Source organism: Monodelphis domestica, chromosome 2, assembly GCF_027887165.1.
Source record: "Monodelphis domestica isolate mMonDom1 chromosome 2, mMonDom1.pri, whole genome shotgun sequence".
Taxonomy (NCBI): Eukaryota; Metazoa; Chordata; class Mammalia; order Didelphimorphia; family Didelphidae; genus Monodelphis; species Monodelphis domestica.
Window position 1 is genome coordinate 60,796,149 of NC_077228.1, and position 72,089 is coordinate 60,868,237.

General features: G+C 36.3%; 1 protein-coding gene across 1 annotated transcript; it reads left to right on the forward strand.

Moving 5' to 3' along the window:
* Positions 1-18,287: 18,287 nt before the first annotated feature.
* On the forward strand, positions 18,288-48,674 carry LOC100017133 (flavin-containing monooxygenase 5-like). Its single transcript, XM_007480688.3, has 9 exons — positions 18,288-18,331; positions 27,279-27,431; positions 34,674-34,862; positions 37,747-37,909; positions 39,257-39,399; positions 42,867-43,066; positions 45,865-46,217; positions 46,363-46,435; positions 48,244-48,674. The coding sequence occupies exons 1-9, from the start codon at positions 18,308-18,310 to the stop codon at positions 48,617-48,619; spliced, it is 1,674 nt and encodes a 557-aa protein (XP_007480750.1). The 5' UTR covers positions 18,288-18,307; the 3' UTR covers positions 48,620-48,674.
* The last annotated feature ends 23,415 nt before the right edge of the window (positions 48,675-72,089 follow it).

Below are 72,089 nucleotides of genomic sequence, written 5' to 3' on the forward strand. Positions count from 1 at the left end.
CCTCATTTGGGATTTTCTTGGCAAAGATAATGGAGTGCAGATAAGGAAACTGAGGCAAAAGGGGTTAAGTGACTTGCCCAATGTCAAACAGCTATGAAGTGCCTAAATCTGGATTTAAACTCAGGTCTTCCTGACTTCAGGCCAGGCACTCTCTCCACTGTAGCTGCCCAAATTTTTAAAAATAAGAAAGTCAAAAAGGAGGCATCGTCTAGATGTGCCTGTCAGAGTTCCTCCTCTGGAAAATTCCCTTATGACATTCTGGGCTGCATGGAAAACAGTAAAAGTCATTCTCCAGGCTTATAGTTCTTAGAACTTGACTATTCTTGTGTAATTATGGCCTGGGGTCTCTTAACTTAAATCCTTCCAGCTAGGAGAGTTTAAATCCCAACTTCAGGTTTAACCCAAATTTGGACCCTGGGTCCAACCTGACCTGTAAGTAAACTAAATTAATAAAACTCATTAATCCATTGCCCAGGCAGCTCAACACTAAATTAGCCTTGTGACTGGTACCTCTCAATAACTAAAATCCTATTTTTAGCATCAACACAACTCTCTTCACATCTCATATCTCAGGTTCAGTAAGGTCAGTCTGTGTCTTGTTCTGTTCTCCCTTCCACTGTTTGTATATACTTTAATCCTGGTCTCTGTCCTGCTTAGCTGTTACAGGGGTCCAACATTATTCCATAAATTCTACCAGGACTAAAATCCCATTCTAAACCTCAGATCTTATAAATGATGATGCCTTATTATGTACTATGAAATCTCTTAGAATTCAGTCAACAGATGACTGCTTGCTGATTTCAAGTGTCTATTGCTGCCATTTTTCTCTGGATCCTATCCATGGTCTACTCAGCCACAAGTCACCAAGGTTCAGCACTGACAACATGCCCCCAAGAGATGACACTTCATTCATGGTCATCTAATACTCCTATCCAGATTCATTAGCCATGAACAGTGGGTGGAATGTTTAGCCAGGCTAGTTACTATGCAAAGAGAACTAGGGATCTGCCAGTAGGAAGAAGAAAATTTCCAACTTCCCTCCCTGAAGCCTTGTGGCTCTTCCTACTCTCTTCCTACTGGATGCCCCAGATCTGTATTCTAAGCCCCTCTACTTTCTACTATCCAGTACTGATATATAATTATTTGAACAGAGAATTCCATCAAATTAGCAGTTCATCAAATTCACTGACACTTCAGGTAACAAAAAATGTGGATTGGTACCCATTACAAAGAGGCAGTGAATTGAGTACCATGAAAATATCTAAAAGAAAAAATATGCTAGCATCCCATCTGAAAGATCTTTCTGGTCAAATGGGAATAGAAAGAACTTAAAAGAAAAAAAGAAAAATAACACACATAAAATTAAGTCTATAAGTAGGTGAAATCACGGAAAGTTGCACATTAAGTAAATAGGAGTGGCCATGGCAGAACAGAATTAAACAAGGTTTATGGTTTTATGGAAGGAGAAAGGTAGAGAGGGCTTTTTATGTAGGGAAGAAATGAGAGGCAGATAGAGGAGAGAGATAATGAAGGAAAAAAGAAAAACAGAAAAAGGAAACAGAGACAGAGATGGAATGGAAAGAAAGATTTCCTGAGGATATTATAAGCATCTAAATTGATGATGTTTTTTTCCCCTTGGAATATACTTTGATTTTATTAGTAACTTTAGTAAGCTTTATATTTTTAAATGGCAACTAGGTGGTGAAGAAGATAAAGTGCTGGTCCTGAAGTCAGAAAGATTTGAGTTCAAATCAAGCCTCAGATACTTACTAACCATATGACCCTGGAAATGTCACTTAACCTCTGTGTGCTAAAGATAGGATTCTTAATCTGGGATCCAGAGTCCTCAAAAAGATCTATATATATAGATTTCATTGGGTCTGTGAACTTGGATGGAAAAAAATAATCTTTATTTCAGTATATTTAGTTCCTTTGTAATCCTTTGTATTTTATATACTTTAAAATTGTATTCTGAGAAAGGGTTTCATGAGCTGTGTATCCTCTGCAACTTGAACTAATATGCTTTTGTTTCCTATATTATTAGTTAAATTTTAAATAAATATTCTAATAATATTAGGAAATATCAGTTAAATTTTAAATAAATATTCTAATATTATGAGAATATTATAAATTAATATTTCCAGGAGGAAAGGAGGCATCTCATAAAATTGAAAGTAAGTCAGTAGTATATAGTAAAGGGATAAAGTTCTAAATTGACTAAATTAATTAATTTTTTAAAATAATAAAATAAATACTTACTACATGCCAAAAAATAAAGAAATAAATAAAGGGATAAACTCAGTTTCAACAAGAACTCTGACTTCAGTGGAAAGATGAAGAATAAGGATATTGGATCTTAGAGATGGAAAGGAGTCACCCTCCACTAAGCTATTCAGCCTCTTCTTTAGCATTTCTCTTCCAAGAATGTTTCCTGTTTCCACCAAGCAAATCCTATCATATTGGGATATCTCTGATTGCTAGCATGTTCTTTCATTGTTGTTGTACAGTCGTTTTCAGTTGTGTCTGACTTTTCATGGCCCCATTTGGGGTTTTCTTGGCAAAGATACTAGGTTGGTTTGCCATTTTCTTATCCAATGTTGTTTACTTTAATATTAATACCTCATGCAACTAAAGCTTTTTCTTTTCCATAACTGAAATCTATTAATGGCTATGAACCCACCTAACTCCATACACCATTATTGTGTCCACATTTTCCCAGTTGTTCATGAGGATATCATGAAGAAATTTATTAAAGGTTGCCTGAATTCTTTCCCCACTCCATTTAATTATCCACTCAACTTCCTTGTCATGCCCTCCTAGGGCAGCTCTCCAACCTCTGACACCCAGCTCTCACTTGTGGCTCCTAGAAGCTGCTAGCATGCGGCAGTGGCCACACCCCAGGCAACAGCTTCGATAGCCCGGCTAAACCTTGTGAGGGTAGCCATTGGGTTGTCATCGACCCCTGGTGAACCAGCGCTTTGCTCACCCAGCATGTGACGACTGTTTCGGCCCAACAGACGGAAGAAACCAATAAGAAGGTTCAACAGCTGAGAGGGCGACACAGCAAAGCACTGTGGAGTGCTTAGGGCGTGTTGGAGCACAAAAGACAACATGGTCATCCAATGCAGCTGAGGAAGTCTCCAGGTGTAACGATTTTTTGTGCCACTGGACCCAGGCTTCCAATGCGGAGAGAGTGGGACTGTCTCTGTGCATCGACTTTTTCACTTAAATCTCCTTCACACACAAGTATTTTTGTGCACACTCATCTACATCACAGATGAAAGCGCACAAAGACAATCATCATCCTCGGTTACCGAGAGACTATTACTATCAACTTCCAAGGTGAGGGTTTTTTTTAACTTTGTTATAGTTATTTTTCTTGTATAGGATCAGAGGAGAAAAAAAGCAACCAGCACCAAACTACCAAACTCTGGGTTTAATTGATTTGACTGCCTACATTTCATATATTATATATATATATATAACCATCTGAATTAACAATAAACACTCACATGTATGTCATATAACAAAAAATGCAGAAGTAAACTTAAAAATTAAGGCACACACCTGTATGGGCAGAGCAATGAACTACAGCTAGGGCTTCAGGAAGCTGTAGAGCAGAAAGAACTTCATTAATAATTTCTGCATTAGCTATGGATTTTCCAGCTGAGGTTAAAAATCCTCTCTGGAACCATAGCATTCTGACTGAGTGACAAATGCCAAAAGCATATCTAGAATCCATATAAATCATTGCCTTTTTATCCTTGGCAATTATACAAGCATGCTTCAGAGCTATGAGTTCTGCTCCTTGCGAGCTAATGTTAGAGGACAGTGAAGCTGACCACTCAGTGGCAAATTCTGAGACTACAGCAGCTCCAGTATAACGTATGCCATCCCTCATACAAGAGGAACCATCGGTAAATAAGATCAGATCTGCATTGTCTAAGGGAGTGTCCAAGAGATTATCTCGAGGCTTTTCTGCCATGGACACTAATGTTTCACAATTGTGTAATGGTTCTCCTGAAGTTGGTAAATCTGGAAGCAAGGTGGCAGGGTTAAGAGTAGTACAACGTTTCAAGGTAATGTTTTCGCTATTTAACAAGGTTGTTTCATAGCTTGTAATTCTCTGATCTGAGAAAGCCTGTGTTCTATGTTTTATCAGCAATGCTTCTACCTCATGTGGGCACATACTTGTTAATGGACATCCCAATACTAAATCAACGGTTTTTGTTACTAGTAAGGCTGTAGCAGCTACTCTTCTAAGACATGGAGGTGCTCCTGCTGCTACTGGGTCCAGTTGAGCAGAATAATAAGTAATTGGGCGCTGAGAAGGTCCCAAAGTCTGAGTTAAAACGCCAGAAGCTACTCCTCTTCTCTCATGCACATACAAAGTAAATGGCTTGTTGTAATCTGGGATGCCTAGAGCAGGGGCAGACATGATAGTTTTTTTTTTAGATCTGATAGAGCTGACAAGTGTTCAGGCTCTAATTTGAGGGGTTCAGGGACCAAATCTTTTGTTAGTGCTATAAGGGGTTTAGTAATCTCCCCATAGCAAGGAATCCATTGTCTGCAAAACCCTGTTGCTCCTAAAATTGCTCTCAACTGTTTCTTAGTAGTAGGAGCACTTAAATTTTGAATATTCTCAATTCTTTTTGGAGAAATATAACAAGCACCCACAGTCAGGATGAATCCCAAATATTCTACTTTAGGGAGACACCACTGAACTTTATCCTTCAAGATTTTATGTCCTCTTTTGTGCAATTCCAAAAGAAAGTGTTTACAATCTTCCTGACATGTTTCTGCATCTGTTGAAGCCAAGAGTAGATCATCTACATATTTGATTAATTTAAATGTTATATTGTCTGTGTCTTGGCTCAAAATTTGTTCAAATAAACTCGGACTTTCCACATTAAAAAAAAAATTAAGGCACAAGAACATCAGTAGATATGGTACATTAGGAAATAGTCTTTGTCAATCACCCATTTTTCTACAGTGAGTTTTTCTACCATGGCATTTCCCTTCTCATGGAATATATTTTGTATATACAACTAAAGGTAGATATCTATATGTTCTCTCTCCCATTACTATACTTCCTGAGATAATCATTTTCATATTGTTACTATTATTAGCATTATTATACTATTTCTACATAATCAAAGAAGACCTAGATTCACATCTAATCTCCAATACTAATTGTGTAACCCTGAGCAGATTTTTAATCTCATAGTATTCCAGGCAATAAGTATTGATGTTAAGATTCTGATCTATTATCAAACTGAAAGCCCAGAACTCTTTCTACTTCATCCTAATTATAGGTTTAAAGTTCAGAAGACAATAATTAGGCAAATTCTGTTGTTTTAAAGACATTTTCAATGATGTCCAATTCTTCATGACCCAATTTGGAATTTTCTCGGCAAAGATGCTGTAGAGATTTATAATTTCCTTCTCCAGAAAACTGAGGCCAAGAGTGTTAAATGACTAGCCCAGGGTCACACATCTAGTAACTATCTGAGGCTAGATTTGAACTCAGGAAGATGAGTTTCCTGATTCCAGGTTCAGTGCTTTATCAACTGCACCATCTAGCTTCCCCAGTTAAGCAAATGGGAATATGGAAATCATCCAAATGTATGGTGGTAGCATCTTTTGGGTGTTTTTCTGAGGAAGAATGATACATTATTAAGTTTTGTGTATTATTTGCAAATATTGAGTATGCTTCCCATTTAGCATATGAGGAGAATATACCCAACTTTTCACATCTATCCGAGCATTTTAAAATTTCAACAATGTTTCTTTTCAACAATGTTTCTTTTCCACTGAAAGATGCTGTGTTGATTTATCATTGGCTCATCCTACTCATGTCCTATAGTAAAATGGCACTACTAAACATCAATGAGTTTTCTCTGTGATTAAAGGTTAATCTCCCTGACTCTAAATGCATATATAATCATAATCCCTTGAAATCGTCCAGAAGAGTTTGCCAATTTAAAATGACTGAGGCATCACTTAATAGCCCATGATATGACTGACATTAAAATTGGATCATTACTACAAAGAAGTGATATTTTTTTAAAAGAGAGAGAGCTAGAGAAGACTTTATCAACTAGAGTTAATTTTAAATCTAGAGATTAAAGTTAGAAATAACTATTATTGAGAAATTAAAAATATGGATGACAGACAATAATAGAGTTGAATACAAATGTGTTTAAAATTCACTTGAAGTAATTAACTACAAGTATATCTCAATGGCCTTCAGATTTTAAGTATTATAGTTTAGTTCAAATAGATAATCGTATTTGAACCAATGACACAGAATTTTTGTAAGGGAAACACTTTGTAAGCTATAACATATTCTATTGTTACTATTCATTACTTATCTCTTGTATTCTACTCTCTCAATGTCTTTATCAATAACTCTTCTGCCCTATAAATAGAATGGTCATTTGCTTGTTAAAATCAGTAACTTCTCTCAAGGCTTAACTCAGTCACCTTATCCTTGTCCTGGAAATCTTCCTTGTTACTTCCAGGTGAAAGTAATCTCACTCAGCTCAAATTTCTCCCAGCACTTTGCTTAGATCTCTTCTTGGCACTCATCTCACTCTCCTTTGAATCCCAGTTATGTGCTTACAGACAGATTTCTTGCCTATAAGATTGAAACTCTTTGAAAACAGGGTGTGTAGTCCTATCCCCAGTGTTTAATATGGTGGTTTCTGGTTAGTAAGCCTTTAATAATTGTTTATTCAATTAAATTGATCTGGAGTGAAGTGAATTTCATTTCAAAAATAATTTGAACTATTCTTTTTATTTTTTCTAAAATTATAGCATCCACATCCCTAAATTAAAGAATTTTAAAACTAGAAGATATTATAGAGTTTTTTTTTTGTTTGTTTGTTTCTGCTTCCCTATTTATAGCTAGAAACTTCATTGGGGGGGGGGGGAAGTATTCAAATTCAAATCTCTTCAGAACTTGGTCCCATTGTACCTTTGCAGGCTTCTTACATATTATGGCTACTCTTATGATCCAGAATTATTGATCTACTCCCTCTTTTATTCCTTGAGAGTAGGGACTGGCTTTTACCATTTTCTGTATAATAGGACTTCATTTTACATGACCAATACATTCCGAGACCCTTTCATAAGTTGAAAATCATATACAATAGTGAACCCATTTATTTAATGAATATTTCTTATATAAGCATACCTAGACACTTTATGACTTATCTTGGGCTTATGAAAGCTACTAGAAACACTACTCTAGTGCTTTGGAGCCATTATTAATAACTAAATAGTGTTAATGAAACAAAAAGAAGGACTGTTCTGATGGGGATACAACTTATTATTAGTGAGAACACCAGTGAAAGATGGGCACAAAGCAATGTAATGACTCACACTAACATATCTCAGAGGGAGAATGAGCATGATTGGGAGAACTGCTGCAAGTCCTTATGTCACTTGGGGAAATGGCAAGGATTCTGCACATAATTTAACATTTTTCTTTTATGCAATTTTCTGCCTTTATATTTTTGATGGCATCTAAATTCACATGTGTTGAGTTCATGTAAACATAAAAAACTCATGTAAAATGAGTTCGTGAGGTCCTACTGTATCTCCAAAATTTAGCACAGTTCCTAGTACATAATAGATGTTTCATAAATGTTTGTTGACTAACTGACTTACAGGACTAAACATTTCCCATTTTTGCACTGGCTGTCTCCCATGCCTAGAATGCACTCTCCCTCCTCATTTTTACCTTATGAAATCCCTGGTTTCCTTCAGGACTCAATCCAAGAGCCAACTTCTACATTCAAATTTCCCTGATCTCTCCAGCTTTATGCATAGGATATATTTACTTATGCATAAATAGGTTTCATTCTTCATTACAATGTAAATTCTTAAAGGGAGACTTTTTTTTACTTTTGTGTTTCAGCAGCTATCACAGGGTCTGGTACATGATAAGCACTTAAGAAATGCTTATAAATTGATTGCCAAGGAAATTAAATCTCAGAGAAGTGATTTACCCAAGGACACAACTAATTAATATCAAACCCAAAACTTCAGCTTTGGTTAGCTGAATTCCATTCCAAGCTCTTCCATGATGCCTTTGTTTTCTTTTTCTGGTCTATCTCCAGCATTATTGCGTGAGCTATAGTCCCCTGTTATCAACTTTCTATCACTGTTTACTGAACATATTTAATGGACTCTCACAGAGGCATCTCAAACTTAGAATATTCAAAAGAAAACTCATTTCCTTTCTCCTTAGACTCTTCTCTAGTTCAAACTCTCTTCTTTCTTTCAGAGGCAAAGCCATCCTTCCAGTTATTTGGTGTTCAGAAGCTCGTCAGCTTTGATTTCTCTCATTCTCCAAGTTGAATCAGTTATTGGTTCTTGTCATTTCTACCTTCCCATTTGCTTACTTCTTCTTATTCACACAACCTCCACCCTAGTTCAAGTCCTCATCACCTTTCTCCCAAACTACAGCAATAAGTCTCCCATTCCCAAGTATCTCTTCACTCAAGTCTTTCATCCATAGAACTCCGAAAGACTCAATCTATCTATTCTATAAACTGCTATGGTCTCCTGTGTCTTCTAGGATCAAATATAAACTCTTCTGTTTGGAATGTAAGCCTCTTTTTTCAACTGGGACCTAGTCTATCTTTCCAGTATTGTTACACATTACTCTCCTCCACACAATCTTTGGTCTAGCCAAAATGGCCTTTCTGTTGTTTCACCCAATGCTTTCATTGTCTTTCTCTGTGTTTTGGCACTGGCTATCCCATATTTCTGAAATGGGTTCCCTTCACTCATCTTCCTCTTGAAATTTCTTGTTTTCTTCAAAATCTAACTCAAGTATGAATTTTAACATGTTTTTCCTGCCCTTCCTTTTTTATATTTCTTTATTTTTTTATATTTTATATTTATAAAATAACTTTTATCTGAGTTATATTGACTTGTATTTAACATAAATTAGAATGTATGCTTCATGTAGAGGTCTGTCTTGCTTTTGTCTTAATATCCCCAATTTCTATTAAGAACATAGTAAGTAAGTAATAAATGCTTAGTCATTGATTGATTTGGCCTGTTGTCTGTCAAGTTACAACAATCAAAAATTGTTCATGGCAAATACTCCAAATGAAGATAAACCACAGTTCTGAACTTTCCATTTGGCTTCTATGGTCAATGTCAATATAGGTAGCATATTCAATGACTATTTGCTTATACTAGCCCATGTGCAGAAGAAACATGGGATCCACTAGGATCTAGACTCAAGACATTTACCAAAGGCCCTGGTGTTGATATGTTACCTAGTCAAGAATCAATAAATTGAAGTTATCAGGATTAGGAGCAGTGACAAATGTATTTTGCAAAATGCTCTGCACCTAGTAGACGTATGACTGAGTCTATGAGCAAACATCTGTATTGTTTCTTTGTTTCTACTGGTTATTTTTTTAAATGTTTATTTATTTGTTTTTTACATTAAAAGTTCCCAGGTATCTCCCTCCCTTCACTCTTCTCCAGAGGTGGACAAACACAAGTCCTTCTTCAACAGTACTTCTGTTGCTATATATAATGTTCTCTTAGTTCTGCTCATTTTGCTTTTCGTAATTTCATGTAGGTCATTCTATGTTTTTTTTTTAATAATCCACTCATCATTTCTTATGCACAGTAGTATTCCATTCCAATCATTAGCCACAACATGTTTAGCCATTTCCCAGTTGATGGGGAATTTCCAGTTCGTTGTAGTCACAAAAAGAGCTGTTATAAATATTTTAAAACACATGGGTTTTTTTCCTCTTTCTCTGATCATCATAGGAAACAAACCTAATAGTGGTATTGATAAGTCATAGAGTACACACAGTTTTATAATCTTTTGGGCATAATTCTAGATTGTTATTCAAAATGGTTCTAACAGTGTATATCAGTGTTCTCATTTTCCCAAATCCCCTTCAGCATTTGTCATTTTACCCTTTTATCATTTTAACTAATCTGATAGGTGTGAGATGATATCTCAGATTTTCATTTCTCTGATCAATAATGACTTAGGGCATTTTTCCATGTGGCTATGTATAGCTTTGATTTCTTTATCCAAAAACTTTATTCTCATAGGCTCTCTTCCCCTTACCTTCACCTCCCTCCTGCTTATAAATGCTTTCCACAGTTTTAGAATTCTATTTAATTTATTAATTTCTTTTTCTTTCTTGCTTGCTCTTTCACCTACCAATAATATAGGTCTTTGACCAAGGCAAGGAAATTATAATCTGGGGTTTATCACATAATATCAGAGTGTTGCCATATGAGAAAGCCCATGAGGGACAAGGGGAGGACAAGCTTAAATACATTTCAACAGGAATGAGCCTCAAGGAAGGTACAGCCTAGAGAAGCAGCTACATATGGTATTGGTCATAACACCTGAAAGTTCATAGACAGGCTTGAGACATTTGGGAGGGGTCATATCTGGTCATTAAATCAGGCTCCAAGAATAATCTGTTACTTTTTCTTTCTTCCTCTCTTTTTAAACTGGTTTCACTCTCAGGCAATTTGCAGCTTTGTGATCAGAACAAGACCATGTCATAATCAGCTGAAATTACATTTATTTATTCTTCATATTTTTTTTTCTGTAAGCAATTTGTGGGTCCTTTCCATTGGTGGCTTGTTTTCTGTATTCATAAGTTCTTGGTGGGTTTTTTTTAATATTATTCTTTGCGGTATAATTTTTGGGTATTTTTTAATTTTTAGTTTGTCATTTTTTTTCTGGAAAACCTTAAGCTGCCTCTACACATGCTGGGTTTTGTGATAAATATGTCTTGCTCATATGGTGATTACAAGTTCTTTTAATATTCCTACTTTTGTTTCTCTTTCTCTGGACACACTTCCTTGTTTAAGAATTCCTGATCAGTTGTTCTCTCTTTTGCTTCTTTAGAAAGACTTGTGTTTACATGGATTTCAGGTTTTTTATGCAGGAAAAGTTTTGGCACAGAATTTATTGCTTTTTATGCATTCCACACAGCTTAGCAACATCCTTCAGAGTCTTTTACAGTACATAACTGTTCAGTGAACCCTCATTGTATGTTTGGTACTTAAAACAATAGAATTAACAAAGCACGGTCCTTGTTTAGAAACATTCTTGATAATAAAATATATTCATCCTAGAAGAAAAATGAAGGGACCTAAGATAGGATTGACCATGCTCACCATGTTTGTTTGACTATAAATCTGGGAGAACAACCTACTACTGTTTGCCATTTATTTTTGTAGCTATTAAAAACTATGAAACTTTTGACATGTCCACTAGAAATAGCACTTTCAAAATAACATGGAGGGAAAAAAATCTGTGAATATCATTTTATATTTAATTTTTTTACACACTTATTATGTCTAACTGGCAACTTTGTAAACATATATTTGATGTTCAGAATAAAATTGAAAGACGATTTTCTTAAAAAAAAAAAGAAAGAAAGACTTGTTATTTCGGATGCAAGTTTTTCTATTCTTAAGTTACTTCTATTGTTTAAGCCATAAATTCTGCCATTTGTTCCCTTTTAACTTCTTAAAAGATTCTAATTTCTTTCTTTAACTCTTCAGGAATATTGTACTGAGATTCTGTGCTTTCTTGGGGATCCATAGAGTTCTCTGCTTTATTTGGTGTTTCCATTTTTTTTTATTATATAGTATTTATTCAGAGATACTTGCAGGCATTTAGATGTTTTAGTAGGCAGCTTCCCTTTCATTTTAATTCCTTCCATAAACATTTCTCTGGTTGTGCTGTAAGTATTTTAATTTAATTTTCTTCCTTCTGATTTCCTTGGTAGTTCTAGTCTTTTTTTTTTCCTTTCCTATTGTTCACTTTCTGATTCCTTTTCCTTTGAAGACAATTTTACCTATGGGAACTGGACCTTAAGTGTCTCAGTAGAACTCTTATTTTTTCTGCTGAATTTGGTCATCTCCCAAGGTGACTCCTGGAAATGAAGAAGAGGACTAAACTAGATCCTTTTGTATAAAGCCCCTTTCCTTCAGGTTTGGTATACTCCCACACTCTAATTCCTTTCCCAAGTTCTCTTCACTCTACAGTTCTCTTGCTGACTGAAGCTATACCAGGCAAAGTCTGGTCCTACCCTTTTATACATCCCCTTCTTTGTGAGTGATTGGCCAGCGTTGAGTTGACTACATGTTGCCATAGAATGATGAAATGAGGGCAGGAGCTAGGTGTGTTGGAAGAAATTGCATCACTAGTAGGAAAATTACTCAGTGGATTTCAATGCCTAAGTCAGTGGGTTGAGTTTTGTATCTTGCTAAATAAAGCATAGAGGCCAGTGGGGGAAAGGGATGCTGTTTAAGGAATAATGAATTACTACTAAATGTAGCTAATTCATAAGACCATTACCTTGTTGACTTTCTAGTATCTTGGCCTGTGCAGAAAACTATAATTGTCATATCTCTGGAACATAATTTTTCTTTAAAAGGAGTTTTGAAAATTATCATGTACTGGAGAAAATATCTATTCCTCTAAATAGATGGTCATAGAATCCATGAGTCTATGAGTATTCTTATAACAACTACTGAAGATAGAAAATCATTTGTTGTGGATGAGTTAGTTATAACTCACTATATACATACTCTATTAATCCTTAGGAAGGCTCCCATTAAAATTCAGAATTATGGGTCTTTTGTAGCTATATCATTAGATTTCTAAAGATTTATATTTCAGTTACAGAAGTTTGATAAATTCAGATTCTTTTCTGTATCCTACAATATTAGTGATTCCTATGAGAAATTATTCAGAAACCTATTTTTGTATAAATTCCAAATTTCCATTAAAAGGAAAAAAGGCAAAATATTTACATAGAAGGTTTTTATTCTTACAAATTCATTCCTTCTATAGTCTAAGTTTCTGCCTGCTGCCTTTTGATTTTCCATACTCTTATTTTAATTCATCATTTTTAAAAGGGGACCTTAAACTTTTAAGAAGTTCCTTTTTGTTTTGTTGCCTACTTATACTAAGATTTCTTTTAAACACAATTTTAGAGACCTATCTCCAAAAATATTCTTTTCTGGAATAAGTACAGATACACAACTTATCCATGTAGGAAAGATATATTTTAAAAAATAGCTGATTTGATAATTTGAAAAAAAATGTTACTTTCAAGACAACAAATTTATTCCAGCACTTTTCTCCTCCATTTCCATTTTATTCTGCTTTCCTAAGGGAACTAATAGGATTTGGCTTTCAAGAATCTATGCATGCCAATTGATTATTATCATTATTTTTAAAAGATTGCACACCCATAACAAGGGCATTGTGTAGAATATCCAATTAGACACAGTCCCTGCCTAAAGAGCTCATGGCCATTTATTGAAACCAAGTTGAAAGAGTCATGGGGAGGGGTTGCATATTAACCATCTCTCCACACTATTAGTATCCAGAAATTGTGGTGGGGAGGTTGCTTAGAAGCTGATTGAGAGTGACAATCCACTTTCCTTCCCAGACCATCATTAAATCCAGCATCTCTTCTTCCAGCAGCAGGTTGGTTTCATGACTTTACTTTTTAAATGCTGATTGATTGGGGGTGGGGTACTTTCTAATTTATTTTGTGAGCAGAGAATGGAATATCCCAAATAGTGTCCTCATCTTCCAAATTCATTTATCAAAATTCATAGATTAAATAATTGGCTTACTACATGTTTGATGAGATACTAAATCCTGCAAGGAAACTCAAGGCAGAAAGGGAAAAAAGGAGAAAGACATCAGGGAGAAATAAGAAAAAGACTAAAAGCTTGGAAGTTCTAAGTAAAGAAGAACTGAAACTGTGGTTAGTTTACCAAACCTTTTTGTAGTTGAATTCCACTTTTCTATCAGAAGATGATAATTCTTGGGAAAGTGACTACCTGTAGGCTTACGTGAATATATGTCAAACTTGAAATGGTAAAGCTTTTTAACCTCCCCAAAAGGTTGTCTACACATCTTAAACTACTGAAAGTATAGTTGCTGCAGCTGATAAATGTAACTAGATTTCTTTTAAGATAACAATAGAAAACCTTTTTTGTCATAAAAGTAAGGATTTTCAGGGGCCATAAAATGAAGAAAGAAAAGAGTCAAAAAGCTAGTTTAAAATGGAGAGGAGTTTTAATTTGAAAATAAAACTAGGACAAGAGAAAAGAAAAGATCTCTCCGGGAGTCAGGTTAGAATCTCCAGCGGAAAAATAACTGGACTGCAGCCTTTGACTGGAGAAATTGGTGTTGTCTGAATAAGGAAGCATGAACTGTCTCCATCGACGAAGCCAAAATGGATATTAACCATACCATGCCTTATTAATAATTTTGATCAACATCATCTTCACTGACTATGTAAACTAAACTCATTACTGTTTTGCTACTTTTAAAATTTTTTAGAAATTAATATGAGTATATCCTGGCATTCTAACAAATTTAGAACAAAATACAAGAAGTTAGAAGTGTGATGAACCCTACCAATCAATAAAATGACATATTTTTCCATGTATTTTTAAACTAGATTACCCTTTCCAATAAAATTGAGCTCCACTTTACAGCCTCATTCTTCATTCTGTCAGTAGGTAATAAATGTGACATCATAACTTGAGACCTTTTCACCTCTGAAATTATATTTAGAAGCTTTCTCAGGAATATCTTTTTTCATGTATCTCATGTCTTTTTTTTAATCCACAGTTTTAATAATTCAATTTTAAAGAAATACTGGATTTGGTTTCTTTATGTAATTGTTATAGAGGTGAGCTCTTGTATAACATCTCCTTTTAACAGATTAATTAGCTATAATAGTTAATTTTTGTTATTTGAATTACCTTAATTTATGCAAGATAGATGCTTATGAAAAGTTATATGCAGATTCAATCATGTTAAGTGTAGGAAAAGGATTTTTAAAAGGAATGTTCAAATAAAATTTTTATGAAGGCGAATCCTCTTGTGTTATGAATTACCATTTAAAATCCACCTAATTTGTGTTATCTTTTTCCCTTTTACAATCAAATGCCTAGCAAAAACTGTCTACACTCATCAATTCCTCTTCTCTTTTTCTCCTGTAAAACATTCAATTCTCAACCCCTTTTACTCCGCCTTCTGTCCCTATCACTTGATGGAAACTCTTCCTCCAAGGTCATTAATGATCCCTTTCCTCATCCACCCCTAAATCCAACTGCCTTTTCCAACAAGTATTCAAACTTCTCAACTTCTTTTCAGAGTTTGATGCTTTCTTTCTGGCCACTCACTCCTGAGGCTTTGTAATGCTGCTTTGCTGTGGTTTTCCTACCTAGGTACCTGAAATTTGTTGGTTTCCCCTGTGGCTATGTTCCACATCAACTTTACCATTTTAAAGCAATATGAGTAGGATGGAGGGCTGGCCTCCAAGTAAGGTTCAAGTCCCATCTCTGTTGCATACTGGTTGTGTGACAACAGGCAAGTCATTTAACTTTTGACATCCCAAGGGTAACATTTTAAGACTCAGAGAAGGTGCCAAAAGTTTCCCACTAGGATGTCCCAAGTACCTATGAAAGAACAGAAAAGTTCAAAGATAGACAGATAGACAGACAAATAGATAGATAGACAAAAATGGAGACACATAAGCAGATAGAGGGAGGGGAAGAGAGAATGAGAAAGAGTATGAAGAAGAAGAAGAAGAAGAAGAAGAAGAAGAAGAAGAAGAAGAAGAAGAAGAAGAAGAAGAAGAAGAAAAGAAGAAGAAAAGAAAGAAGAAAAGAAGAAGAAGAAGAAGAAGAAGAAGAAGAAGAAGAAGAAGAAGAAGAAGAAGAAGAAGAAGAAGAAGAAGAAGAAGAAGAAGAAGAAGAAGAAGAAGAAGAAGAAGAAGAAGAAGAAGAAGAAGAAGAAGAAGAAGAAGAAGAAGAAGAAGAAGAAGAAGAAGAAGAAGAAGAAGAAGAAAAGAAGAAGAAGAAGGAGGAGGAGGAGGAGGAGGATGGTAGCGAGGGAGAGAGGTAGATAGACAGAGACAGACAGATAAATAGTTAATAATTCATATAATATACAAAGTGTTTTCCTAACAACAATGCCATAAGGCAGATGATGAGATGATGTACTCCAGGGTTCCATAGGATTCTTATTGTCTTTTCTCTCTACACTATTTCCCCTGATGATATCATAAGCTCCAGAAATTCTAATGTCATTTCTATGCTGATAATTTTCAGATCTATATATCCAGCCCTGATATCTCCTTTGAATTCCTCTCCTGTAATACCAATTGACTCTTGGACAATTGCCTGTAGGTAACAAACTCAAACAAAAATGTGATTCACTCTATTTGCCCTCAACCATTCTCTATCACTGGCAAGAATCACCACCTTTCCAGTAATTCAGATTTGCAAAATGGGTGTCATCCTCAACTCATCCCTCTCACACCCATAAATATAATCCATTAACAAATCTTTTCATTTCTACTTTCACTACATCTTTTATTTTTTCCAGTCACTTAATTATTTTTATTTTTAATTTTATTTAATTTCTTAATTTAGAGTATTTTTTCAGGATTACAAAAATCATGTTCTTTCTCTCCCCTCCCCCAACCCCCTCTAATAGCCAAGGCACAATTCCACTGGGTTTTACCTGTATAAATGTTATGGGATTTGGATGTGTACCCCTGGGGTTTGGGAAGGATACCTTTTGCAAGAATGCAAGACTCCAAAACTTAGCTTAAAAACAAAAAGAGAAATTTATTAATTTATAAATAAATAAATTAGTTGAGAATGGCCAGGAGGATAGCAAGATGGGACAGCAAGATGGGGAACAGTTCCTGGGAGGACAGCATGAGTGGAAAGGCTGTTCCCCATGAGGACAGCATGGATGGAAAAGCTGTCCCCCAAACGACATCAGTTCTGGGGATTTTATACTCTTTGCCACCAATGCTATGTCATGGTGTGGACATGACTTTAGAGTGTTAATCCCTCAGGCACTTGGTGGGGTGGGGTGGTCATCTGACTGGGGTCTGCCTGGAGGCATAAAGATTCATCTCTTTGTCCATCTTAATCTAGAGGACTATCAAAGAGGACAAACATCTCAGGACCCTAGGGGGGTCATTGGGTGTTTCTAAGTTCAGAGTCATGAGGATGCAAGGGCAAGGGAGTTTCCCTGATAATAGTTCACCCAGGTTTCTGGGGATACAGTGCCCATGTCATCTCCCCCCTCTCCTAATATGTAAGGGAAAAGGGACGATGGTCTCAGAATTCTGTAACTTCTTCAGAGCTGAAAATAGGCATAGAGTTGTCCCTTCCTAATGTTAGGAGAGAGAGGTATTGACTGTAGGCCATGTCCAGAGCATCAGGCTGGGATGGTTACTGAGGTTATGGTGGCATCTGGCATCTGGGTGGCTCCCATGACTGTTTTTACCCTAGAAGCAACTAGAGAGATGAATCAGAGAATTATATGTCCAGCTGTCTGGGTATGCATGCATAAAAGATCCAAAATTTAAGGAAAGAAATAGTTATGGTCAGGTGGTTAAGAGCTAAAGTAAAAGGGGTTAAGATAACAGGGAAGGAAAGGCTGTGGGCACAGGGTCTTAGAGACTTGTCCTCAGTGAATGCCTGGGTCCTAGGTAGCTGGGAACATGCTTGGAAATGTGAAGGATATGTCCAGCGACTGCTTCCCCTGATGGGCAGACAGGTCACAAGGGGAGAGTCAGCCCCTAAGATAGAACTGTAGAAACCAGGACTAGGGCAAACACTAGAACACCAGTAAGAAACAGAGAAAGTTAGCACAATAACAATTAATATTACACATTTGCATTTAGGTATCTTAGCCAACAGACTTCTTCAGAAATCATCTTCTGACAGGAAAAGAACCCTTTAGGAAATCAGATTCCTGAGTTGTTTGCAGAGTTGGTATGTGATGTTTCTGATAAAGAATATCCTTTTGCAAAGTATACATTAACCATAACATCTATAAACACTTGAGTAACAATATTTTACAGATGAATTTCTTTACCCCAGATTCTGGGGAAAATTCAGGAGAGCTTTGAGCTATCCCAAGCTCAAGATCCAAACTTCAATTAAGGCTGCAAATACAAGCCATCAATTAATAAGCTTCACCTACTTCTCAAAGTATGTTCTGTAACAAGTTTGAGAATGTTCAATTATTAACCTAATAGGTTGTTTGGGAAAATAGAAACTTTAATTTTCCAATTTGTATTATGTGCTGATTATGGGAATTTTGTCACAAAGGAAGAAGGCCCAGGAGGGAAAATATCTCCTCATGTCACAAAGGACACACTGAGTGGCTTTGTGTACCAAGCAAGGTTGTCATTGCCATTATTATTTCACTCAAGGATTAGCAGCCTAAATGGTCAGGAAAGTCCAGTCCAAGGTGAGTCTTGAGTTGTCTTCTCTAACCATCCTAGGACTTTCTCCTTAGAGCACTTTGTTGCCATTGGATCCCAGAAGCCTTTTGCCTTAGGAGACAAGTCTTACCCATTTCAGCTGAGAGAAATTCTGCTTATCAGTAGTCCAAAAACAAATTTCTATACTCTTAAACAAGCTTTTCTGACCATTTGCCCTCTCTAAGGATTCCTTAAAGCCTATGAGTCTACATTATAGCAATTATTCTTACATATATTGGCAATAATTAATTTATCACAATTTAGTCATAAAACCTGAACAGCAATGTTAAATTCATTAGCTCTACAGTAAATACAAATCAGGACTAGATCAAATCCTGACCTTAGGCCATCTGAAGGAACTAAAACAAGGTCAGTCAGGAATCTCTCTAAGGAATTTTCAGAGAAATTCCAGAATTATTTGTGATTTTACAAAACTACATACATCAATTCTAGAAATTATCCCTAAGTTAAAGATCCAATTATGAGAGCAGAACATCTATCTGTTCTCTCTCTCTCTCTCTCTCTCTCTCTCTCTCTCTCTCTCTCTCTCTCTCTCTCTCTCTCTCTCTCTCTCTCTCTCTCTCTCTCTCTCTCTCTCTCTCCCTTCAAAACCCTCTGCTTAAAAAGCAGAACACAACTTCCATTCTTCCAAACCCAACATTCCTTCTCCACCTTCTCTGACTTGCTTTTACCATCATAAGTCAAACAACCATTCCCTTGGCATCACTTCAATTGCTAATCAGTAACCAAAACAATTCTCATTTAAAGGATTACATCATTGAACCATCTTTAGCATAGGGCTCATCCATTATAAATTTCAGTTCATAGAACAAATTGGTAAACTGAGGTAACCACTGAGTATTGAACAAAATCTATGGTAGAGTCAGGTTTACAATGAGCTTTTGTTTACATCCAAACAATACTTAAAATACATATTTCAGCAGCAACTCACATAATATTTCAAAAAATTTTTCATAAAGCATTTAGTATTACAGGATCTATTTTAAATTTAGAGATCTAAAACCTTTTAAGGACCATAAACCTTAAAGCAAGCCTTTTGACAAGCAGGCTGATTATCTATTTTCAAGACCAAGAAGTTAAATGTAATAATAAAGTTAGTCCAACTTTAATACACTGGGATGAAAACCATTGAGATGAAAACCATTTGATAATTTTAAACAAAAACCCATTTTTGGCAAGTTTAAACACTTAAACCCATTTTTTCCCTTAAACTTCTTATGGTAGAAAGGTCCTTATCAGATGGAATGCAGTATTCTTGAGGCTATACTGCTAAAAACCTATTTTACAAAACTAATCTGTGACTTTTCTATACAAACAAATTTCACTATCTGACAAAATTAGAATTAGGATGTTATTTTCTAAACCCACATATATACATGATCACAATTTTGAAATAAAATACCAATAAATACCTCTAATAGACACATTTAAGCATTACTTCCTTCTGGCTAGCAGACAGGGAAAGGAGATTTATCAGATCTTCTTATCTCTCCCTGTTTACCTCAAAACAGAAGATAATTAATAGGTTGTTCTACAAGTTGAAAAAAACCTTAGTTCTAGAAGTGCAAGACATTTAAAAATCCCAATATAGGGCTTTCTCACCAGTTGTCTCTCTGTTCAGAATCAACCCTAGAGAAGGCAGATCTGATAAGTGAACTGATAACTTCCTGGTTTCCTTTTCCCCATCTCCACCTGGATTTCTCAGCTGGCCCTTGCCTTAAAATCCAAGTAAAGAGTAGAGTTTGGAGAACTGGGAGCCTAGTGAGGAAATAAATCTAAAAGGTAAGGGGCTTCTGTCCATAAAATATGTCCAATTGCCACCTGGTGTAAGAATTTAGGGTAACAAAAAGCCAATTTCCTCATTTTTTTTCCTTGATGTTGCTCAGCTATTTAACTTGAGAGAAAACAAACAAAAAATCCGACTGAATTTTCTCTCAGGCTGCTTAGACTTGATCTCTTCCCAACAGGAGAGGCCTGCAAGCATGCTTCTCCCTTTGTCTTAATTGGGTTGGCTAGTCCCTATCTGGCTTGACCTCAGGCTGAAAAAAATGGTATTACAATTTTAGGGTGCCATGGATAGGTCATGCTTCTTGCTTGCCAAGAATGTAACATGGCCAGTCAACATTACAAAAAGAAATTCGTTGCCTTTTCTTTAAGCTGTTTAGTGCCAATGTTTTTCCAATTTTTAAGTATACACCCCAAAGGGGAATCTTGGGGTACTCTCTGTCTCTGTCCCATTTAGATGCAGAATGGCCAATTCCACACCGGAGGGTCAACAACTGTGCCTCCACAGAGGTTGCCTGACCAAGAGCACTCAGTTTACTGAGGCAAGACTCCCCACACACCAGAACGTCTTCCAGTATCAGAAGGGGAGGCCAACAGATAGACCACAAACTCCAGTGGCCAGACTGATCTGGGGCCGATGGGAGAGAGAGCACAAAAGAGGTCCCACAAAGATATCACCCAAAAGATGGGGGTTTCAGGAGTCAAAGAAAAGGCTCCTTCCTACCTGAGAAGCTGTGTCCTCGTGGATGATCCGGGGTACAGGAGTAGCATTCAGGAGAGCCAAAAATGTTGGGCATCAAAATGTTATGGGGTTTGGATGTGCACCCCTGGGGTTTGGGAAGGATACCTTTTGCAAGAATGCAAGACTCCAAAACTTAGCTTAAAAACAAAAAGAGAAATTTATTAATTTAGAAAGTAATGTTGAGAATGACCAGGAGGATAGCAAAGTGGGACAGCAAGATGGGGAACAGTTCCTGGGAGGACAGCATGAGTGGAAAGGCTGTTCCCCATGAGGACAGCATGAATGGAAAAGCTGTCCCCCAAACTACATCAGTTCTGGGGATTTTATACTCTTTACCACCAATTCTATGTCATGGTGTGGACATGACTTTGGAGTGCTAATCCCTCAGGCACTTGGTGGGGTGGGGTGGTCATCTGACTGGGGTCTGCCTGGAGGCATAAAGATTCATCTCTTTGTCCATCTTAATCTAGAGGACTATCAAAGAGGACAAACATCTCAGGATCCTAGGGGGGTCATTGGGTGTTTCTAAGTTCAGAGTCATGAGGATGCAAGAGCAAGGGAGTTTCCTTGATAATCACCCAGGTTTCTGGGGTACAGTGCATAACAATCATTAATCCCCTTCTCTTCATTCATTCAGGGCCTCATCCCTTCTTGCTTGGATTAGTGCAATCAACTTCTAATTGGATTCCCTGTTTCAAAACCCTCCCCAATTCCAATCCATCTTCCACTCAACTGTATGCTCAAGGAACTTCAGTGGCCCCCTAAAATATCCCTAACATGTCCAGGATCAAATAAATGAAAGGCTTTGTCACTTGAAGCTCTCATAACTTGACCCCTCCTACTCTTTCAATCTTCCAGTCTTCCAGTCTTCCCCCATATCAGTATAAATTCTCTGATCCAGCTACAAAGGCCACCTTACAATTCTTCAGCCACCATACTTCCATCTCTGTTCCTTTATACTATCTCCTTGCCTGAAATATTGTCCTTGTTACCTCTGCTTTTGAGTTTCCCTAGTGTCTCTCAAGACAACTCAAAGCTGAACTTCAGAGAGCATTTTCTCCTTCCCCTCATCTGCTAGGGACTTCCTTTCAGATTACCTCAATCTATTATATAAATATAGTTATTTAAACATAAGTCTAATGAGAAGGAAACATCAAGCCACTCCAGTATCTTTGCCAAGAAAACCCCAAATGGGGTCACAAAGAGTCAGACTCAACTAAAAAATGATGAAAGGAAAGTAAAAATTCCTTCTTAAATTTTGACAATTAAATTTTCTGTAAGAATTATTTAAAGTTGATATTGTGGCAAAACTTACAAATATTTGCATCTGGATTAGCCCTAATAGTTGGGCTTTTTATTTCAACTATACATTTGCATCACTCTCACTAGTCTAGGCAGATTCCAACCAGCTGCAACAGCTGAAGCCAACTCTATTCAAAAAGCCAACCTTTTCCAGCCCAAGGCAAAACTGTCAACTGTGAAATAAGCAGAACCTAGGCAAAATTATTCTTCCTTAACTGTTCCTCCATCCCGCCCATTCTCATCCTCCAAAGTGACCCCAAATACATACTGCTTAGGATACTCTAACACTTAGTGGACTCTCTTTTTCCCCTCATAAAATACTTTGATATTCTCCATTTATACTAAGGTGTTAATGACTTAAAACCATTTAAAATATTTTTCTCTTAGAAGTATTTGCATTTTAACAGGTAGCCAATTTTAAAGTGAAAAAGAGGGAAGCCCTGAAGTGATATTCTAGGGAGGCTAGATTCCCCGATCCAACTCCCCCAGTATCGGAATAGGGAGTTGGGATGGGAAACCTGGATTTTTATACCCTACTTAAAATCATAAAATCCTAGAGTTTGAGTTCCAAGAATCCTTAGAGGTCATCTGTTCTAACAGTTGCGTGTTACAAATGAAGAAACAAAAGACAAAGGAGATTAAATGACTTTGCCAGGGTCACACAGGTAAGCATCACAGGCTTATAGCCAGTTTTTATATGACTTTAGAGACAGTAATTATACTGCCCACTTTATGTTGTGAGTCCCTATCCCTATCCCTATCACTTTGATACTCACAACCAACCAACCAGTAGACTCATTTATCTCTTAGAAAATATATTTACTCAAATGATATAGCAAGAAGAGTAGGTATAAAATGTATTGGGAGATACCTCTAGGATAGCCTTCCAAATCATGTCCTATAGATATCTACATACTTACCAGACTGAACTAGATGTAAAACTAAAAAATTGGTCTGACTTGAATCTCATTAAATGAAGTCATTTTTCTGAAAATCCATTCAAAATTGGTTTCTTTCTTTTATTATCATGTCTCTTCAGATAAAGCAACCTAACTCTTAAGGTAATTAACTTAAAAATTCAAATAATTCTGATTTACGACTGCTGTTATCTAAGTAATGGAGTGAAAGATAGATTTGGTGACTCATTTGTAATATCTGCATAATTTACCTTGACTACTCTAGTTTTATGACCTTAAGCAAGTCATTTGAACTCTATAAACCTTAGCTTTTTTGTGCTTAAAAATGAGGATGTAATACCTTACCCAATATTGCCCAATTTCCAGATATGTTGTTAAGAATATTCTCTGAACCTAAAAGCATTATATGAGCACAAGTTTTTATTGTGTTTGCATCTTTTCCAATAGCATTTAGATGGAAATGGACTTGGGAAAAATCACTCTACTGCTATTATTCCTTTATATTTCATTTTCTGTGTACCATTAAACAGGTGGATAAAATAATCACATTTTGTAAAATATTTGGATACAGTTCATCTTATATTAACTCACAAAAATATTTGCTACAATTGTTAATAGGATAGAATGGATGATAGTTACTTCATTCTGGTTCCATGGTTTTGATTTCTTCTACCAGTTTTTCATTCTATAATATTTAGTATGGTGATACTCATTAAAAACATCATGTTTAACTTTTTTATGGATCAGTTATTCTTGAAGCACTGCAAGCAATAGTTCTATCTATGACAATTATCTGGATTGGGGTCAATGTATTGGGTAAGATTTTTAGGATAGTTTGGGGTTGATATTTATAATACCGGGACTGATTGAAAGTTTATAAAAAGAAAATAAACTCATGAAGAATCCTTGCTACCTTGCTGTGTTTCATTTGTGCCATGGATCCTCTACTCTCATTCTATTAACTCATACTTGTATTGCAGATTGGTTCTACAAAGAGGCAAGCACTACCCCAGGTTCTAAGATGGGTGTTTCTCATCAGTCTCCACCACTGTGGTTCTCAGTAACCATCAGCCAGGAGACTTAATTGCTTCTTAGAAAAGATATTTACTCAAGCTACATAATGAGATAAGTAGTTATAAAACATTGATCCCAAACTTGGGGTGTTCTCTTCCATAACAACACCTAGAGTCCATGAAATGGCAATAGAAAATGGGCACAAATTTGAAGTACAAATGGAGATAATGTGTGTATATATATGGGCAACACATATTGTCAAGACAATTTACAACTCCAGAATTACAGGCACTTACTGTTATTCCTCTCTTCAGAGATTTCACCAAGTTCACTGTTGGGTAACCGGCTTTTGGTGTGTGATAGACAAATTGTTCTGCTGCCAAGCTAGACTAGATGCCCCATAAGGCATGGTGTCTCTGCTGGGTTAGGAGGATTACTTGGCTTCTGGCTTGGCATTATACTGGGTGAGGCATCTCTGCTAAGTAGGTCAATCTGCTGAACTCCCTAGGTTCATTTTTTTGATGGGCAGCTGCGGTAACCACCCACAGAGTTAACTGGATTCTACTATGCTTTTTCATAAAGCGCAGAAGACTTTGACTGAGGATTTGCTGAAGCTTCTCAGGCTGCTCCCTCAGAGACTAAACTAGGATGTGTCATCTCCCGAGCAAGAGATTAGAGATCAACAGTCTTCTAACCAATAATTATTCCTATTTCAAAGCTAAGATCCCTCTCTGAGAGACATACAGTTACATCTCCCTGTTTCCTTTTGGGTTTATGAAAAATGGAGTGGCTATGTATATCTCTATACATCAGTGTCATCTCACACCTATCAGGTTTGCTAAAATGATAAAGGGAAAAATGAAATATCTTGGAGGTGACATGGAAAATTAGAGACACCGATATACTGTTGGTAGAATTGTGAACTGGCCCAACCATTTTGGAGAGCAATTTGGAATTATGCCCAAAGAGTTATAAAACTGTGTATTTCCTTTGAGCCAGAAATGTCACTATTAGGTTTGTTTCCTAAGGAGAACAGGGGCAAAGGAAAAGAACCCATATATTCTAAAATGTGTATAGCAGTTCTTTTTGTGGTGGTAAGGAACTGGAAATTGAAGGGATACCCATCATTGGGGGAATGGCTAAACAAGTTGTGGCATATGGTTGTAATGGAATACTATGTAATGTAAGAAATAAACAGGCTAATTTTGGAAAAACTTAGAAAGGTCTAATGAAATTATGAATTGAGCCAAAAGAACAAATATTATTTGAAGAATTACTTGTATATACACTTACAGAGAAAGATATAAAAAATAGAAATAAGATATAGTTTTATATATGCATATATCTTTTGTCAAATGATGCCTTCTCAAATGGGGGAAGGAAAGGATTAAGGGAAAGAAGGAGGAAGTTAAGAGGACATTTTAATTCAACAAACAAATTAATATATTTTTAAAAGATGGGGGCAGTTACATGGCTCAGTGGATTGAAAGCCAGATCTAGAGATGGGAGGTCCTGGGTTCAAGTTTGACCTCAAACACTTCCTAGCTATGTGATCCTGGGCAAGTTACTTAACCCCCATTGCTTAGCCCTCACTACTCTTCTATCTTGGAACCAATACACAATATTGATTCTAAAATGGAAGGTAAGGATTTTAAAAATAAAAATAAAAAATAAAGATGGGGTGGGGGGGATAGGTAGCTAAATTCCAAGGTACTGAGGCTGTCTGTATTCTGGGGTAGAATTATTGTATCTGCTGGCCTTTACCTGCTCAGTTGAGATACTCAAAGCCTGTTTCCAATGGGTAATATACCTCATTTACACCAGAAGGGACTTTGTCATTACATTTGCTTGTTTCTTCCCCCTTGCAACTTGGCTGAAGTTTAAATGGAGCATACTCTTAATAAATTTTGCTGCCTACAGTGATATGTTGCACAATTTCTTCATTTCCTTGCATAATCCACATTAATCAATGAGGTAGGCCACCTTAGGTGTTACCTATCTATAATTTTCCAATATCCATGGGGAAGGAAGGAAGGAAGGAAGGAAGGAAGGAAGGAAGGAAGGAAGGAAGGAAGGAAGGAAGGAAGGAAGGAAGGAAGGAAGGAAGGAAGGAAGGAAGGAAGGAAGGAAGGAAGGAAGGAAGGAAAAGAAACCAAGAAAGGAAGAAAGATGGATGATGAATAGATAGATAGATAGATAGATAGATAGATAGATAGATAGATAGATGGATGGATAGATAGATGGATATATAGATACATAGATATATAGATACATATATACATACATAGATACATAGAAAGATACAGATATATGTAGATAGAAAGATGCATACATACATTCAAAGATTAGATAGATAGATAGATAGATAGATAGATAGATAGATAGATAGATAGATAGATAGATAGATAGATAGATAGATAGATAAGCAAGTGATGCTGGGAAAGTTTCACTACCTCAGGCAATTCTCTAGTTGCAAATCATTTTCCAATCTGTATCATTAGAGCAGTTCTTAACCTGGGGATTGTGCACAGATATCAGGGGTCCATAAACATATGTGGGAGAAAAGTTACATCTTTACTTTCTCCTAATCTCTAACTGAAATTTAGCATGTCCTGGGATTATTTTATTTTATTTTAATGTTTATTTACCTGGAATTCTTTTAAAACATAAATTTAAGAAGAAGCCCCTAGGTTTCCACAGACTGCCAAAAGAGATATGCCACATTCACTCACAGTTAAGAACTCTGGTTGTATGTTAGTCCTCCCTATTCCCCCATTCAACTTAATTCACACTACATGCCAGAATTCTCAGTTAAATTGTGCCCAGGATTTCTGGCCCCCATAGATTTGGAGATGGAACAGGCTCCCTAGCAATTTCCACAAGTTGAGGATCCCCCTCTTTTAGCTGGATAATTTAACAAAGTTGGAGGAAACATGTAGAATGCATAGGATTATGAGTTTGAAATGGAAAAATATGTTTGAAAGAGTTTAAGAATAATACATTTTTTCAGTTGTCCCAACTGTCAAGAGGAAAAAACCGGGGGGAAAGGAAATTTCTAATTTAATAGAGTGTCAATCAGCCAGGCTTGTAGTATTCCTGAACATCTAGCTTCTGTTTTAAAACGTCATTGGTGCTCTCAACTCTTTCTTCCAGCTAGTCAGGGAAGAGATCATGGCCAAGAAGAGGATTGCTGTGATTGGAGCTGGAGTCTGTGGCCTAGGGGCTATCAAGTGCTGCTTGGATGAAGACCTGGAGCCCACTTGCTTTGAAAGGAATGATGATATTGGAGGACTCTGGAAATTCCAAGTGAGCTTGATTTCTCAAGATTTTTAAAGTTGTTTCCATTTTGCACAAGGGAGAAAAACTCTATTTCCTGCAGGGTTTAGGTTTTGATTTGTCAGGCTAGTGAGGTGTAGTGGAAAGAGAATTCAACTTGGATTGAAAGGACCTGGGATAAAGTCCCACCTCTCCAACTAGGTATCTAAATAACCTTAAATGGGCTGCTTCATCTCTCTTTTTGTGGGTTTCCTAATCTTCAAGACAAAGAATTTGAACTAGATGTCTTCTAAGATCCATTCAAGAATGAAATCTATTACTCTACAATCTTTAGAAAGTTATTTGTTTCCTCAAAGTCTTTAGTCCACAGTCAGGTCGGCTACCATAAGCAGTGATTGAAACAACCAGGTTTTTCCTAGGCATGGGCCAGAGTTTACAATGTCAGAGCTATACTTCAAAGTCCATAGAGGAGGAAACATAATCAAGATTAAAGTGATCAGAGGTCATTAATGAGGATAAAAACAAAACAAAATTGTATGTCACACCACCAAAGAGTGCTGGATTTGGAATCAGAAGACCATAGGTTCAAAATTTAGGCTTTGCTACTCTCTAAGGCTCAGTTCTCTCTAAAGTGTGAAAGCATCTAGATTTCACAGGCTCACCTGGAATTCTTCCAATAAGAGATTTGGTTTAACCTTGAATTAAAAAATGAGTTTTATTGGTTTAAAAAAAATTACCTTTTTTGCTGTCTTCGGTCCTCCAATCTTTGCCCATCTTTGCTCTTGTATTCTTGCTGTTCTTCCAACCTATGGAAATTTAGACAAGTCAATCTCCCTGGGCCTTAGTTTCTTAATCTCCAAAAGAAAGGGGTCAGACTGGTTGACTACTGAGATCTCTTGCAGTTCTAAATCTATGAAAGTATAAAGACCAATGAGAAGAGCCAGAACCAAAGAGACCCTAAAGTCTAGGGTTCTTAATCTATCTTGTTGCATAGACCCCTTTGGTGGTCTGGTAAATTCTATGGCTCTCTTCTTAGAATAATATTTTAATGCATAAAATGAACCACATAGGTTTACAAAGGAAACCAATTGTATTGAAATATAATTATAAAAAAAATTTAAATTCACAAGCTTCATGGTTCATACTGAAAAGAACTAAAGTAGAGATGTAAATTTAAGGTCAACAAAAAGAGCCAAGGACCCATATCTGGAGATTTTACTGGAATTAAAAAAAAAAAGAATAGATTTTGCAATTCAGCCTTAAAATGAGTTGCTCATTCTGGACCTCGAGGTCCCATTCTGGATTTTATTTGCTCATTCTTTGCAAATGCAGTATTCATAGAGCAATGTGGAAGGGCCTGGATAAGTGAAGAAAAGGGTAGCATGAAAAAAAACCTAGGCACATGTTTCCACCCAATTATATTTTTTAAGAATGAAAAATACAATTTCTGACAACCAAAATAACTATTAACTAATATAACTAAAAACACATTTATAATGATGATGGAAACTTGGGGAAATAATTTAATCAGTCTAAAATCTAATAATTAAATTAATTTATTATTATAAAGTATTTATTGTTAATTTGTTATTTTAAATAATTTTAATCTACTGCTATTCATTACTTATCTTGGATAATTATTTCCCTCTGACTGCACTCTCCAAAGTATGAAAGCATCTGGATTTTAAAGGGTATCTGGACTTCTGATAAGAAATTTGATATAGCCTTGAATAAAAACAAAAAGTTTCATTGAAATAACTTTTTTCCATCCTTCAGTACACCAATATTTGTGTGGTCTTACCCAAATATTTTTCTCCTCAGAAAGGGCTAACAGCTTTATCTTATTGGTATATTTGCTATTCTTCCAATATTAATAAGCTTACACTGAACTATAGGACAAACAATAGAAAATCTTCCAACCACAACATCATTTAAGAGATCTTCCTTTTCTGAGGATTAATTAGTGTGAGTGTGAAATCCCTAAACCCCTTTTATCATTATAATAGCATTAACTTTATGATAATAACACAAATAATATAATTAGCTTTATATGAATTATAAACAATAACTAAGAAAAATAGTTTAAAGGTGGTATCAAATCTTGCTGACAAGCATTCTGACCTTAATCCTGTAACCCTAAAGTGTCAACCAAGCTCACCACACCCTGTTGCGAAGTCATCACAAAAAGGAGGTAGAGGCCCACTCTCAGGTGCAAATGTCATTCATCTAACTGCTGACACCTAAATGTCAGTAGACATAAACATTAGATCCTAATTCTTTACTAAAAAGGTTTTGGAAAGATCAATAATAATAATAAATATGCAGTTACCACGCGATTATTTTTTTTGCACTTTCCAACTTATTCAGCACTTGCATGATCTGTCCATGTGAAAAATTTTGTATTCATTTTGTCTTATGACAATGTCATAAGATTGCTGTATATAAAAAAGGGCTATCTCCTGAAGCTCAGGGTCTTTGGTCTTGGCATTGACTAGAGTCTAGCTTTCTTGTGAAATTGGCCACCTCTCAATAAACCTATTATTAGCTCAGAGACCTTTTTATTGATGTTTATAGTTAACTCTGGCCGTGTTTCCCTTATTTGGTGTTTCTACTAATAAATTTTCACCACATTAGGCTATATTTCAGAAACTGTTAAGTTCCTGGCAGGTTTTCTTTTTTTTTTTTTACTCTTGACCACACTCTCCTTTGAGCTTTAGTGGAATTAATTCTGTTTCAATCCTGGACTTGAATGATCCTTGAAACACTTGACTTCTCCACACTAACAGCCCCTACAGTATCTCTAATTGCTAATGAAATGTGTATGTTAAGAGCTATAACTTTTCCTTACTTCCCTAATGAAATATCCATTTAAAAATACATAATAAAAAAAACACAAGAAGAACAAAAAAACTTGTGTAGTACATGAAATCCATCACTCCACTAACAGATAATTAATAAAAGTGGGAATGGAGAGAAACCAGCTCAATTCATCTTAATCTAGGTAAGACCATGTGTTCTTAGTCAACCTAATATCAGTAGAATCACTTGCATATGTATACTGCTACTGACCAATTAGTGACAGCTAGGTGGTAAAATGGATAGAGTGCCAGGCCTGGAGTCAGGAAGATTCATCTTCTCAAGTTCAAATCCAGCCTCAGACTCTTCCCAGCTGTGTGACTGGGGCAACTCACTTAATTAGTGTGCCTCATTAATTAATTAATTATTTGTCTCAGTTTCTCATCTGTAAATTGAGAAGGAAATGGCAAGCCACTCTAGTACCTTTCCCAAAAAAATCCCAAATGGTATCATAAAGAGTCAGATACAATTGAACAGCAATGGAAAACCATACCAAAATTGTTATTTGTCCTAACTATAATTCTTTCTATATAGTTTAATTCCCTTATTTTTCAAGATTTCTTGTCCTTTTCTACATAGCCTGAAGTTCTAAGGATGGATTCCTTGGTGTTGGGTGTAAAAGTTAAAATTAAATCTCAATAATAATATTATATTTTAAGAGATTTATTAATGATCATTAGAAATCAAGGAATAAAGAAGATACAAAATAAAAACCATGTGCCCATGGCTGGTTAGCCATTTTTTAGTCAACTCCACTCACCACCATCAATGCTGATTCTACATCAGAGAGAGGGAGTCTCCAAAGTGCACGCCATTTATCCCCTGTCTACAGGAATGGCAGGAAGTCGATGGGCTCTTGGTATATGTAGTTCTTTTTTAGGGTAACAGATTTTCAGTCATACATGGGGAAGGGCACATGTACTGGTGGAGATCTGGCTAGGTAGGGCTGATAATAAACTGGCAAGAATAGTGGGGGAATAAGGTTTCCCATGGGGGAACAAGTATAATTTCATAGATCTCCCAACACTCCTAAAGTCAAGTTGGTTCTGAGAGTCCAACCTCTGGGAAGTCTAGGCATGATCTTTTAAACATCTGAGTTCTCCTAGAATAACAAGTTGTATAAGGTTGCTAGAACTAGAACTACAGTGAGCCACCAAGACTTTCCTGGGATAGGCAATATTCCAGATAAGAAGTTTAAACCTTGAAGCTATATAAATACCAATTTCTATTATTATTGTCTGAAGAAAAAGGTGTGGGTAAGCTTCGTAGACTCAGAGTAAGTCTTGCTCTTTGGGGGAAAGGGACATTTAGGGACCAGCATCAATCTGGGACAGGTTCTCCACCCCTTCCATTATCCTCTGCCAGTTCATTGAGAAGGAAGCCATGAAGATAAGGGACATGACTACTGGTTGTAAGGATGTATCTTCCTTTTCCCATTGGAACTTTTCATTCACCTACAATTTTGCCTTTTCTTGCTTCCTTAGACTTTAATATGGCCCCAAGAGCTTTGGGTTGGGTGTTGGGATCAAGATGAAAATATGGCGGTTCTCTCTTTCAGGGAGGGAAGAGATCACAATTCCCTGAGGGAGATAGAGAAGATAAAATTCTTCCCCCAGACTGGATATTCTCCTCTCAGCAGCCTTCATCCTAGGAGAGGAGTTAGGGCTACTATTAGGCAAGTGAAGTAGTAATCCCTGAATCTTTGAGACTTTTTTGTATGTCTTCCCAAGCTTTTTATATTCCCTAGGCACAAAGAATGGGTAAATGGTGCCCTTGGAGCCAGAATGGCTCTGAAAGGACCTAAGAACTTCTCTCCCAGCTTAGAAAATAGTTCTAAGTAGGGGTGGGGGAAGAAGTCACTTTTCTAGATGGACTGTTGACTCTACACCCTCTAAAGGCCTAAATTTCAAAAATCTACGAGTCAGGGAAATAGCATTCCTGCTCTGATATTAAATTTCACTTCATGCTAAGTCTATGAGATTTGCATTACATTTGTCCCCCCCTCAGCTGCTACTCAATTTCAAAAAAGAGGGGGGAGCCTACCTTTGTGACTTTGACAAATTATTATGCCTCTATGGTGCTTCAGTTTACTTTTATGTAAAATCAAAGACTTAAGTTAATCCCCAGATGTAAATGATCCCTAAATTCCCTTTCAGATCTAAAATAATACTCTAAAGTTTGGGGGTTTTTTGTTGTTTGGCATCTTTCAGGATAAATGAGCTCTATATAAAAGTTAATATTATTACTAATTATTGTTATTATTTTAGCACCTTTCCCAAAGCATCTATAAATCAGTTTGCTAAATGGGTTACCACTCCACCCACTATCCTTTACACAGTAATTAGGCTTCTTGAAAGTCAAATGAAAGGAGAGAGGGATAGGAGGTAAACTTACCCTAGATTATACTTACTACTTAATCTTCAAGAATAATTCCTTTAAAATGGAAGCTATCAAACAAACACCCATTTCCTGTGGGAGTAGGTAGGCAGACAACTTAATGATATCTTCCGATTTATTTCTCCCCTCAGGAATTACAACCACTCTTTCCTCAAAACCTGCCTTTGGTGTCTCCTTTGCAATGCTTTTCCTCTTGCAAAAATTCCAAATTCTGGCTCCACCCCCTAAAGATGGTCTCAGAGTTTCTTGTTCTTCCCTCATAAGCCTTTGCTTCCTGTCTATAAAATGAGACAATTGTACTATGTGTCTCCCAGGCTACTTCCAGGTCTAGAATTTGGTGATTCAGGCAAAGTACAAAATATAGAATATACTTGTGCAATTTAAGTACGAAAAGAAAAAATAATGACAAAATGTAAGAGAATTCCTGAGCACTCACTCAGGAGGCATTCACTCAATATTTTCATTACTGACCAAGAATAAACTATGCTAGAAGGTAGGAAACATAAAAGAAGTGGGAGAGCCATTCCTTCCCTTGAAAAGTTTACTGTCTAGTTGGGAAGTCAGAACATAAGCATGGGAACAGCCAGAGAATAATTTTAAGGCAGCGCATAAATATGTTTGTGACAGAATAGTACAGGCTGCTATCTCTTAGAATGGAACGCACTTTACTGGGGAGAAATCTACTTGGGAAAGTTTTCATGCAAGAGAAAGTACAAGAGTAAAAAAATTAATCTTTTTTATTACCATTCATTTTTCTTGTCATTCATTCCTATTATTAATTAATCAAGTAATCTAGATGAATAAAGGTATTGGAAAGCTTTTTTTAATATGCTGAATTGCTTAGAACTATAAGAATTTTGGAATTTTTTCCATTGGTTGATAAGATTGATCCAAATAATAGTTCAGCTATTGTTGAGCTATATAATCTCTAAGGACCCTTCCCCTGATGAAATGCTAATTGGCCTATAATTTTAAACTACACTTACTAAAATTATAGGAAGCAGTAATATTTATAGACTCCTAATCTTAACCTGGAGCTTCCTAGTTACCCCTCCATTTTAATTCACTTTTTTCTGGAGGAACAGTTGGACCAGCCTCTTATAGGAAATACTGAATCTATATTAAGCAAAGTCTTCAACTCAGTATAGAGGGATCCAATTAGAAGGTGATGGGTATGATCCAGGATTTGTTTATGGTTTAGCAATTTTTGAAAAATACCAATACTAAGAGCATCTTCCAAGAGAATGGAAAAGTGAAGATCTATGTACAGTACTTTGGACCTACCATTTTTCTTCTTTATGTTTATGAAGAGAAAATGTAAGCAGTTACATGTAGAAGATTGAGAGGAGATATGTGACAGGAAATGCCAGTCACTTAACATTTCTAAGCCTCAGTTTCCTCATCTGCAAAATAGATCTAACTCATAGAGTCATTGTGAGATTAAATACAATAAAAATTGTAAAATATTTGGCAAATCATGTGATATAGTACTGTTAGCTAGTAGTAGTAGTAGTAGTAGTAGTAGTAGCAGCAGCAGTAGTAAGTGGGTAGAACTCTGGATCTAATGTTAAAAAATTGTTCAGTGGTCTTCAGTCATGTCCAATCTTCATGGCCCTAGTTGGGGTTTCCTTGGCAAAGATACTGGAGTACTTTTTGCCATTTCCTTCTCCAACTCATTTTCCAGATGAGGAAACTAAGACAAAATGAAGTTACCGACTTGCCCAGTGTCACACACCTAGTAAATGTCTAAAGGCAGATTTGAACTCAGGAAGATGAATCTCCCCACTTCCAGGCCAATGCTTTATCCACTGTGCCACCTAGTGGCATGCTTGGACACATCCTAAGTATTATATAAATTTCAGCTATTGTTATTAAAAATAACCTTATTATTATTAAAATAAGAAGGAGATGCTACTCACTTCAATTATAACTAAAATTCCTCCTGTCTCCCATATATATGTAGTTTAGTTTGGCTTCTATATTAATTATAAAGTATACTAACTAGGGAATTTCTTTCAGAAAAATACTGCCGAGAAACTGCCCAGTATCTACAGGTCTTTGACCATCAATACATCCAAGGAGATGATGTGTTACAGTGACTTTCCCATCCCAGACCATTTTCCCAACTACATGCACAACTCCAAAGTCATGGAATACTTCTGGATGTATGCTAGACACTTTGACCTCCTGAAATATATCCGCTTTAAGGTAAATCCGAATTTAAAAAAAAAAACTGTATGAAATGAAAGAATGTACTTGAAAGTTTTGTTGAATAGCCTTGGGGAGGATCAGTGCATTTTAATGAGGAGGTAACTTTATTTCCCAACTTTCTGTCATGGCCAATTAGGGTTGTGGAAGAATGTAAGAGAAAAGTGGATTTCACTAAGTACTTTTGCCTCAAAGCTGCCTGAAAGGAAGAAATTCAAATCTGGATATTTGAAATCCCCTATAAATGCAGGACAAGATGTGATTTATTTGCCAAACTCCATATCGATTTTCTCGTTCTGCCCAGGTGCTCTTTGGCATATTCCAAAGATAATATCATTTCTGTTTCTGCTTCTGTTTTTCTTCACTCAAATTTTCTCCATCATGTTTCCCTCTTGCCACTCCAATACAGTTTTGATTACTGGATTTATCTCCATGAATATATCTTCTTTTAAATTTATTTTTTTATTCTGGACTTAAATATAAAGTGGACTTTATATTCTGGACTTAAAAATAAAGTAAGGCTTTTCTTATTCAAAGTAGAACATAAAATGATAATTGTACGTGAAATCACTAATCTCTATCATGGGTAGCTTACTTTAAGTTTTTAGTACATAAGAAATTCAACATGTAACTTTTTTCATTTATTACTTTTTCAATTACATGTAATAATTTTTAACCTTTATTTTTTTTTACCATTTTGAGTTCCAAATTCTCTCTCACCTTCCCCTCTAATTGAGAAGGCAAGTAAGATTATACATGCAGTCACAACATGTAACTTTCAAAACTATCCTCCTTGTCTATCTGCCTTCCTTCTTTTCTCTTCTGTACCTTTTTTAAATGTTTCAATGACTCTTCTAATTTTTGACAACCCTATTTCTAGCACTTCTCTAATTCTTAATTCCCTCTACCCCACATTGAAAAGGAAAAAAGAAATGCTTGTAAGAAATATACACAGCCAAGCAAAACAAATTCTCACATTGATATCCAAATTAGTATTCAAAAAATATCAATGTCTTATTCTGCACCTTGAGTATATTATCTCCTTCTCTTTCAAGTAGTTAATTTACTTTGTAGTTAACAAGTAGTTAATTGTTTTTCAAGTAGTCAAGAGGGCATTCTTCATTATTCCCAAACCCATGGTTGGTTATTTCATGAAACACAGTTCTTAAGTATTTCAAAGTTTCTTCTCTTGAGAATATTATTGTTTTTCAATAAACTTTATTTGGAGTTCTCACTTCACTTAGGATCAATTTGTAGAAGTCTTCCCAGGGTTCTCTGAAACTATCATTTTAGTCATTTCTTAATGGCACAAGAATATTATATTACGTGCATATACTGCAACTTGTTCAGGGACTCTCCAATTTATGAGCACCCCCTTAATTTCCAGTTCTTTACCATAATAATAAACAAAAACAGCCATATTTGTTTGTTTTTAATATGGGTCTATTTGATCACTTTCTTGTGTAGGTTTAGTTGTGTTATCACTGAATCTAAGGGACAAATTAATAATATTTGAGGCATAAATCTATATTGTTTTTCAGAATGGCTAGACCCCTCCACTCCACTAAGTGAATAAATGTTCCTGTTTTTCCACAGCCCTTTCAAAATTGTAGCTGGTGTGAGGGGTGACCTTTATAAAACTTAAAAACCTAGAAATGAGAATTATTATTTTCATTCAGAACAGTTCTTATAGCCTAACTCATTCATCAAGTATTTCACACATCTCTTCTAGTAAACACTTTAGTTTAAAGTTTATTAGAATTTTGTTGGCTTTTTCCTATTGAGCCTGCAGAATACTTTGAAAATAAACTCATTGAAAGTCTCTATTGAGAATTTAGATTGAAGTTTTGTCTCAGATATGAGCTGTGATTTATTAGATGGAACCAGTAATCCAAATTCAGGATTTGGAGAAAGGTTGCACCTGAATATAGTGATTGTACTTGGCTTGCTAGACCTCCAACGCCAACATACAACATAGCTACGAACTTGTATATAGTAAAATAAAGTTAAATGAGTTTTGTTTCATCTCTTTTGACTTCCTTAATTGTTTTTTCTTTTTTAATTAAACTTGATTTCATTTTCAGTTATTAATTCTCTTTTCCCCTTCCCTCACTGAGAAAACAAGAAAAAACACAAGCCCTCACAAAGTGTAAATTCAAGCAAAACAAATTCTCACATTAGCTGTGTGTGTATGTGTGTGTGTGCATGTACGTGTGTTTCAGGCTGCTCTCTGAATCTATCACCCTTCCACCTGGAGGTAAATACAATAAAAGTGTTAAAGAAGAACAGTAAAGTAGACAAAAGACAAACAAGAGAATAAACCAAGGACATATAGATTCTGAAAATAGGAAGCCACATTTTGAGCAAACAAGATGGATTTGCAAAGACCAACATTGAAATAGATATATTAACCCAGGTTTTCCCAATTCAGTTGTAAATACCCTTAGAAAGCAGAATAGAATGAGCAACCAGGTGACAATGGATAGAGCACCAAGCCTAGAATCAGTAAGTCCTGAGTTTAATTCTGGTTTACTGGTTGTGTGACCCAGGGAAAGTCATTTAACTCTGCCTCCATTTCTTCATCCATAAAATGAGCTAAAGAAAGAAATGGCAAGCCACTACAGTATCTTTGCCAAGAAAACCCCAAATGGGATCATGGAGAGTCATATATGACTAAATCAACTGAACAACAACAACCATGGAACAGAAGAAAGTGTTAATTTTGACAATGATGGTTAAAGACTCATCTCCATCATGTCTCACACTCTAATCTTAGGCAAGTCACAACCCTCATGTGCTCACTTCTCTCATCTACAAAATGAAGGAGTGGGACTAGCTGGCCTCTAAGATTCCTTCAACTATGTAATTGTTCTTTTATTCTCAGTCCAAGGTGCAAAGTGTAAGGAAACGCCCAGATTTTTCTTCTTCTGGTCAATGGGATGTGGTTGTGGAGACTGATGAGAAACAGGAGTCCTTTGTCTTCGATGGGATTCTGGTTTGCAGTGGCCATCATACTGATCCCAACTTCCCTCTTGAGTCTTTCCCAGGTGGGTCTCTAAGAAAGTGAAGGTAAAAAAGAAAAGAACTTTCCAATTAACTAAAGATATCTTGGTGGTGTAATGGATAAGATATTGGGCTTGAAGTCAGGAAGACTTCTTGTGTAATTTATATATGTTCTCCAGAGGGGTTGAGGAGATGGCATATATACCATTAATTTAAGAGCAAATAGAAAGGGAAGGAAAGAGAGATTAAAGTGGTATAGAAATAATTGAGGAAAGAGCAAACTCATTACTAAATAATATTCATTCTAAGGATCCCTCCTGGGATCCCTTCTCCCCTATCCCCATCAAATAGAAACACCAACTCTTGTCAGCTTCCAGGCTCATCTTTCTCTTTCTTATTGAAGACTCATTCTCTCAAAGTATAATCCCAGTCCTGACTTTTTCACTCTCAATAACAACTCCAGTTACTCCATAACAAAAACACTCAGGTACCAGGTTTATATCCCTACCTCCTCCAGTTTATCAGAAGCAGGACCCCTGAAGTGATTGTTTCAGAGAGCTGTCCAGGACATTGAGAGATTTTTACTCCCCAAAGTCACAAAGCCCTGTATGTGTCAGATGTAGAACTTGAAACCAGGTCTTTGTGACCACAAAACCATTCCTCTATCGAATAACAACATGGTGGCTTTCTAGTTACCTTAGCATAAGTTGGTCTCTCAGATCCTTTCCAACCTTTCAGCTGGCTGGGAATAGCTCCCTGAAAAAAAGATCCCCAATAGGTAATGCTTAAAAAATGAAAACAAGAAGAGGGGGCCAAGCTAGACTCTGTTTGGGGAAAACCTGGGGAATACTGTTTTGGGAAATTCTGGGCTGCTAGGAACAACGAGGGTAATTTTTACATAGGGAAATTGTTACATAGGGAAAGAGGGAGATACCTTGGCAAGGGAAGATGGTCCTAGGAAGGGAAATAGGAAAACATGAAGTCGAACTTATGCTACTTTATGAGTTTGTTCAGTCCTAGTCCTTTGCAAGACAGTAATGACTGAAGTGGCTTTGAAATGATATCATTCCGCTCTCTCCATAATTAACATTCTTGGATGGCATCCAAGGAAGATCTGTGTTTGACAGGCTGTGTTACTGGGAGTACCTTTTAGATGAACAGATATTCCTCTTCAGTCCATCCAATCTCTTTCCTTTGCCTAGATGAGGTGTGAAGTCACAGCATGTACCCTGGTACCATTTATCTCCTACGAAAAATAGGGCAAATGAAGGTCCTCACCCACCCTGTGTCTTTTCCCTGCCTCAAATTCCTAGAATGAGGTTGCCTTCCCTACACTGAATCAACAGTGTGAAAATTATTCCATAATCCTGATCTTTGTTCTCTTCTTACAGGCATTGAAAAGTTCAAAGGTTACTATTTCCACAGCCGGGAGTACAAAAGTCCAGAAGAATTTTTAGGAAAGAGAATCATTGTCATTGGTATTGGGAATTCTGGAGCAGATATTGCAGTGGAACTCAGTCGTGGAGCAAAACAGGTTTGTACACTAGAAAATTAGATTCAAATCATCCCAACCTTTTTCCAAAGGGGGGGGGTCCTTTATGTGTTAGACATAAGTGTTCACAATGAGCCAAATGTCTGGGTAAAAACCCAAAACATCAGTGACCTAGATTTTCCAAATATCCAAATATTTCTTTTTTGCTTTGTGTAGACAAAGCATCTGTTTCAGATGTAAATTTTTGCAGTTCTTAATCACATTTAGAAATCTGATAAAGTTCATAGACTCTCTTCTCAAAATAAAGTTTTTCAGTGAATAAAATAAAATAAAGATTACAAAGGAAATCATTTATATTGAAATACAGTTATCCAAATACAGGATGTCTCAAAAGTTTTAGTACAATTTTACTGCACTAAGATTTTGAGGATGCCCTGCATTCAAAAAGACAAATAGACAAACAAAAGAAATTCAAGGACTGGTTAAGAATCCCTCATCTATTGCTACCATACAATTCAACTTTCTCCTATTCTTCAAATTAACTAAGCTTCTAAACTAGAATGCCAGAATTAAAACTAGAATGGAGTGGTTCTGGCTAATCCCATAGTGAACAAAAGCAAGAAACCTTGTTTTCCCTTATTTCCATCCTTGTAGAATTTTTTTTTTCAAAATCAAGTCTTTACTCTTCTGCTTTGGTAAACTAAGTGTATAATGAGCAGAATAAGTCTTTTTCTGGTGACTTGGTACCTTGTGGGGTAGTCATTCAGGGTTCCCATTCTACACATCAATTTCTATTCTACTCCAAATCTATATTTACAAAGTGAGAGAGATTGGGCTGAATCTCTTCTCCTCCCAGTTCCTATTCTAAATTTTTTGATTTAATAAACCTAAATTCTCTTCTGCGTTGTTTTCATTTGCTTCTTTTTCCTCAAGAAAGGCAAAAAAGGCAAAATATAATTTTTAGGTTCTACTTATTTGAGTTTTTGTTAAGTGAGATCTTATTGAAGTAATTTAATAATCCTGAATATAAGAATCTACTGTATTCTTTAATGTTGAATATCCATCATTTATTATTTCTTGGAAATACAAATATTAAATCTTGGTACAAGCTTAGACAAAGCCTCTAGAGGTCTGTGTTTTTTTTTTCCTTTACTTTGGATAGCTTGTTGGTGGATTGTACTCTAGGTTCCAATTAATGTGACTTAAAATCCCTTGAAGTGGTCACATTATTTGAATTTTCACTGCCTATTTCTACTGAACTGGAGTCATTGTATTTTGCATAACTATAACCTCAAATTGTGCAAATTTGAATACATGCAACTACTGCATTGGATTAATTAACTAAATGTGCCCTTTGGATCCATAAAATAAGCTTTTCAGGATTGCAATGTCCTAATCAGTGGTATGAAGGTGACTCAGGATTTTCTAAGGTTATGTCATAGGATCCCAAAATCTGGCAAGTCCTATCAAAAGGAAAGACTTTGATTATGAGACTAGTATTTATTATAAGCTGAATCAAAAGTCAATTCTAGATCCAACAAGTCAAAATCTCCCAGTGATCCCTGCAACTCTAAAAGATAGTCAATTCAGAGGTCCTGCATCAAGGGGAAGAGTTCCTACAATAGTAGTATTGATACTAGCATAGTGCCTGGTACATACTAGGCACTTAACAAATGTTTACTGAATTATTGATCTAAAATGATCTGCCAACATATATCTAGTATTTGATGGCCAATGTAGGGAAATTTAGAAAGGGTCATCAACAGAAAATAGCCAGGAGGCTTTTTTTTAACCAGAAAAAATCATGGAGACCATCTACTAGAGCAGGGACTTTTCTCAATCTGTTTTCAATGAAGATGGTAGCCACACTGAAGAAATCTCCTATCCCTCAAATGAAAACATATGACTCCAGAAATTTACTGAAATAGAGCCCTCCACTATTGCTGGCATTCAGCAAATCTCATAACTGTCATATTTAGCATGCATGGTTTTTTCAATTGATAAATCCACCTACTTTTGTGTCTCTCTCGAGAAAACCTGAAAAAAAATAATTTTTTAAAAATAAAATAAAGAAAATCTAAGAGATTTGTCCATTTCTCATCCTCTTGTTTTTCCCTTCTCTTTCCATCTATCCTAAGAATGTCAAGACTGATATGACTCAGTTCCCTCAGGAGTATGTTAACTTGCTTCTTACTAGATAAGGACCTTGCAGTTAGACTGCCAAGAGTTAAATTAATTCTCATAGGTGATATAGAAACTGTTTTAAGAAGCCTTGTCCGCCCCCTTTTCCACCACTGTGCCAGTGGCACTGAGGAATGCTAAGAAATAAGGAACACTGTAATTTTTATTTATTTCATACTTTGTTAAATTCACTACCTAGTAGCCAATCTAGTAGCAATGAGCTACTCTATACTTAGAAAAGGCAAGATACTCACACACCTAAAGCTATTATCCACATGTTTTTTCTCTCTACTAAAGCTAACTGCAACTCAACCACAAGTACATCCTGTATTACTCTTGTCCATGTTTTATAAAAAACAGTAATGGCACATTTGTCAAATTTATAGAGGCAATATAGGAACATGCAAAGAGGCAAATTTAGGCAAGATGCCAGGAATGTTTTCCTAAGAATGAGTAATATTCAAAAGTAGAACAAACTTCCTCCAGAGATGGTGGGTTCCCCTTCCTTGGAGGTTTTTAAATAGAGGATTTTATTTAAGTTCTTTTCAAGCATGTTATAGTTGGGGTTCCTTCTGTGGGAATGGGTTAGACTAAATGTCTGCTGAGGTCTCAAACTGTGATTTTGTGATTCCTCCTATGAATTCTCCACTAGAGGGGAGGCATGTTCCCAACACACTAATAGATTTGTCTGACCAATTCATCTTTTTATGCAGGACTTCTTTTCTTGAAGACTTCTTTTGCTCTTTTACTTTATCATTTCCTGTGTTACAGGATATTCAGACTTACCATGTGCCTTCCCATTACCATCTGGGTGATATCCATTTTTCTTTAAAGTTTAAAATGTTCCATGTATTCTAGCCATTCAGCAACCCCAGAAGAATACTAGTCAAAACGTCAGCCTTTGTTTTATAGAGAAGCTTAAGAGTCACTAAATTAAATTTCTTATTTCCCAAAGACAATCTTGCCTGTGCTTCCTCTTCTGTTCACCTCTGGCCCCAACTCATTGCCCATTTGCAGTATCTGTCTAAGATGGATATTTTTATCTATACATATGTATATCACATATCTGTGTACTTACACATATAATAGAGAGAGAAGAGCTCTAAAGGCTGACTTTACAGCTGCTAAAAATCAGAATCTGGGCAATATTTTTCATCTTGGTTTTTCCTACATGAATAATAAGGCTAAAATTTTTTGGGTGGTTGATCTTATGGAACTTATCTGGAATGAGCTTCTGGACTGTGGGTCAGTATCGTGTTTTTAACAAATGGAAGAAAAATATGAATGAAAAATACTCTGTTTCTTACTTCTCCACCCACTTCTCTTAGGTCTTCCTTAGCACGAGACATGGATCATGGATATTACATCGTGTTTGGGACAATGGCTACCCAATGGACAGCTCATTCTTCACTCGGTTCAATACTTTGCTTTGGAAAATATTAAGTTCTAGTATAGTTAACAGTCATTTGGAGAAGACCTTGAATTCAAGATTTAACCATGCCCACTATGGTCTGCAACCTCAGCACAGGTACATAGGGTTTATGTGTAGATGCATATAGGTATGTGTGATTATGTCTATATTTGTGTGTGTATGTGGAATATATATTTGTGTTTATATGTTTATAGAATAATAATTGGCATTTATATAGCACTTTAAGGTTTACAAAGTATTCCATATATGTCAATTCAAGTATACATACATACATATATATACATATACATATATACATATATATATATTGGGCAGCTAGGTGGTACAGTGAATAGAGCACTAGTTCTGTTATCAGGAAGATCTAAGTTCAGATCCAGCATCAAACACTTACTACCTGAGTGACTTTGGGCAAGTCACTTAACCCCCATTTGCCTCAGTTCTTTCATCTATAAAATGGGGACCCCTTGAAGAAAGAAATGACAAACCACTCCAGTATCTTTACCAAGAAAACTCCATGGATAGAGTTAAGTAAAGTGGACACAACTGAATGAACAGCAGTAACACATACATGTATATACATGAATGTATATGTGTGTACTTCTTTTTCGTTAATGCACAGTACTTGACTTAGAGCATATCAAACTCTAGAAGTTTTCTTTTACTCTCTTTTCCAACACTACCCATTTTCAACTAATTGCATTTATAAAAGTCAGGTCACACATAAATAAACTTCAATTTGTCAGCCTGCTTCTTCTGTCCTTCATTCACAAGGATCCCTTGGGTCTCATCACTAAACTATATTTTTCTTTAGTCCAGTAGATTTATTTCCTCTGTCTTCACTTCCTTCATGCTTCACTTCCTCCCTATTTTTGTAATTTATTTCTGTGCATTTCCTTCCTTCTCCTCATCCAATTGAGCCAAATAGCCAGGGACATGAGAGACCCAGAGAACCTTGGACATTCCCTTCAGGAATGCTCACATTTAAGAGTCAGGAGTCAGATTATTCAATAAAAGGGAGAAGGAAAGATCAACCAACTTCCTATCTAATATCTATGTTTACTAATGGGTAAATTTGTTATAATGGGAGGAAAAGTTCATAAAACAAACATCCCCAGATCTATTTCTCAAAAAGTTAAAATTTCTTCAAAGATATTTCTAAATTATATATTTCTTCACCTTTTGATTGGTCTCATCTAAAATAAGGCAAAATTAGACAATACATTATGATATCATATGAAATTCATTTTATGTGACTAAACGTGGTTTATTCAATGTATTCATACATAAAAAATCTGTACAGAAAGATAAATTCTAGTTGACTAGATGTGGTAACAGATTGTTTCTGCAAAAAAATTAGACATCCAGCTTTTGGCCGATAACATAACTTAACCTGAAATAAAATAAAATTTATTATGCCATCATTTCTATAGATTTAATGACATCAGTGTAACTCATGGAATCATAGAATGTTAGACTGGAAAAGAATTCAGTAGCCATTTAGTATAATCATATCCAAAACAAAATCACCATAATACACCTAACAAATGATCATCCAGCTTTTTCTTCAAGAGCTTCAGTGAAGGGAAACCTACAGTGCATCCTCTTTTTGATGTATCTATGTGTTAGGAAAGTTTTCTTTACTAAGCCTAAATTTGCTTCTTCACAATTCCTGCCCTAATTCTATCCCCTTGGGACAACCAGAGCAATTCAATTCCCTTTTCCACATGAGATTCTTGCAAATACTTAAAAGAGAGCTTTCGTGTCCCTTTTAAGTCTTGTCTTCCTTCCAGTTCCTTTGAAAAAATCTTTCTATGGCTTGTACTCAAGACCCTTTACCATCCCAGTATGGATAGGTCAGACTATTCCCATCTCTAGAAGTTCACCAGGTTACTTATGTCCTTATTAAATTGTGCTGCCCAGATATGAATGCAGCATTCTGGATACAGACTGATGAGGACAGAATATTATGAGAATAATATTCCTGAGCTACACCTCACAATGGAGCTCAAAATCACAATAGCCCTTTTGACTACCATATCACATTGTTGATTCTTACTGAATTAGAAGTTCATTCATTCTTTTTCAGGCAAAATTACACCTACACATTCCTTCTCCATCTTGTGCTTCTAAAGTTGGTTTCTTGAACTCAAAAGTAAGGCTCTATATGCATCTGTAAAAATCCTCAAAGAGCTCTAAGGGATCTACCTTCCACCTCTAAAGTTATATTTCTGTGAGGAATAAATAGACAAAGTTCTTTCAAAATTTGCAGATAACATAAAACTATGAAAGATCACTAACACATTAACATCCAAAAAAGATCTTGAACAAGTCACCTCACCTAAGTCTGTCTCCATTATCTGTAAACTGGAAATAAAATAGAAGCCTAGGGTTGTTATGAGGATAAAATGAGATAATATTTATAAAGCATTTTGAAAACTTTAAAACACTATATAAATTATAGGTATTATTATTACTATTATTATGTTGTTGTTTCTCTTGGTTGGTTGTCAAATAGAAGAAAATATTCAGACATTTGATATTAAAGGATGAAGACTTGAGTGACAATACAAAGCAGTTGCATTGGTTCCATTCTTTAGAAATTTATATTTAAAAATAAGAAGCATACAAAAATGAATTCAAGTATGTGACCTACTTACTTTCATATCTGATTTTGTTAAAGCTGTGTTTGTCATTTGAAAATTGTTGGCACAAGGGCAATGATATCTACAGTAATAATATGTTAGGAGAGAGAGGTGGGAAGAGATACAAATTATAGCTTAGCAAAGAGTAAAACCAACTTGTCAACTTACTGTGTTTTCTGTATACCTTACACATTCCCTTACATATTGTTTTGATACTTATGTACACTTTTTGGACTTTTATTTCATCTACAGATTTTTAAGCCAGCATCCAACTGTCAGTGATGACCTGCCAAATCACATAATTTCTGGTAAAGTCTTGGTGAAGCCAAACATAAAGGAATTCACTGAGACAGGTGTCATTTTTGAGGATGACACCGAAGAAGAGAACATCGATGTGGTCATTTTTGCTACAGGATACAAAATTAGTTTTCCTTTCCTTGAAGATCTCATCAGAGTCACCAATAATGAGGTGTCCCTCTATAAGCTTATGTTTCCACCTGACCTGGAACAGCCAACACTAGCAGTCATTGGCCTCATCCAACCCCTAGGAATTGTCCTACCCATCGCAGAGCTCCAGAGTCGCTGGGCTACACGAGTGTTCAAGGGTACGAAGATGAACCTTGGAGAGAGCACGACCATGTTTTCCATATTAAATCCCCAGGCTCTACCTGGGAGCACTTTGTCCTCTTCAGTAAGATATATTCTATCATCTCCTTGACCACCTACTAAAATCTAGGTTTTATTTCCCAGGGCTGAACAAATTACCTTCTATGAAGAATATGATGACTGACATCACACAGAGAAAGACAGCTATGGAAAAACGGTAGGAAACTTTACCCAAAGGAAAAAAACAGTTATATGTGGTAATGGGATTCCCAAGCATAGAATCTTCAGCTACCTACTCATCTCTTCATTTCTTATAAGAATAGTAGCTAGCATTTATATACTACTTTGAAGTTTACAAAGTATTTTGCAAACTTTCATTTTAACCTCATAGAAACCCTGGAAGCTAGGTGCTATTTTCACTCCTATTTTATAAATGAGGAAACTGAAATGTACAGAGGCTAAGTGACTTGTGCAGAATCATATAGTTAGTGTCTGTGGCAAACTCAGATCTTTCTTACTAAAAGTCTATAACTCAGTCTACTGCACCATTTAGCTGCCATATTACTTTTTCCCATTTCTCTTTGTCTAAACTCTAGACTCGAAAAGGAATTATATAGTTTCTTTCTCCAATGCTACTGTTAGGTCCTAACTTCTAGGAGTTTATTATTGCAATTATTTGTGAAAATGAACATGGTCTAAAGGAAAGAAGGTACTTGAGTAAAGAAGTCCAAGTCATGCTAAGTGATATTTTTAACAGAATATTCTCTTGCTGAATAGTAGTAAAAACTCTTGGGGGCCAAATGATAAAGTCAATCGTTTTGTTGTCACTTTTAATATTCCAGGCAAAAGGCTTAGGGCTGTTTCTTGAGTTCTTGGTATGTTCCTCCTCAGGAATGTATCATCGACAATAATAAATCACTGAATGACAGAGCTGAGTATAACTGGTGAGGTACCTTTTTTTACTGAAGTGTGGTTTTTTGGAAGGAGAGAAAGAGAAATTATAGGGACACAATTCTGGGCATGAGTTTAATCAATCTAGCCTCATGTCATCATTTAAGTTTAGGTGTCTTAATCAATTTAACACCCTCATTCTTTTCAACCACCCCTAGTGAATTATAGACGAACTAAGAACTCCATCAACTTTCTCCAATCTCTCAAAATCATATAGACATTCTACCTTAGATTCCTAGAATCATAAAGTTGAAAATTATCTCAGAGACCACAAATTCAGGATTTCTTAAGAGGACATTTAACCAAAAAAAAAAATTATCCTCAAGAAGCTTACAGCAGTAAGTATGTTTTTTTCTATGTTTGGTAATTTATATGCAAATTAGTCTGCCATTTACTAGTTATGTGACCTTGAGAAGAGATTTCTCATCTCAGCCAGTGTCTTTGTATGTGATATGAAGGTATTAGATGAGATATTCTCCAAGATCTTTTCAAGATATAACATTATAGTATTCTGTTATATGCAAATACCCACAAAAGCTATAATTTCATCAATCTGGGTTTTTCTCCACTTGCAAAATTCTAAACAGTTGGCTTCCATACATATTGTTTAAGGGACTTTCCCAGGATCACAAAATGCTTCTATGATCAAACATGCCATCATGCTATCTCCATACCTTTGCACTGGCCATCTCCAAAGTAGGATTCAACTGAAGTCCCAAATTGTTCAGAAAGTCTTTCTTGGTCCATTCAGTTGCTTGTTCCTTCTTCTCTTAAATTATCTTCCATCAATTCTGCATAGATACTTTTTTATAGATTGCCTCATCCATTAGAACTTAAGATGCCTAAGGGCAAGAACTGTTATTATCTAACTTTACAGCTCTATCATTTAGCACACAAAAATGTACACTAAGTGCATCCCATACCCTTATAATATTCATGTTATCATGAGCCTATCAATGAATGACGGAATTTATTTCAGAAATAAAAAGTTTTGGAGTATTTGTTGCTCAGCCCAGGTCTTATCCTCCAGTAAAACAGACTGAGATTAACCCACACTTTTTCTTCTCGCTTCAGGTATGTGAAGAGTCCCCGCCATACAATCCAAGTGGATCATATTGAGTACATGGATGAAATTGCCACCCAAGTTGGTGTGAAACCCAACCTTCTGTGGCTCTTCCTATGGGATCCCAAACTAGCCTGGAAGGTTTTCTTTGGTCCCTGCACTCCCTACCAGTACCGTCTGCAGGGACCTAGGAAATGGGATGGTGCCAGAAGAGCCATACTGACTCAGATGGAGAGAATACTCAAACCCATGAAAACCCGCTCTGTCAATACTGAGAAAAATCCATGTTCAGAACTTTCTTGGGTTAAGATGGCACCTATTGGCTTTGTAGCTTTGGCCAGTATCTTATCTTACTATCGTTATATCTATCATCCTAAAAGGAAGTAAATTAATGTGTTAATGAATAGTAAAACATAAAATCATTTCTATACCTCCTGATTTTTAAGTTTTTGCAATCACCTTGTGTCAATTTCATTTACTGGTATCACAACTACTATGGACAATGGTAGATAGCTTTGCTTTATTTAATGTGGTGGATTTTTCCCAGAAAGGGTGTGTGAAAATATGATTTTAGTATGTCAAATCAAAATGTCAAGATGCAAGGTAAATCTTCTATTTAAAAATTCCCTAGTGAATCTCTTTATAAAATGAATAACCACACCCTAATTGGTTCTGTCAAGGTATATTTTTATAATTCTTTTAACTTTTTTATAGCTCTTTTCTCTCATTCTAATCATTTGATTATGTTTCCATTTAGAAAGTTTTAGTTTACCAGATGGGAAATGGGAGGTATGGTAGGAAAGTCTTTTAATCACTTATATTTGTCAGAAAATAGGAAATTGTTTATTTGTTAAATACATTTTTAAGTAGTGATACAACTGATATTTAAAGTTTAAATGTATTTATTTCTAAATCTCAACTTCTCTTTAACCATTTACATTTATTTTTAAAATATGTAAGCCCAGGATTTTCAGTTGAAATTTTGTGTATAATCAAACTTTGGGATGGACAGTAACTTTAGACATGGGCAAGAAAAGTCTTATAACCAATGCCTCAAAATCTACCATGAGAATGTATGAATCAAATGAGATATTTGTGAAGCACTTAGAGTAACTGGAACATAGGCTTTTAATAAATGTTTATTACCAATACCTATGACTTTTAGTAATTTTAATATTCTTTCCATTGTATTATGTTCTCTTGAACAACAAACACAGTTTGGCAACTTCAGTATTCATTCATGTTGATGGTTTTTGTAATACCCTGGTATCATTCCTTGATTTCCTGAAATCCTGTGACTTCATCTCCACATCCCTTCAATCCTTCACAGGTATGGTCATGCATTAGTTATTGCTTGAAAATGTCCCAGCTTTGAGATAATAGGGGCATTTACATAGAAGTTCGAAGGTTTGCTAAATACATCAGACCTGGGCACACTGCCATGGACTTGTGGTAAGCAACACTCCTGAGTGATACAGAAACAAATCAAAATGCAATTAGGAAATTGACAAAAGAAATAAAAAATACAATAGAACATAGACAATGCTAATGTGAAGTTTTCCATTTAGCCCACCGGCACTTTAGTATGGGTTAGCAGGTTCATTACAGCTAGGTGAAACAGTTGATAGAGCGCTGGGGCTGGAGTCAGGAATATACCTCTTCCCCAGTTCAAATCCAGCTTCAGACACTTAGATGGGGAAGTCAATTAACCCTGTTTGTCTCAGTCTCCTCATCTGTAAAATGAACTGAAGGAGGAAATGGCGAACCATACTGGCTTATTTTCCAAGAAAACCCCCAAAAGGGTGAAAAGAGTCAGCCACAAAGAAGCGGCAATGGCAAGGACATCTCTTTTTTGGTTTGAAATTACTTCTTTACATTGATGATCTCCTTTGATCCTCACAATGGCTATTGGAGTTAACTTGTCCAGTGTCATATAGATGGTGTTATATGCAGAATTTGGGGGCAAGTTTTCCTGATTCCAAGTCCAAAATCCTATCAACAATGGCACCTAGTAATAACTCTGCAATTGCACACTCTGAGCATAAATTCCTGTCTTACCACCTATGCAACACCTTCACCCCTCTTAAACTTGTTCATCACAGGACTCAGTACACAGTAATAAATGCTTACAGATTCATTGATTGATTGATTCATCCTTATTTGGATGCCTCCCAATTCTGCCAGTCCCTTGTTTTAACTTTATTTCTTCCTTTATCCAATCCTAATCCTATGGCAAACTTTATAATCATCTCTAACTCTGAAAGACCCTACTACCTTGGCATTATTTTAATCCATAACTTTCTATAACTCCTCATAATTTAACTTCTCTATTGCATTTCAAGCAAGTAAATATTTCTGGTGTATTGGAGCAATCTTTTTATTCTTCTCTCATTGGCCCCTTCCAAACCCACACTTTATATCTTTAATATTTATATTTGCCTCAAAAATAAGGAAGTACTCCAAAGTACAAGGACAGCAAGGTGGCAAAGTAATGTATTTTGGGGGAGATAATAGGGGACACAGAAATGATAGGGTAAATGATAGGGGACACAGAAAGATGTTACACCAGAAATTAGTTTTTGAAGGAAGGGAGCTGATTTCAGAGAACACCCTTACTTCCTGTTCTCCTCACTAAGCAGCCTAATGGATTTTGCCTCACAGATGGTGAGTCAGTTCCTCCCTCTAATTACAAATTTTTGAGAACAGCTTTTTTAGTTGAAAAGAATCTATTTATTTTCTTGGTGGAAGGAAATAAAAGGGAAACTGGAAGAGGGAGAGGGGGGTTCTTCCCTAATTCTAATTTCTATCACTTATTGAAGTCTTTGATGTAAGTTTCTTCAAAAAAGGAATAAAACTGACTTTCCCCTAAAGGAAACAGCAATAATCCTGATGAAGTCTTTTCTGGGCCAGACTCTCTTTTCTCAGCTCAAGTTAGGTGGAGAAAGGTAACAACTTTCCTACTTTCAAAGAGATTAGCCAGAGAAAAGATGAAGTGGTGTGTAGATCAGACCACTCTCAAACAGAAGTCCGGAATTCAGCTTGGGGCCAACTGCCTCCTTCCTCAACTTTCCATAGAATTTTCTCTCCTCCCCCAATGGTTCTGGGTCTGAATTCTATGTGTTTTCTTGAGCTCTTCTTTCTTTGCATTTCATTTCTTTGGTCTGTGCCCTTTTCTCTCAATCACAGTGGATAGATCACTGGATCTGGAGTCAGAAAGATCTAGTTCAAATCCTGCCTCAGATACTTCCAAACTGAATGACCCTGGGCAAGTCAATTAACCCTTATTTAGTTCCTACTCTGTAAAATGTGAACATACTGGAGAAAAATGACAAATAACTCCAGTTTCTTTATCTAGAAAACCCAGTGGACAACAAAATGGACAAAGTCTAGGAGTTCAAGTAAGGTTGGATGCATCTCAATGACTGAGCAACAACCAAAGTATTGCAAAAAAAAAAATTGTCACTGATCTCATGACTCAAAATTATCAGTAATTTCCCTTTGCTGTAGCTCAGACCATAAGCAGCATGGGCAACCCAATACACAGAACCTTTCTAAGGGACACTTATGATCCAGGGTACTCTAAGTACAATTGTAATGGAAATTGCTTCTCTCTATGAAATTATATCTATGTTCCAGCAGATAAGTCAATGGCTCTGACTCTTCTGTATGCTCCATCCTCCACCTCCTCCCTCTTACCAATAAATCTAAGATAATAAAAAATGAATCCAATTAGAAGACTGTTGTCATAGACCAGGGAAGAGATGATAATAGTCTGAATTTTGTATTAGTATCTATGTGACTGAAGAATAAGGGATATTAAGGAGATATGTTGTAAAGCTAGAAATTACAAGATTTGACAAAGAATTCAATATATGGGGAGAGGGATCTAATATGGCACCAAGGTTACAGTTCTAAATGACTGCTCTTGACTATAGTATCAAAGTTCAGAGAATGAAAAGGTTTGAGAGAAAAGACAATGAGTTCTGTTTTAGACATGTTGAGTTTGAGGTTCATATAGGACACCCAGTTCTAGTTATTCAAAAAGCCATTTGTGATGTAGGACTTTAATTGACGAAAAAGACTAGAGCTAGATATGTAAATCTGGAAATCATCTATGTAGAGGTGATAATCAAATGCAGTGACTAATGGGGAGGAGAAGGGGTCAAACTCAAACAGAAATGGGAGCCACTAAACCATAGATAAGAACCCCTGCAGCTGAATATTGACTTAGAAAACTACATTAAAACATTACTAGGTTCTGATGTATTTTTATTTCTTTTATTAAAAATTTCTGAATTACGTTTTAATGTAACCTGGGTTTGATACTTCTGACCTAGAGAGATGGGATAGAGGAAAAAGAGGATAGATTCCAGGGCAGAATCCTAGATTACCCCAACAGTTAGTGGACATGACATGGATGAAGATTCAGCAAAGTAGGTAAGTAGAATAGGAACCAGGAGAAAGAAGTGCCCTGGAAACCAAAAAGGGAGAGATTATCCAGGTGGAAAAGGTGATCAACAATGTCAAATAGTGCAAAAAGATCAAGAAATATGTGACTTGAGAAAGGCCATCAGAATGGGCAATTAATAGATCATCAGTAACTTTGGAGAGAGCAGTTTCAGTTGAATAACAAGATTGGGAGCCAAATTACAAAGGTGTTGTACTCTCTCAGGTCCATACTTCCTGTATATTCTAAATGATGCATAGGCTTTATTTAGGCTGTCCTGGGAACATAGCCAGCCTTTTGGATGTTTTTGGTGTTTCAATATTTATTTTATGTTACAAACATCCAACTTAACAAACAGGCTTTTAGACTAAGACAGTTAGATCATAAATGGGTATGGAAAGGAAACAAGAACAAGTTTTAGACTTTCTGCCACTGTGTTGGAACAAGCAACAGTGGAAATATTAGAGAGAGAGGAAATTGTCAAGACTGACAATTTGTGGGGGAAGGGGCAACTGGGAGTGGCAGTGGGTCTTGTGACTAGCACTTCCTGCTGGCATGGGAAGTGGGAGGAGTTTGGGTTCTTCCCAGTCTCAGGACTGAGTTGCCTCTACTTGCTTCAGCCTGAAGAGAAAGGCCCAATCAGCTCTAAAGGTCAGACTTGTTCGTGTTACTTGCTGTCTACTGCTAAGATTCTGAAATTAAGAAAACTAGCACAGATATAGCATCAATGGGAATAGGAGAAAACCTCCACCAGCCTGTGAGGCCTGGCCTCAGCTCCAAACTCCAACCTTATTTAGGGATATCCCTATTCCCTTTTCCCTGATATCTCTTCAATACTAACTGGTTATTGAAATTTATCTTATTTAACTATCACAGTCAGATAAGTGGACTATGTTTTCTGGGGCATAGAGGGAGTTGAACATCAGTTCAGTCATTCAACAACAAATGGTCCTTATCGGACCCCTGCTGCTGCCTCTTGGCAGGAGGCATCTCTCACCTTTGCCTCACCAGCAGCAATATTCCCTCTCTCCCTTAAACTCCTCCATTCCCTGCTACAAACCTCCATTATCCCCTGTTCTTCATATCCACCTATCTTTGCCTATAAATATTACATAGGGCACCTCCTAGAGTTGCAGTCATGGTAGATAAAGAATAGATGACTGAAGTGGTTTTGACTTGGGTTATCTCTGAGCTACATTCTTTTTTTTTTTAATTTTAAACATTATTTTATTTGGTCATTTCCAAACATTATTCACTGGAAACAAAGATCATTTTCTTTTCCTCCCCTCCCCCCTTCCCACCACCTTTCCCTCTCCCATACCTGATGCACGATTTCACTGGTTATCACATGTGTTCTTGACTCAAACCCATTTCCCTGTTGTTGGTATTTGCATTAGAGTGTTCATTTAGAGTCTCTCCTCAGTCATATCCCCTCCACCCCTGTAGTCAAGCAGTTGCTTTTCATCGGTGTTTTTACCCCCACAGTTTATCCTCTGCTTGTGGATAGTATTTTTAGATCCCTGCAGATTGTTCAGGGACATTGCATTGCCACTAATGGAGAAGTCCATCACCTTCGATTGTACCACAATGTATCAGTCTCTGTGTACAATGTTTTCCTGGTTCTGCTCCTTTCGCTCTGCATCACTTCCTGGAGGGTGTTCCAGTCTCCATGGAATTCCTCTACTTTATTATTCCTTTTAGCACAATAGTATTCCATCACCAACATATACCACAATTTGTTCAGCCATTCCCCAATTGATGGGCATCCCCTCGTTTTCCAATTTTTGGCCACCACAAAGAGCGCAGCTATGAATATTCTTGTACAAGTCTTTTTCCTTATTATCTCTTTGGGGTACAAACCCAGCAGTGCTATAGCTGGATCAAAGGGCAGACATTCTTTTATCACCCTTTGGGCATAGTTCCAAATTGCCCTCCAGAATGGCTGGATCAATTCACAACTCCACCAGCAATGAATTAGTGTCCCCACTTTGTCACATCCCCTCCAGCATTCATTACTTTCCATAGCTGTCATGTTAGCCAATCTGCTAGGTGTGAGGTGATACCTCAGAGTTGTTTTGATTTTCATCTCTCTGATTATAAGAGATGTAGAGCACTTTTTCATGTGTTTATTAATAGTTTTGATTTCTTTGGCTGAGAACTGCCTGTTCATGTCCCTTGCCCATTTGTCATTTGGACAATGGCTTGATTTTTTTGTACAATTGATTTAGTTCTTTGTAAATTTGAGTAATTAAACCTTTGTCAGAGGTTTTTATGAAGATTGTTTCCCAATTTGTTGCTACCCTTCTGATTTTTGTTACATTGGTTTTGTTTGTACAAAAACTTTTTAATTTGATGTATTCCAGATTATTTATTTTGCATTTTGTAACTCTTTCTAATTCTTGCTTGGTTTTGAAGTCTTTCCCTTCCCAAAGGTCTGACATGTATACTATTCTGTGTTCACCTAATTTTCTTATAGTTTCCTTCTTTATGTTCAAGTCATTCACCCATTTTGAATTTATCTTGGTGTAGGGTGTGAGGTGTTGATCCAAACCTAATCTTTCCCACACTGTCCTCCAATTTTCCCAGCAGTTTTTATGAAATAGTGGATTTTTGCCCCAAAAGCTGGGATCTTTGGGTTTGTCATATACTGTCTTGCTGAGGTTGCTTGCCCCCAGTCTATTCCACTGATCCTCCTTTCTGTCTCTTAGCCAGTACCAGATTGTTTTGATGACCACTGCTTTAATATAGTCTGAGATCTGGGACTGCAAGACCCCCTTCCTTTGTATTTTTTTTTCATTATCTCCCTGGATATCCTTGATCTTTTGTTCTTCCAAATGCACTTTGTTATGGTTTTTTCTAAATCAGTAAAAAAAATTTTTGGAAGTTCCATGGGTATGGCACTAAATAGAGATGAGTTTGAGTAGGATGGTCATTTTTATTATATTGGCTCATCCTACCCATGAGCAGTTAATGTTCTTCCAATTGTTCAAGTCTAGTTTTAGTTGTGTGGAAAGTGTTTTGTAGTTGTGTTCATATAGATCCTGTGTTTGTCTCAGGAGATAGATTCCTAAGTATTTTATTTTGTCTAAGGTAATTTTGAATGGGATTTCTCTTTCTAGTTTTTGCTGCTGAGTTGTGTTGGAGATATATAGAAAAGCTGATGACTTAGGTGGGTTTATTTTGTATCCTGCAACTTTGCTAAAGTTGTTGATTATTTCGATTAGCTTTTTGGTTGAATCTCTAGGATTCTTTAAGTAGACCATCATGTCATCTGCAAAGAGCGATAATTTGGTCTCCTCCTTGCCTATTTTAATGCCTTCAATTTCTTTTTCTTCTCTAATTGCTACTGCTAGTGTTTCTAATACAATGTCAAATAATAGAGGTGATAATGGGCATCTTTGTTTCACTCCTGATCTTATTGGTAATGCATCTAGTTTATCCCCATTGCAGATGATATTAGCTGATGGTTTTAGATATATACTGTTTATTATTTTTAGGAATGACCCTTCTATTCCTATGCTTTCTAGTGTTTTTAGTAGGAATGGGTGTTGTATTTTATCAAAGGCTTTTTCTGCATCTATTGAGATAATCATGTGGTTCTTGCTGGTTTGCTTGTTGATGTGGTCAATTATGTGGATGGTTTTCCTAATATTGAACCAGCCATGCATCCCTGGGATAAATCCTACTTGATCATGGTGGATGACCCTTTGATCACTTGCTGGAGTCTTTTTGCTAGTATCCTATTTAAGATTTTTGCATCTATATTCATTAGGGAGATTGGGCTATAATTTTCTTTCTCTGTTTTTGGCCTGCCTGGCTTTGGAATTAGTACCATGTTTGTGTCATAAAAGGAGTTTGGTCGAACTCCCTCTTTGCTTATTATGTCAAATAGTTTGTATAGTATTGGGATTACCTGTTCTTTGAATGTTTGATAGAATTCACTTGTGAATCCATCAGGCCCTGGGGATTTTTTCTTAGGAAGTTCTTTGATGGCCTGTTGGATTTCTTTTTCTGATATGGCATTATTTAAGAAATCTATTTCTTCTTCTGTTAGTCTAGGCAATTTATATTTTTGTAAATATTCATCCATATCACCTAGGTTGGTATATTTATTGCCATATAGTTGGGCAAAGTAGTTTTTAATGATTGCCTTAATTTCCTCTTCATTGGAGGTGAGATCCCCCTTTTCATCCTTGATGCTGTTAATTTGCCTTTCTTCTTTCCTTTTTTTAATTAGATTAACCAGTACTTTGTCTATTTTGTCTGTTTTTTCAAAGTACCAGCTTCTAGTCTTGTTTATTAGCTCAATAGTTCTGTCACTTTTGATTTTATTAATTTCTCCCTTAATTTTTAGGATCTCTAGTTTGGTTTTCTTCTGGGGGGTTTTAATTTGTTCGTTCTCAAGTTTTTTGATTTGCATTTCCAATTCCTTGATCTCTGTCCTCCCTAATTTGTTAATATATGCACTCAGGGATATGAATTTTCCTCTAAGTACTGCCTTGGCTGCATCCCATAAGGTTTGAAAGGATGTCTTGCCGTTGTCATTTTATTCAACGAAATTATTAATTGTTTCTATGATTTCTTCTCTAACTATCCGATTTTGGAGTATCATATTATTTAATTTCCAATTAATTTTTGATTTGGCTCTCCATGTACCCTTGCCGATCAATATTTTTATTGCCTTGTGATCTGAAAAGGCTGCATTTATTATTTCTGCTTTTCTACATTTGAGTGCCATGTTTCTATGACCTAGTGTATGATCTATTTTTGTGAATGTGCCATGTGGTGCTGAAAAGAAGGTGTATTCCTTTTTGTCCCTATTTATTTTTCTCCATATGTCTATTAACTCTAATTTTTCTAAGATTTCATTCACCTCTTTTACCTCTTTCTTGTTTATTTTTTGGTTTGATTTATCTAAATTTGATAGTGGTTGGCTCAAGTCTCCCACTAATCTGGTTTTACTGTCTATTTCTTCCTTCACTTCTCCTAGTTTCTCTGTTAAAAAGTTGGATGCTATACCTTTTGGTGCATACATGTGGATTAGTGATATTTCCTCATTGTCTATACTCCCTTTTAGCAGAATATATTTACCTTCCCTATCCCTTTTGATCAGGTCTATTTTTGCTTTGGCTTTGTCAGATATCATGATTGCAACTCCTGTCTTCTTTCCATCATTTGAGGCCCAAAAGGTCTTACTCCAACCTTTAATTCTAACCTTGTGAGTGTCAACCCGCCTCATATGTGTTTCTTGAAGACAACAAATGGTAGGGTTTGGGGTTCTAATCCAATCTGCTATTTGTCTACATTTTATGGGTGAGTTCATCCCATTCACGTTCAAAGTTATAATTGTCATTTGTGGATTCGCTGGCATTTTGATATCTTCCCCTAGTTCTGACCTTTCTTCTTTAGCTATCTCCTTTTGAACCAGTGATTTACTTTAGGTCAGTCCCCCTAGTCCCCTCCCTTGAGATGCTTCCCTTTCTAGCCCCTCCCTTTTTATGCTCCCTTTCCCTCCCCCCTCTTCTTCCCTCCCTTTTTATACTCCCTCCCCCCCTCCTTAATTTCCCTTTCTTTCTTGCCCTAAAGAATAAGATAGAATTCAGGATACCACTGGATCTAGATGTTCTTCCCTCTCAGATTTGATTTCACTGAGAGTAAGGTTTAAGTAATTCCACTTCACGCTCTCTTCCTCTCCTTCTCATGTGAGAGTTCTTCCCCTCCCCTTCCCATGTGTATCTTTATATGGGAAAGATTATTCTATTAAGTCCCCCCCTATTTCTTGAAGTAAATCTTAGTATTATCGATGGTTCCCCCCTCCCTTTTCCTTTCTTTGCCCCCACTTTCCCCAAATCTTCTTGATGCCCCAATCTTTCCATATGCATGTTTCTTCTAACTACTCTTATGATGCAACAATTTTTGAGAGTTACACAAAGCATTTTCCCCACATATTAATATATATAATTTGATGTAAATGTAGTCCTTATAGAAGAAAGTTTGACTTAAAGAAAAAGATAAGATTTATTTCCTTTTCCCTTTCTTTCATATTTACCTTTTCGTGTTTCTCTTGCTTTCTGTGCTTGGATATCAAATTTTCCACTAAGTTCTGGTCTTTTCTTAGCAAATGCTTGGAAATCTTCTATTTTGTTGAATGCCCATTCTTTCCCCTGGAAGTATATAGTCAGTTTTGCTGGGTAGTTGATTCTTGGTTGGAGATCCAGCTCTCTTGCCTTTCTAAATTGCGTGTTCCATGCTTTGCAGTCTCTTAGTGTGTTAGCCGCTAGGTTGTGTGTGATCCTTATGGAAGCCCCCTTATATCTGAAGCTCCTCTTCTTGGCTTCTTGTAGGATTTTCTCCTTTTCTTGGAAGCTCTTGAATTTGGCAATTACATTCCTAGGGGTTGTCTTTTGGGGATTTAGTATAGAGGGTGTTCTATGAACCCTTTCTATTTCTATTTTGCCCCCTTGCTCCAGAATGTGGGGGCAATTTTCTTTTATAATCTCCTGTAGAATAATATTGAGTTTATTGTTTATCTCTGGTTTTTCTGGGAGACCGATAATTCGGAGGTTGTCTCTTCTCCCTCTGTTTTCGAGATCGGTGACCTTCTCAGTAAGATATTTTATGTTTTCTTCTAATTCATTAATTTTTTGGGTTTGCTTTATTGATTCTTGCTGTTTTGTGATCTCACTTTCTTTGAGTTGCTTAATTCTGGTCATTAGGGACTGGTTTTGCTTTTCAGCTTTGTCTGCCCTTCTATTGGATGCTTCGAGCTCTTTTTCCAATTGGGTAGTCTTATCTGTCTGACTGCTGATCTCTTTCTCCCATTTTTCTTTCCAGATTTCCATCTTTTGGATAAGTTCCAGTTTGAGATCTTCCAGAGCTTGTTGATAGTTTCCATTTTGGGAGGCATGTTCTGATTTTTTTTGGATTTCCTTCTCATTCTCTTCTTTTCCTTGGGTACTTCCACCATAAAAGTTTTCAATAGTCACCTTTTTCCCTTTCTTCCTGGAGGCTTGATTTTGGCCAGGTGAGCCATCCCTTTGGTGGTTTTATTCCCCTTTCCTTTTTGGTCTGGGGTCTTGGTGATATGGGTGGTTTTTCTGTGAATTTAGGTTGCCTCAGACTAGTTCTTCCCAGCCTCCGAGGTTTCTTAGAGCGCTGGGGCCCTGATCACAGCCAAACTGCCCAGGTGTTCAGCTGCACCCAGATAATCAGCGCGTGGTCCTCCCCTGGTGTTTAGCTCCACCCAGATGTTCAGCGCAACCGCCCCAAGTACAGCTCCGTGGACCCCCCTGCTCAGCACCGGGTTCTCCCGTGAAACTGCCCTGAGACATTTTTTCCTGGCAGTCCCCAGATCCCAAGGACCCTGGAGTTCCCCCCCTCCCAGACAGAGATGTGCCCCACTCACTCGCTGTCCCAGTGAGCGCTCATGTGGGGGAAGGGTGGCTCAGTTCACGTTTCTGTGCAAGCTTTTCCTCCTTCTTATTATAGTGTGGAAATGTTCAAACCCCACATACCTTCGCCTCTGTGGGGTACTGGGGAGTCCTGTTCCGCCAAAGGTGATTTTTATGCTCCTTTGATGTAGTCTATTTCGTGTGGCGTCTAGATTGCAGCCATGATTACCCAGAAGTCTCTGAGCTACATTCTTAAGTGTAGCAGTGGATATTTACCCAAAGAGGTCTTATTAATCAAATACTCAAATGAAAGTTCTATGAAAGTTCTTCCCACCAAAGCAGATTGTGAATCATCCTTGTCTACCAATCTGGTGGGGTTATGGTCCCACAGTTTTGCCATAAGTCTTGCCATTTTTGAAGAGCAAACAGCTCTTCAAAAATTATTGAAAAAAAAAAACAAGTACAGTATGTGCTGTCCTATATACAACATTTCTTCCAACACCTTTGGATCCTTCCTGGATTGAGTCTCAGCTAGAGATAAAGACAAAATGACTGGTCTCAACTAAATAACTCAAAATTCAGGGAGTTTACAACTACAGCTGTAGGATCTTCTCAGGTACCCCCATGAACTCTAAGGGAATGGAATATAAGAAATATCAGGATCCAACTATTTCATAGCTAGGTGTCTGGGCAGTAAGGGTTCTTTCTTAGAAATCTGGTTCATTTTGCTCATAGAAAGAGTTGGTCCAGTGGTATATGCATGGTTCAGGCAAATTTGACCAGATAATCCAGATGCTCTGCAGCTTTGATCCTTCCTGTGGGTGCTGGTTCCTTCGACAGTTGCTAGTTCTAGTTCAGATCTGTCTGTTCACAAGCCATTTTATCTGTATGGAGCACTAAGAAACCAATTAACATGGGGCTGCAACCCAGATTTCCTCCTAGGAGCTCTTGAAGTTGAACAAACTGGTACTAATAAGACAGTCCAGTGTGTTAGGAAAATTCTGCATCAGATATTTTCTGGTATCATTCATGAACTCCCAAAAGTGTAGCACATACCCATCATGCAGCTGCTTCTCAAGAATGCTGTTAGCACTTCACATTCCATATTAGGACCACCCATGCACAGGGCAAAGTTACATGTGCTGATGACAGAGCGCTTGGGGTCTTGCAGATGTAGTAACAGGCTCACCAACCCATTGATGATCTGTCTAAAGAAGATATCCTCACAGTTTCCCTGGCAGAACTTACTCGGATGTTCAAAGAGGTTGATGGATGAGCTTCAGAATTCATCCCACTCATTGTCAAATGCAGATGATAATGTGTAGCAGGATGGAGCAAACATCCCACTTTTCTAACAAATCCAGCAGGCAAGAGAAGCTCAGCATGGCCTTCAGGGCCACCAATTTTGCTATAGGGATGTTGGGGTCCACCCAATATCCTAAAGGCCTTCCTCAATTCCTCAACTTCCTCAATAAGTGTTCTAGAGGAAGTTCTTTTTCTGTCTACCTTTCTACTGTCCCTGAAATATTATTCAGTTTTAACCTACCAGGTCAAAAAAAGCCTTAATTTTTACCTTCTAGCATGTAACTTGAAAGACTTCAGCACCCTATAATCATCACTAATCCCTTCTTGTCATTGTCAATGATGTTGTTATTATCGTTTAGCAGTTTCAATCATGTCCAACTCTCCATACGTAACTTCATTTAGAGTTTTCTTGACAAAGATACGAGAGTAATTTGTCATTTCTTTCTTCAGCTCATTTACAGATAAGGAAATTCTGTGTGTGTGTGTGTCTGTCTGTCTGTCTGTCTGTCCCTCTGTCTCTCTACCTCTGTCTGTTTGTCTCTCTCGCGCGCACTCTCCCTTCTCTCTTTCTCCCCCTCTTTCTCTTCCTCCTTTCCTCCCTCCCTCATGTAGTATGGGATAGCACTTGAATTGAGTCTTGAAGAGAACTAGATATTAAAAAAGTTGAAGGGGGAGAGCATGCCAGACATGGGGCATAGAGGTAGGAGATGGAATGACACTTCTAGGGAATGGCAAAGAAATTAGTCTGAATACCAACCAAATTCACCTGCAAGAGACAGAAAAAGAAATTCCATTTAATGGAAGACAGTGTGGGAGAGACTAGGAATAGATCAACACCTCACACCCTACACCAAGATAAATTCAAAATGGGTGAGTGACTTAAGCATAAAGAAGGAAACCATAAGTAAATTGGGTAAACACAGAATAGTATACATGTCAGACCTTTGGGAGGGGAAAGGCTTTAAAACCAAGCAAGATATAGAAAGAATCACAAAATGTAAAATAAATAATTTTGACTACATCAAACTAAAAAGCTTTTGTACAAACAAAACCAATATAACTAAAATCAGAAGGGAAACAACAAATTGGGAAAAAATCTTCATAGAAACCTCTGACAAAGGTTTAATTACTCATATTTATAATGAGCTAAATCAATTGTACAAAAAATCAAGCCATTCTCCAATTGATAAATGGGCAAGGGAAATGGATAGGCAGTTCTCAGATAAAGAAATCAAAACTATTAACAAGCACATGAAGAAGTGTTCTACATCTCTTATAATCAGAGAGATGCAAATCAAAACAACTCTAAGGTATCACCTCACACCTAGCAGATTGGCTAACATAACAGCAAAGGAAAGTAATGAATGCTGGAGGGGATGTGGCAAAGTAGGGACATTAATTCATTGCTGGTGGAGTTGTGAACTGATCCAACCATTCTGGAGGGCAATTTGGAACTATGCCCAAAGGGCGACAAAAGAATATCTACCCTTTGACCCAGCCATAGCACTGCTGGGTCTGTACCCCAAAGAGATAATGGACACAAAGACTTGTACAAAAATATTCATAGCTGCGCTCTTTGTGGTGGCCCAAAACTGGAAAACGAGGGGATGCCCATCAATTGGGGAATGGCTGAACAAACTGTGGTATATGTTGGTGATGGAATACTATTGTGCTCAAAGGAATAATAAAGTGGAGAAGTTCCATGGAGACTGGAACAACCTCCAGGAAGTGATGCAGAGCGAGAGGAGCAGAACCAGGAGAACATTGTACACAGAGACTAATACACTGTGGTATAATCGAACGTAATGGACTTCTCCATTAGGGGCGGTGTAATGTCCCTGAACAACTTGCAGGGATCCAGGAGAAAAAAACACCATTCATAAGCAAAGGATAAACTATGGGAGTGGAAACACCGAGAAAAAGCAACTGCCTGAATACAGAGGTTGAGGGGACATGACAGAGGATAGACTTTAAATGAACACTCTAATGCAAATACTATCAACAAAGCAATGGGTTCAAATCAAGAAAACATCTAATGCCCAGTGGACTTACGCGTCGGCTATGGGGGGTGGGGGGGAGGAAAAGAAAATGATCTATGTCTTTAACGAATAATGCTTGGAAATGATCAAATAAAATATATTAAAAAAAAAAGAAATTCCATTTAAAATAAGTCTAGACAATATAAAACATGTAATCTACTTGCAAGACAAATTCGGGAATTATATGAACATAATTACAAAATACTTTTGTAATTCCAAATGTACTAAACATTTGGAAAAATGTTAACTGTTCATGTGTAGGCTGAACTAACATAATAAAAATGATAATTCTATCTAAATTAATTTATTTATTCAGTACCATACCAATTAAACTACTAAATAATTATTTCTACAACTAGAAATAATAACAACAAAATTCATCTTGAAGAACAAATGGTCAGGAATAGCAAGAGAATTAATGAAAAGAAAATGTAAAGTAGCAGTACCAGATCTCAAACTGAACTATAAAGTAGTAATCATCAAAACAATCTGGTACTGGCTAAAAAAAATAGAATGGTAGATCAATGGAATAGACTAAATACACAGTATACAGAGATAAATGACGTTAGCAATCTAGTGTTTGATAAACCTAAAGATCCCAGCTGTTAGAATAAGAAGTCATTATTTAACAAAAACTGCTGGGAAAATTGGAAAACAGTATGCCAGAAACTAGGTATAGACCAATATCTGACACACTATACCAAGATAAGATCAAAATGGGAATATGATTTAGATATAAAAAATAATACCATAACTAAATTAGAGGAATATAGAAGATTTTACCTGGCAGATCTTTGGAGAAGGGAAGAATTTATGGCCAAAAAAGAGATAGAAAGCATTATAAGATGTAAAATGAATAATTTTAAAACTTTTGTACAAACAAAACTAATATAACCATATTTAGAAGGGAAGCAACAAACCCAGGAAAAATTATAACATTTTTCTGATAAAGATTTTTATTTTTATTTTATCTTTAAAGATCTAGTTTCTCAAATCTATGGAGAAAAAAGTCAAATTTACAAGTATACAAGTCATTCTCTAATTGACAAATGGTCAAAGGATATGAATAAGCAATTTCCAGATAAAGAAAGCAAAGCTATCAATAACCATATGGGAAAATATTCTAAATACCTCTGAATTAGAGTAATACAATTTAAAACAACTCTGAGGTTCCACCTCAGACCTATAAGATTGGCCAATATGACAGTAAAGGAAAGTGATAAATGTTGGAGGGGGTGTGGCAAAATTAGGACACTAATGCAGTGTTGTTTGAGTTGTAAACTGATCTAACCATTCTGGAGGGCAATTTGGAACTATGCACAAAGGGCTATAAAGCTATGTATACTCTTTGATCTTATGCTACTACTACTAGGTCTGTATCCCAAAGATATAGTAAAAAGGGGAAAGGACCTACTTGTACAAAAAAAATATTTATAGCAGCCCTTTTTGTGGTGGCAAAGCATTGGGAACTGAGAGAAGGTCCATCAGTTGGGAAATGGCTGAACAAATTGTGGTACATGTTAGTGATGGAATACTATTTTGCTATAAGAAAATAAGCAAGATGATTTCAGAAAGAGCTGGAAAGATCTACATAAACTGATGCAAATCCAAATATGCAGATCCAGGAGAACATTATACACAGTAACAACAATATTGTACAATCATGAACTGTGACAGTGTGGCTACTCTAAGCAATGCAATGATGTGGGACAATTCTGGAAGACATGATGGGGAATGCTATCACCCTCCAGAGAAAAAACAGTTGAACTTGGATGGATGTGGATCAAAGCATAATATCTTTCACATCAATGTATTTATGGTTTTATTTTGCCGTTTTGGTTTTGTATGAGTGTGCTCTTACAACAATGGCCAATACAGACATGTTTTTGCATAATTATAAAAATTAAATTAAATTTTAAAAAAGAAATTAGTTTGGAAAAATATAGAGAATGTAAGGAGCAATAATATGAATAAATATAGAAAGATATTTAGAGGCAGACAGTGAAGAGCTTTAAATACCTAGTAGGCTTATATGTTTGTATTATGTTTTGGAAGCAGTAGTGAGTCATTTAAACTACTTAGTCAGGAGAATGTCGATGTCAGATCTTTTCTTTTAAGAATATCAGTATGGGAGTTGGATGGAGAAAGGACTGGAGAAAAGACAGGCTGCCAAACATGCATAGAAAATGGGAAACTCTGCAATAATCCAGAATAGAAATGACAAAAACCCAAGTAAGAGTTGGAAATGGGTGAGTAGAGAAAAGACAATGATAGTAAGAGGGATAATAAAAGTATACTCAATGAGAGGTTGTGTTGGAGAAAGCTGAATATTACTCTGACCTTGGAAATAGTCTTACCTGTAAGTACTTCTATCCAATTATAGCCAAGGAGGAGGAAAGATGGGGGAGGAGAAGGAGGAGAAAAAGGAGGAGGAAGAAGAAAGGAAGAGAGGAAGGATAGGTGAATAGATAGACAAATAGAAACACCATAACCATGATATACATGCATCTTGTAACTAAATCTTGAATGTTTGCCTTAAGCTAATATCTTCTGCTTCTTTGTTCTTTCTGCTGCTCTTGCTTTCTGCTACCTTTACCTGGTCTATTAAAGGTTTTGTTTGCCAGCTCTTTTGTGATGTAAACCTCAATCAGCATCTCCAAAACCTACCCAGCACCAAAACTACCTATTATTCATTTTCAGGATGTTTGGAATTTCTAATAAGCAGGAGAACAAGAGTGATGGAGGGGCTGGTAAGCAAGCCCCAAGAAATCCCTGCCAAATGTTGCCAGACTGTTGAATCTGGATAATAGCTCAAAAGTGGCTAACTAGATAACATGATATAGTAAACTTTCAGGGTTGGATTTAAGATGAGTTCAAAGTCTGCTTCATTTAGTTACAAGTTATGTGACTAGTAAGTGGATCAGTAAATTGGATTCAATTGCTTCTGAGGTCTCTTACAATGCTCAATGTATGATCCTATGATTTCAAGGCAATGAGTCAAATGAGGAAGAAGCTGTGCTGGTACTCACCAGACATTCAGAGAATTCAATTAAGTCTGGTATAGCATGAGAAAGATTTTAGTCCAGATATGGGAAAACTGACTTCAGATGCTACCCATTTTCTGCCCAATATTCCAAATGAGAGCTCTAGGGAACAAAGACCATTCATCATCACTAGATGTAGCAACAGTCAGCCTGGACCTTTCTCTATTCCCCTATATGCTAATGTCTTCTCTGTTTTGTAAGCTCCGATTTATTTATATATGTCCTACAAAGCATACCCTTAAATGTTTTAATTGGTTAAATTATTTTACAGAACTAGAAAAAATAATGAAAGTCATCCAAAAGAACAAAAAGTCAACAATATCAAAGGAATCATTGAAAAACAAAAGTGAAGGCAGAGGCTTAGTAGTAACACATTTCAAACTGTAGCACAAAGTGGTAATAAAAAAATTTTTAAATCTAGTACTGGATCAAAAAATAGAGTGATTCATCACTGGAATAGATTAAGTATACAGTATATAGCAATAAATGATCATAGTAATCTAGTGTTTGACAAACCCAGATATCCAAGCGAAGAGGACAAGAATTTACTATTCAATGAAAACTACTGGGAAAACTGAAAAGTAGTTTGGCAGAAACTGAACATAGACCATCACCTCATACCATATACCAAGATAAGTTCAATATAGATACATGATTTAGACATAACAGGTAATACCATGAGCAAATTAGGTGATCTTAGATAGTTTGCCTGTCAGATGTTTGGATAAGGTTAGAGTTTATGACCAAACAAGAGATAGGAGGTTGACAGAAGTTAAAGTGAATAATTTTGGCTTCATAAAATTTTGAAGTCTTTTATAAGCAAATCTAATACAGCCAAGATTCAAAGGGAAAAAGGAAATTGGAAGAATTTTTCACATCAAGTTTTACTGATAAAAGTCTCATTTCTCAAATATGTAGGGAACTGAGGCAAATTTAAAAAAAAATAAGTTATTCCCAATTGACAAATGGTCAAAGGATATGAATAGGCACTTTTCAGAAAAAGAAAAAAAAAAGCTGACAAAAGTCATTTGAAAAAAATGTTCTTAATCACTAATAATTACAAAAATGTAAATTAAAACAACACTGAGGGACCTCTTCATATGTCTCAGATTGACAGATATGACAGATAAAGAAAATGACAAATGCTGAATGGGTATGTGAAAAAAAAAAAACAGGTACACTAACGCTTTGGTGGTATTGTGAACTGGTCCAACCATTCTGGAGAACAATTTGGAACTATACCCATAGGCCCATAAATCTGTGACCCTTTAATCTAGCAATACCACTACTGGGTCTATATCCCAAATGGATCAAAGAACATGGAAAAGGACTACAAAGGTATTTATGGCCACTTTTTATGGTGGCAAAAAAAATTGGAAATTGAAGGGATTAGAAAACAATTAGAAAATGGCTGAAAAAGTTGTGGTATGTGAGTATGTTGAATACATAAGAAATGATGAATGGGTTGGTTTGAGAAAAGCTTAGGAAGTCTTATATGAAGTGATACAAAATAAAGTGAGCAGAATCAAAACAATAATATACACAGTGGTAGTAATAGGTAAGGATGAGGAACTGTGAAAAACTTAGCTACTGTGATCAATACAGTTATTGCAAATGGAAGACAATTCTAAAGAACCCATAACAAAAAATAGCATTCAACTTCAGAGAAAAAAAATTACAAACTCTGAATACAGATTGAAGCATACATTTTTACTTTTCTTATTTTTTGGTTTTGTGTTTTTTATATAATATTACTAATATGGAAATATATTTTATAATACTCTACATATGTAATCAATACTATATTGCTTGAATTCTCAAGGGTTGGGAGAGGGGAGGGAGGGAGAAAGAGAATTTAGATTTCAAAATTTTTTAAATAAATGTTTTAAAATGTTTTATTTATAATTGGGAATTATTTACTAAAATTAATAAAAAAATATATCTTAAATTTTTATAATTATCTTAAAATAATTCAAGTATGAGAATATTCATAGCCACACACAGTGGCCAAAAATTGGAAAATGAGGGGATGCCCTCCAATTGGGGAATGGCTGAACAAATTGTGTTATATGTTGGTGATGGAATACTATTGTGCTCAAAGGAATAATAAACTGGAGGAATTCCATGAGAACTGGAATGACCTCCAGGAAGTGATGCAGAGTGAGAGGAGCAGAACCAGGAGAACATTGTACACAGAGACTGATACACTGTGGTAAAATCAAATGTAATGGACTTCTCTACTAGTAGCAATGCAATGATCCAGAACTATTTGGAGGGACATATGAGAAAGAACACTATCCATATCTAGAGGAAGAATTGTGGGAAAAGAAACACAGAAGAAAAACAACTGCTTGGTCATGTGGCTTGGTGGGGCTATGCCTGGGAAAGTAGACTCTAAAAGATCACCCTAGTGAAAATATTAATAATAAGGAAATGGGTCTTGATTGATGGCACGTGTTAAACCCAGTGGAATTGCACATCAGACACAGGAAAGGCTACCCTTAAATTGATATGCCTATTAAAGCTAAATATCACTATTTGGTCATTGAAAATCAAAAGTCCTATAATTTTTACTATTTAATATTGCAATGAAAGTAGTGGGAATTACCTAACTTTCTAACTCTGCACACAAAGTTCTTTGAAGTTCTGGGGAATTGTTTCTCTTCTAAATTATGATTAAAGAACATTTTGGATCCCAAACCATTTTGGATGATGAACAAAGGATTCCATTCAAGAGTAGTCATATATCAAAGAAGAATTGCCTGACATCACTTAAGGAAATGTAATTTGAGCAAAGCCTTTAAGTCCCTGAAATGGTGATCACTAGCATCCTAGGCATGTTTTTCCTCCACTTTGATTAACAATTGTAGCTTCATTTATTGAGTCAGTATTGGCAAAGCCAAGTCATCTAATCCAACCTCACTTCCTACAACATCTTTGACAGGTGCTCATTTAAACTTAGGTCCTAACAGTTCTATTCCTGATAAGCTACTAACCTTCCAAAGCTATTCATTCCATTTCAGGTCAGCTGAATAAAAAAGCTGTCATTGAAATCTGGAATATCTAGGTTCCAATTGCACCTCTGACTCTTATTATTGGTGTGGGCTTGGGCAAATCATTTAACCTCTCTAGATGTCAATTTCCTCATTTGCAAAATAAATGAGGGGTTGGTCCATCAATCAATCAAAAAACATTTAAGTGCCTATATGAGCTAGGAACTGTGCTAAGCTCTAAAGATATAAAAAGAGGCAAAAGACAGCACCTATCCTCAAGGAGCATATAATAGAATGGGAGAGAAATAAAATAGATTTCTAAAAATAAGCTATAGATAGGATATAGATGGATAATAATTAACAGAAGAAAGGCACTAGAAATAGGGATTGAGAAAAGCTTCCTGCATAAGATGGTGTTTAAGTTGACTTAAAGGAAATGCAGGAAGCCACCAAGGAGAGATAAAAAGGGAGAGAGCTTTCTAGACATGAGGGATAGCCAGAGAATATGTTCAGAACCAACAGATGATGGCTAATATCACTGGATGGAACATTATCTTGACAAGGAATAAAGTAGTAAGTTAACATTAAGTTATGAAGGGTCTTAAACACCAAACAGAGCATTTTATATTTGATCCTGGTGATATTGGGGTATCACTGGCACTTCTTGAGTAGGGAAGTATCATGATCAGATCTATCCATTAGAAAAATTACTTTAGTGGCTGAATGGAAGATGGATTGAAGTGGGGAGAGACTTGAAGCAGGCAGAACCAACAGTAGGCAGGCTATCATAATAGTCTAGGCATGAGGTGAGATCTTCACAGCCTCTGATGTATGTTCCATCTCTAGATCCATGATCTTATCTATTAGCATACTAGCTGTGAGACCCTGGGCAAATCATTTAACTTCTTAGTGCCCTAGACAACTCTCTAAGAATATGAATTTTAGAGTAAATACTGGCCCACATTGGTTTCCTCTTCCCATCATTCCCTATATCAGTGAAATCACAGGTCTAGTCCCTAAATCTATCCAGTTTTTATCAATGCCTTCCTTATACTCCCTGAATCTCTATGACTTTTTGTCAGTGGTAGGTAACTGCAAAATAGTCCTTCAAGTAATTGGAGGCAGCTATTTTAATACTCCTCACATTTTCTCTTTTGGGACTAAACAATTCCAGTTCCTTCAACGATTCCTAATGACAGGGTCATTAACTAGCCTTGTCACTCTCCTCTGGATGCATAATAATTCCTTAATAAAATAACAACTAAGGAGAGATATTTGAAATCTTATCTTGTAACTCTAACCAAGGCAACTAGGTGGCAAAAAGGAGAGAGTGCAGGGTCTAGAATCTTCCTGAGTTCAAATCTGACCTCAGACACTTACTAGCTGTGTGACCGTGAAGAAGTCATTCAATCCTGTTTGCCTTAGTATTTTAATCTATAAAATGAACTGGAGAAAGTAGGAATTGGCAGATCATTATAGTATCTTTGTCAATAAAACCCAAAATGGAGTCACAAAGAGTTGGACATGTCTGAAAAGAATAAAGAGCTACAATGTTAACCTACATATCCATCAATGAGACTCCATTCCCTACATCTGTCTTTTACTAATCAAAATTCAAGTGAATAAATCAATTAATATCTATATCTAAAATTCTTAAGTTCTATTGCCCTGCTAATCAATCAGAAAAATCCAAATGTTAAATATTTATTCAAGTGTGCATTTTAGGGGGAAAGTACATTCTAAAGTAGTTAATGCCTGATTAAGTATATCACCCAAATTTTATTTCTTAAATGTGTTCAGTACTTGGGTTTTGGGGCCACCCTTCAAAAGAAGAGACCTTAAAATCATCTAATTAATTCTTCACTTTGTAGATGAAGAAACTAAAGTCCAGAAAGGAGAACTTTCCACTTCAGTATTGAATGTGAAATTTTTAAGTCTACACTAAAAACTGCTTGCCACATAAGATCAATGGATTTCAGAGGGTACCAGATAACTAACCCTTATTAATCAGTAATATACATAGAAAGAGATGGGAAAAAAATTTAGGAACATCAATAAAATACAACAAAATACATAAAAGAAAATAAAAAGAAAGTCAGAAAATGACATTTTGCTATCTTATTAAATTTAATATTCATTTTTAAATGGAATAAATAAATGAATTAAATATTCATTTAATTTTAAGAGAAATCCATAGTTTCATCTACCATCTTCTCCTTTGTTCCACTTTGTTTATTGAAATATGGTTGCTAATTACTAAACTCCTAATAAAAGAAGAAAACCAATTTTGAAAGATACTCATGGGAGTAAGGATCCTGTCATTTGAAATATTATCTCCCTCTGTGACCAACAACTGATTACCTATGTGATTTTTTTCTAAGTTAGATTATCTCTCTTGGGCTCAGTTTTATCAGGTATAAAAGGAGGGAATTGGACTAGTGATCTCTTGGGTCCCCTTTTAAGTTGTGCTTCATATTCCTAATACCAGCTTGACATACAAGGAAAGGGAAACTCAGAGAGATTTGCTATTATGTTAGGCTCAGATGATTCTGATTCAAGCTTTCTAAAGTGCTAAGCAAGCTACACAAACACCCATAATCCAACTGGACCAATAAAAGTTTAATAAATATTTTTCAAT

Bases quoted from the DNA above. Each gene is read 5' to 3' on its own strand.
- LOC100017133 (XM_007480688.3), top strand. From the start codon at position 18,308: ATGGTCAGGAAAGTCCAGTCCAAG. The intron at 18,332-27,278 runs GTGAGTCTTGAG...TCTTTCTTCCAG, and splicing joins TCAGGAAAGTCCAGTCCAAG to CTAGTCAGGGAAGAGATCAT. The intron at 34,863-37,746 runs GTAAATCCGAAT...TTTTATTCTCAG, and splicing joins TGAAATATATCCGCTTTAAG to TCCAAGGTGCAAAGTGTAAG.